General features: G+C 38.0%; 1 protein-coding gene across 2 annotated transcripts; it reads left to right on the top strand.

The window, feature by feature from the left end:
• Positions 1 to 20,189: 20,189 nt before the first annotated feature.
• LOC113736682 (inositol transporter 1) lies at positions 20,190 to 28,759 on the top strand. Of its 2 annotated transcripts, XM_027263751.2 has the most exons (7): positions 20,190 to 20,711; positions 22,607 to 22,677; positions 23,203 to 23,538; positions 25,882 to 25,989; positions 26,077 to 26,262; positions 27,687 to 27,705; positions 27,802 to 28,759. In XM_027263751.2, the coding sequence occupies exons 1-7, from the start codon at positions 20,573 to 20,575 to the stop codon at positions 28,335 to 28,337; spliced, it is 1,395 nt and encodes a 464-aa protein (XP_027119552.1). In that variant the 5' UTR covers positions 20,190 to 20,572; the 3' UTR covers positions 28,338 to 28,759. The 2 variants fall into 2 exon arrangements, with proteins under 2 accessions (XP_027119552.1, XP_027119551.1); XM_027263750.2 differs by having other exon boundaries at positions 27,687 to 28,759.
• Positions 28,760 to 72,089: the final 43,330 nt, after the last annotated feature.

Raw genomic sequence — 72,089 nt, 5'->3', positions numbered from 1 at the left:
ATAATTGCATGGTATTCTGGAATTACATTCAAAGAGCAATTAAGAAAAGATTGTTCAAGTTCACTGATGATCATGGTGGGTAGACAGAAGTAGAGACAAAGACTTTTCAATGTTTTGCCAATATCAATATAATCAATATCTGCAATATGACATGTTTTAGCAAGAATAACCAAGCGAACCACTAGCCCAATCCAGTGGATAGTTCTCAAGCCGTTACTAAATGTTCTGAGAATCGGCGGTGCAATTAGTGCCTTGACTAGTTGCAGCAAGTAGCACAGGTTGTTTCCCAAATCACACAATCCCAGAATGAGGTGGTGCATGAAGTTTGATACTGAACAAGTGATACTTATGGTGAACAATGAGCCCCAGATTTGGGTTCAAAGGAAATAGCCTGAAATGCAAATCTATCAACTTATCGACCAATTTGCCAATACAATGATCAGACACCCTACAAAGGATTTGAATAAAAAGTCGCACGTAATTTGAAGCACATCCCTTGAGCCGATTACCCAGCCAAGCGAAGTGTTAAAGATCAGCTAAAAGAATGAGGAGGATAGCAACTTATCAGTTGGTCAAGGAAAAAGCTTGGAGACAAGACTATGAAACAAAAAATTGACTTAAAAGGTGACCGATCAATGGCAAATGATCATGAAGAAATCGGCCAAAGCAAGAGATCAGTGGTGGGGCAAGATAAAAAGCAATGACAAGGTTTGTGAATTCTATAAATACAAGGGTTGGCCAATGGCAAAATCTTAAGACATCCAATATTCTTGCGAGAAATGAATCCTCGCTAGATGGCCAAAACTCAAAAAAGTCATTGGCACAGGTGGAAGCAACAAGAGCGGATGGAAAAAAAAAGACTAAACTACTCAATGATCCAAAAAAGAGTGCTAGGGTACTAATCACTCATCGATGGGTCAATTGGAAGAGGATAAGGCCAAAAGTGGTAATGGGTTAATGACAGTCAGATTCAGAACTCAATAACCAGTACATGTTAATATGGTGGTAGTATTGCCTATCGACTTCTTAGCCAAATATGGCCAGCTAGACATGATGAAGCATGATGCCAATGACAAATATGATAAACTGATGGTGATAGAGTTTTAAGATTGCACTGAACACAACGACAAGCAAGCATTGTCCAAGGGTTTGATGGAGATCTAGATAATAAAAAGTAGAGATAAACTTGGTAGGGTAATACTTACCCATCCAAATGATACTATTAGTAGGCATTTAATTCCCTTATTCAATGAGGTGCTAATAAACATGAAGTAATAATGAGGGAGCCAAATTGGGCTTTCATGTGGAGAAAGGAAAATTTTTTCGAATTCCAAAAAAGGATTCTTGGAAGAAGAAATAATTTATTAGGCATAGCCATGTGGAATGTTTATTTAATGCTAACAGTTGGAGCAGTTGAGCAAATAAGGACAAGATGGATTCATGAAAAAAGCCGATGTTGGATTGATAATCAAACTTTCATTGGTGGTTTGTAAGCTGATAAACTATTTGAGAAAGGCATTTGTTGGTGTGATATCTATCACTTATCGGTAGGTTGATAATTGGCTGTGTCACTATAAGCTTCTTAGTCATGACAATTGGAGGTCATATGGGACATGATTGCTAATTAATCTGTGTAGATCGACAATTAGAAATTGAGTGGTAGTGGTGATGGTTCAAGACTGAAAAGTGTGAGCAGTAAAGGTTCCATATGAGATTGGAAGCAATGATTGATATCTGCATACTCATCGTTACATACAAATACGAGTTGATACATTCTCCCTGATATGTATGAGTGCCGATGCAAAAGGGATTGACTAAATGCTGTCAAGATATGATCAACAAAGGTAATTAGTATGGAAGGAGGATTGGACCGGTTCATGACCCTACAAAATGGAGATGTGATGGTTACACTATCCCTAAAACCTAGGTAGTGGTGGTTGAAATAATGTGGCTAATGTGGCATGAGAAAAAGACCATTTCACTAGACATGAGAAAATAGGGCTCATTAACAATAGTAGAGGAAGCCATTGCTAATGTTGGGAGGAATACTCCAACTATAAATAAAAGAAAAAACATCAGATGAAGAGGACTTTCAACTTCACAAAAGACAAGTCTAATTTTTTTCTTTAAAATGCTCTCCTTTTATTAGCTTTCTTAGAATCCATATGACAGAGTTTAGGATTTCCAAAGCTTTCTTAGAATCCATTGGATTTCAAACTTTCATGCAACCATTTCTTTTCTGTTTTATGTTTCCAAGCAAACCAATGTTGGGTTCTATAAATTTCATTGGAGTTGATATGAATTCTAAATTTATTCCAAGCAATCTTTATGTTTAAATCGTTCTTTACATTCCAAGCAATATTCATAAATTCTTAGCACTCTTTACATTCCATGTTAAGTAATTCATTAATTTCTATTTACATAACAGTTTCTTCATCAACATCTTCTTAATCAGTTGTTATTGGAATGAAATTTAAGTCCTGCTCAAGGCAAGATGAACAACAATCATTTAGAAGTTCATATTCATCGACACATCTACAGTTTTGTCAATATTGGTCCATTCATATTGTTTTCCTGGTTTTCCTGACATAAACCAGATGGCACGCCTGCAACAACCATGATATCGGTAACAGGTCATAGGCTACCAAAAATTAGCGCAAACAGGTACTATAAACAATTATCAGTTCACAAATTTTGCACTTTTACCGGCAATGCACTCTATCGTAGATTCATGGTCATATACAGCAATCCCAAACTTTTATTAGAAGTGGTACCACTTCTAGGATTATATAGGTGAAAACACTTTCAAACATTATATAACTAAGTACTATAAAAGCATTTACACTTCATAAAATGTATAATTTCAACATACATTCAACCTTGTAATAACAACATGTATTATTGGAGTAAAATTGTGCACAAAAAGTACTAGAACCCATTATCACTTAAAAACTACTCACATGATGAGTGGTGATAAATTTTCTGACATTGTTGAATTTGACATTATATATAGTAATGAGGAATAAATATTGGTTTGATTTAACAATGATTCATAACAAACTCTCACTGCATCCAAGAGATTAAGGGTCCATTTGGTTCATGGGATGATACAAGATTGGATTAATTATCTTGTGTCATATCATATTTAATTGCATTTTATACATAGGATGATGCATCCCGACTAACTGAATTAATCCCTATTCATGGGATAAAATAATTCCATGGGGAAGGTGGTATTAGTCATCCGGGGAGGTGGTATTAGTCATCCCGAGATGACTAAGAGATGGGATGATAAAATTTTAGACTAATTTATTCTTACAAATAATACAAATTCATTCTCATAATTATATAACCCTAACATGAATTGACTAATTTGCCCATACTAATTAATTTTAAAGTTTGATAACTAATTTGTCCCTGCTATCAACATAACAATATTTGGACTAACTTGCCTTTACGAATGATAGAAATTCATATAATCATACTCTTACATAATAATATGATAATAAACGGACTAATTTTCCCCTACTAATTATATTAAAATTTTTTGACTAATTTGCTCCTATTCATTATTTTAAAATTTCGACTAATTTAGCCCTATTAATTAATTGAAATATTTTGACTAATTTGCCCTTACTATCATAATAAAAGGACTATATTGCCCTTAGACTAAATTATCCTTGGACTAAATTGCCCTTACCAAACTCATTTGCTCAACCAAATTCTTTATAGATACATAACTCTGTATCAATTGGGTTTTGGGTTTTGTGAATAAGGGTTTCAATAAGTTCAAGTTCGGACCAAAGAAAAATTTTCTACTTGGTCTGAACTCAGTTTGGACCAAAGCTTTTAAATGGGTTGGATTTTATTCGAGTTAACCTTAATTTGACCAAAACTTGGCCCATTATTAATTGGATTTCAAATTTAGGTTCAAAAATTCAGTCAAAACCTATGTTTAAGGGCTCGAGTGGGCGGAGTTTGAGTAAATGCAAATTTTAATATATCAAAACCCTTGATTTATTTTATCATTCTAAAGTTTCAAACTATTCTATTTTAATAAAAGTAATAAATTATTGAATTGTTTTATTAAAACAATGGTACAAATTAAAGGGTACTTTGGTCTTTAAAATAGTAATCCTATCTCATCCAATTTCCAACCAAATATATGATAGGATTATTTCTTAACACATTTTATTTAACTCAGAACCAACCAAACACTAGATAATGAGAGCTATTAATCCGATGATGACTCAACCGGAATTAATAATTTGAGAATGAGTTCTCCCATTTCATTTAGTCCGTGAACCAAATGTGCCCTAAGAGTTTGAGTCATCTCATATGGTTCATTCTGTGATAGCCCCACCTCCCCCTAAGGCGAACCAAAGAGGTTAGTGGACTGCCTGCCCAACTCTCGTCAGGACTAACGAGCAGTTAAACACGATCTATAACGTTCCGGAAAAATAAAAGCACGCTCAAACAAGCCAAAATCACAAAATAAAAAAATGAAAATCGGAGCCGACATGAACAATGCCGGACAAGTCAGAATCCGGCTGGATCTTGGCCGGATATGAGGCAGTAGCTAACTGCTCGAATTCATTTTTTCCCAGGGCAATCCGGCCAATTTCTGGCCGGATTCGACCCAGTCCTTCCCGCCAAAATTTTTTTCTTTTGCCGTTTGAAATCCGAATCTGTCCGAAATCCCTCCAAACATAAACAAACCATATAAATCAAGTAAACATGTAATTACAAGCCAAAATAACATACCAAGGATACCAAACACATTTACACATGTACGGTTTCAATTCTACAACCCAAAAGAGGGAACAGATCAAAATACATTTAGGGTTTCTTTCAATGCGGAGCTATACAAAAGAGTATTTAAAATAGCTCAATTCGGCATCCAACTATCATAGCTTTTCCAAAAGTGTTCAAACTCCTGTAAGGAAAACAAAAGGAATAGGGTGAGCTTACACCCAATGAGATACTATCACTCAAGCAACGAAGTTCATATAAGCATGAAGCCCTTCATTCCAATTCATTCAATAAGGAAGTAAGCTAAGATCACACATTAATAGAATTGGTAAAAGGATATGGACGGCTCTCAGGAGCCCCTTTCCTCGCTTGCATACTTGATCGTACCTCATTGACCCTCCGTCAATGTTTAAAGAGTAACCAGACGTAGAATCCACTTTACTTCCATTCCTTCCACCTAACACACCCCAACCGAGCCCGAACTCCAAACAGTATAAATTTGATAATACTCGAGTATACCGGAATCGAGAGTCTCATACTACAAGATTCCATATAACAGTTCCCATGGCTCGTCAATTTTCACGACCAAGCCCTCGCCGGCTCGATTCAATCGACTACCAATGGGGTTGAGTTCAGTAGTAACAGTAATGGCCGTTGGATACTCGTCCAAACGACACCAAATCCAGTATATTCATATACCATTCAAGTAACACCGTAAACAGTCATGTAGGACATAAAGAGTGAGAGTGATCAAGTACACCCTCGCTTTAATCCATTTCAATGGTGTAAATAAACATTCAAGGCATCCATTTCAAGTGTAACAAAGCCACATAGTAACAAGCAAGTGAGTAGTACACTCACCAAGCAAGCAAATGAAATTTCATACACTTCCGCCCAAAGAGCGTCTTGAACCACCGTCACGCTCTAAAACATTCAAATAAGCACAATGAGACTCGATCACGAGTCATACATCCAAGCTACACATTATCAATGTAAAAGCGTAAAAACTTGCAAGTAATGTAAAAACACTTAGTGCTAAAGGTTGAGACAACCCTAGGGTTACCATTTAACCTCCAAAGCACCTCAAGTCCATTAAACACAAGAACCCTCAATTTGGACAGCATTTCCCCTTAAAATTCCAAGTTTCCAACCTACAAATATTTCCCCATGCTTTCCAAACACAATCACCATTACCATTACAAGTCATAAACCCTTCAATACACCTTATTAGAGTCCCAAAGGTCTATAATCAAAGCCAATTCAATTGATATAAAGAAACCCTAGAAAAGCCCTAATTACAAACCCTAATTCCGAAATTTTCCTTTCAAAGCGGAAATTTTCTGCAAATAGCCACCATTTACGCACTATAGTTTCATTCTAAACCATTTCCATCCATCATCCATGGCCAACCAATATTAAACATATAAAAACAGAAAAATCATGAATAAATAGAAAATTCCACCAATCTCAACCAAAAGTCATGAAATATCACTTAAAACTAGCTCTTTAACTCACACAAGCTACCAATTGAACATCATTAAGATCAAAGGAAAGGTGTCTTGGTCACTTACCTTGCAAACTCAAGAAAGGAGACAACTTAGCACCTTGGTCTTCCAAACCACTTCACTAACAACCTCACAATCACTAGACTAAGGGTTTTTGTGGAGGAAATCCAAGTTTAATCGGTTGAACTAAGGGATTGAACAAGATTGGAGACAAGAAAATTGAGAGCTTTTCCTTTCTTTCCCTTGAAGATGGCCGGCCAAGAAGCTTGCAAATGAAGATGATTTTTGGGTCAATTTTGATTAATTGGTAAAGTGGTGAATAGTGGTCAAAATCAAGATCAACTCACAAGGTGACACTTGTCACTTTCATTAATGCAAAGCTATCCTTTTGTCTCTCCAACTCTCATCCATTGGGTAACCTCTAATTATCTCTTAACACCTGATCAAATAAACCCAGTATCCAAAACTTAACCTAACTGGCCGAATTTTACCGAATTTTTCGCACTAGCGGGTCCCACGTCCGGTATACGCTCTTAATTTCTCAAAAACTAACCGATACTAGAAAAATCATCTAAAAACTATATTTACTCATAAAAATTATCTAGAAAATTTTCCTAATAAAGAAAATGTAGAAAAGCATGCGATTAAATAGAATAAACCCTAGAAAATAAGAAAATTTACGGGATCTCACACCCTCTCCCTTAAAAGAATTTCGCTCTCGAAATTTCTCACCTTGACTCAAGAAAAGTTCAGGGTATTTCTTTTGCATTTCTTCTTCCACCTCCCAAGTAGCTTTCTCTACCCCATGGTTTCTCCACAATATCTTTACCAAAGCAATCTGCTTGTCTCTCAGTTTTTTAATTTTCCGGTCAAGCAATTGTACAGGTTTCTCCTCGTAAGTGAGCGATTCATCTATTTCGATTTCCTCTAGCTGTAAGATATGGGATGGGTCAGGATAGTATTTCTTAAGCATCGAGACGTGGAAGACGTCGTGAATTCGAGAGAGACTGGACGGTAGTTCCAGGCGATATGCTACCTTACCAACCCTTTGGAGAATCTTGAAAGGTCCAACGAACCGCGGTTGGAGCTTCTTTCCTCTACCCGCTGTGATGCTCCGTAACGGTGTGACCTTAAGAAACACATGGTCTCCCACTTCGAACTCCAAGTCTTTTCTTCAATTATCCGCATAGCTCTTTTGTCGGCTTTGAGCTGTTTGGAGTCGTTGTCGTATCAATTTGACCTTTTCTCGTGCCTCCACCATCCATGGAATAGTTGCTGGATCCAGTGCCTTCCTCTCGCCAACTTCGTCCCAGTAGATCGGTGACCGGAATTTTCGTCCATATAGTGCCTCGTATGGAGCCATTTGAATCGACGAATGGTAGCTGTTATTGTACGAAACTCTACTAAGGTCATGTGTTGACCCCAATTACCTCCAAAATCCAGAATGCAGGTCCTTAACATGTCCTTGAGAGTTTGGATTGTTCGCTCCGATTGTCCATCCGTCTGAGGGTGATAGGTAGTGCTTAAGTTGAGTTTAGTCCCTAGAGTCTTTTGGAATTTCTGTCAAAATCTGGATACGAAATGGGGATCTCTATCAGAGACGATGCTCACAGGAACGCCATGTAACCTTACGATCTCGTCCATGTACATCTGAGCCAACTTGTCCATGGAATACTTCATGTTTACCGGCAAGAAATGGGCCGACTTGGTTAATCGATCGACGATCACCCAAACGGCATCGTGTCCTCGTTGCATTCGCGGCAAACCTGAAACGAAATCCATTGTGACGTTTTCCCACTTCTATTCGGGTATCTCAAGAGGTTGTAGTAAGCCTGATGGTTTTTGATGCTCCGCCTTAATTTGTTGGCAAACGAGACATTTCTGCACGTACAGAGCGATTTCCTTCTTCATATTGTCCCACCATTAGGCTCCTTTTAGGTTTTGGTACATCTTGCTACTACCCGGATGGATCGCATACTTAGACCGATGAGTTTCTTCTAAGATCTCCATTTTTAACGCATCATCTTTAGGCACCACTACTCGGTTTCGGTATTTTAGAATACCCTCAGGACTAAAATTAAAGTCGGGCAATTCCCCTTTTTTCACTTTCTCTCCCCACTTTCGTACCATCAAATTCTCTTTTTTCGCTTCTTTAATGCGTTCCAGTAGGGTGGATGTCACCTTAATATTACCAAAAATCACCTTATGACTCCCAAGGCAGGGTTTCCACTCACAAACGGATTCCAACAAATCCCACTCTTTGATCATTAACCCTGCTATTTGAGCCTTGCGACTTAAGGTATCGGCTACCACGTTCGCCTTCCCCGAATGGTAGTTGATTGTGCAGTCGTAATCCTCCAAAAATTCCATCCACCGTCGCTGCCTCATGTTCCATTCCTTCTGCGAGAAGAGGTACCTAAGGCTCTTGTAATTGCAATTTCAGTTTCTTAAATTCAGCAGGGGCCATCCGATACGGGGTTTTTGAGATAGGCGAGGTTCCCGGTAACAGGTCAATCTTGAATTCTATCTCTCTCTCCGGAGGTAGGGCTACTAACTCATCAGGGAATATATCCAGAAATTTCCGTACTATGTGCACATCCTCTACCTTCAATTTATTCGTGGGGGTATTGATTAGAAAGGCTAAAAATCCTTGCGCCTCTCTACTTAGCAGTTTTCTAGCCCGAATACCCGAAATCAAAGCAGATGAGGCTAACCTACCCCTTATATCCAACCTTAGAGTCGCCTCTCCAGGAATGCGGAATTCCACCACCTTCTTTTTACAATCCAGTTGGGTATTATACTTGGCTAGCCAGTCCATACCCAAGATCACATCATACCCCTTAATGGACAGACTTATCAAATCCCCTAACAATCTCCTCTCTCCTACCCAAACTTCACAATCTTTATAAACCATACTAGTAACCAAACGCTAATCTCCCGTAGGTGTACTATCTTCTAGGTCGTAAGGTAAACTAGCAGGTTTTATATCAATGTCACACATAAAATTGGGGTTAACAAAGGAATGGGTGGCACCGGAATCTACTAAAACCTTTGCAAAGCGGTGGAATAAAGAGATCGTACCTTCTACGACCTCAGAGGAATCTGGGATTTGTTGGGGCTCTAACGAGTACACTCGAGCCGGCACCTTAAGTTTAGTCCATTCTCCCTTCGCTGGTCCAGAATTGGTCCTCGGCGGTTGTTGGCTCCCCCTTCCATCTTGTTTTAGGACCGGACAAGTGGCCAATTGGTGGTCTGCACTCCCGCAGCGTAAATATTTCCCTTCCTTCCTCCAGCAATTATCTTCCGTGTGGTTTGGCTTCCCACAATGCCCACAGGGACCGCAAGATACTGAAGCTGAGACCCCCTGGAAATTTCCTCTTTGACATCGCCCAGCTTGACCACCTCTAGACGGAGTCCCTCTACCTACTCCAGACTGCCGTCCACCTCCAGCTCCTCGTCTGTACTTGGGAGGAGCACTCTTCTCCCCCTGTCCTGAACTGCTCCCAGGAAAGCCTCGCTTCTTTGCCTGGAAGTTCCTTACTTGAACCCTAGCGCTTTCTACCCGTTGCGCCTTCTCGACGGCCTCGCTGAAAGTGTTAATCTGGGCCACCGCGAGGTCCTTCTGAATTTCTTCGTTCAGATCCTGGATAAAACACCTTATTCGTCGTTGCTCGGTCATGATTAGCTCAGGAGCAAATTTGGATAGACGGGTGAACTGACTCTCGTATTCCGCTACAGACTGGGCCCCTTGGCGAAATCGGATAAACTCATCTTCCTTCCGTTCCTGGACTAGAGGAGGGAAGAATTTAGCATTGAACTCACGCATGAAGTTCACCCAAGTCCGAGGCGTTTGCTCCCGTTCCCACTTTTGCCGTATGACGTTCCACCAGGAACGGGCCGCCCCTTCTAGCTGAAAGACGGCGAAGGTCACCTGCCTCTCTTCGGTGTAGTGCAAGGCAGCAAAAATATCCACCATTTTCTCTAACCACCTCTCAGCTATATCTGGATCGGGTCCCCCAATGAACTTCGGTGGGGCAAACTTCTGGAATCTCTCGAGAGCTCTGTCTTCGCTCTCCACGTGGTTGCCAGGGTTTCCAGGGTTAGGGTTAGGGTTTTGACCCTGTTGCTGCACCACTTGGGTCAATAAATTAGTCATTTGCTGCATGGTAGCAGCTATTTGAACGTTAGGGTCAACCCTAGGTTCAGGGTTGGGTCCAGACAAAGTTTCCCCAGCGCCCCTATCCGACGTGGGTTGCCTACTCCCGCGCCCACGTCCACATCCCCGACCACTACGGGTGCCTTCCATCGAATCTATTCAATCTAGGCAAATGTAACTAGAACAATAAAATAACAATACATGTACGTAAGAGACCAAAAACTTTTACAATAAAGCATAGACACATTCCAAAACAAAGTCACCAAAACAAAGTCATATAAGGCACATATTAACAGTCAGCCAAGTACAACAAAGACAATCCACAAGGGAACAGCATCATCAACAGGAGTATATACATCGCTAGTCCAAACGTACAAAAATGGCTAGCTAAGATTCTTTTCCAGGTCTACTATTCCCTATCCATCCTATACACAATAGTCAAAACCATCCAAAACCCTAAGAATAATGACTCAGTCCATCGTCGGGCTAGTGGACATACCCGACGGGGTGGATTCACCTCCAGTCTCGCCCCCTGCACACAAAGCTTCGTCACTCTCCTCCTCAAGCAAATCGTCGCAAAGGTTCAAGATAGACTCGGCTCGAACCCTAACTTTCCTAGCTCTCTTAGTCATACGCTCACGTGCCTCTCCGAGTTGGGCGCAAAGGTCGTCCACCCTATCTTGACCTTCGATCACGTCGTACTCTAGCTCCTTGATTCGCTCGGCTTGTTTCTCGTTAGCTGCCCTTAGTTGGTTCACTTCGGCCTCAAGCCTAGCGTTATCCTTCGCCAACTCCTTTCGTTCCTCTACTACGGCCAACACGACGGTATTGGGGTAGGCGTAAGTGTGACGGCACTCACAACGTCGGAAGCGGTTAGTCGGGCTCTAACGTACGACGGCCCCTCTTGGGCGAATCTGGTACTTAATCGTCGGGAGCACTCCCCGGGGTCACTCACCAGTAGGGCTACCACTAGGGCCACTATGTCCGTCCATCCTACACCAAAAGAGTAAATAATCATAAATAATCTAAAGGGACACAATCAAAGTAATCCTCAAGTCCAGTATTCCTAACATGCTCAGGCCAATTCAAACCTAGGCTCTGATACCACCTGTGACAGCCCCATCTTCCCCTAAGGTGAACCAAAGAGGTTAGCGGACTGCCTGCCCAACTCTCGCCAGGACTAACGAGCAGTTAAACACGATCTATAACGTTCCGAAAAAATAAAAGCGCGCTCAAACAAGCCAAAATCACAAAATAAAAAAAAATGAAAATCGGAGTCGACATGAACAGTGCCGGACACGTCAGAATCCGGCCGGAATCTGGCTGGATTACCGGCCGGATATGAGGCAGTAGCTAATTGCTCGGATTCATTTTTTCCCAGGGCAATCCGCCCAATTTCTGGCCAGATTCTTGGCCGGATTCGACCCTGTCCTTCCCGCCAAAATTTTTTTCTTTTGCCGTTTGAAATCTGAATCTGTCCGAAATCCCTCCAAACATAAACAAACCATATAAATCAAGTAAACATGTAATTACAAGCCAAAATAACATACCAAGGATACCAAACACATTTACACATGTACGGTTTCAATTCTACAACCCAAAAGAGGGAACGGATCAAAATACATTTAGGGTTTCTTTCAATGCGGAGCTATACAAAAGAGTGTTTAAAATAGCTCAATTCGGCATCCAACTATCATAGCTGTAGACACCAAATTTTGGTGTAATTTCATTTACTAATTATTTTTTAGTCTGTGCTCGTTTTTTTTTTCACTTTTTAGTTTTTAGTTTTTTAGTTTTTTGTGTTATTATTATTTTTAAGTTTTTAGCATAGAATTTCTTGAAAATGAAAAAAAAAAGGAAAAGAATGAAAATGGCAAAATAGGTGGAAGTGTGCATGTTGAACAAGTGTACAAAACAATCATGGGACAAGTGGTTAAGGAATTTGAGGGACAAGTGTCCCTTTTGTTTAATTGACAACACAACATTTAGGAGGACACTTGTTTAGCTTAGAAGGGAGGTTTGAGAATGGGAAGAAAAAAAAGAAAAGAGGCCACGGATGAGAGAAAAACAGAAAAAGGGTGGAGGGTTTCAACGAGAGCAAGAAAAATAGGAGAGAGGAACGGCTAGGGGTTGAGAGGGAAGGCTGCGGAGAGAAAAAGAAAAAAACAGGGGAAAACAAAAGAAAAAACAGAAAAGGGAAAAGGAGGGCTTTCGGTCAGAAAAAACAGAGAGGAGGTTTTCATCTGGGTTGGAAGAAAACAGAGGCGGACGGACAAGGAGAGCTTCGATTGGAGAAGGAAAAGGTGGACGGCTGATGAAAAGCAACGGGTAGCGGCTGAGAGACTGTGGGTTGAAGGAGCCAAAGAAAAGCTAGGAGGACAGTTTCGGCAGGCAGCAACAAAAAAGAAAAACTGGGGGGCTTCGTCAAAGAAGGAGCAAAATGAAAAACAGAGAGAACGGAAAACAAAGGCAAGAGGTCGGCTAAAAGATTCCAGAGGGGGGCGACGGACAAGCAAGAAGGAAGCCGTCGGGTTTGAAGCGGAGCAAGGTGGTGATGGCCACGCCAAGGCCATCGATGTCACTAGCCCAGATGGGGAACCTGCTCAGGGAGGAGGCCGCAGCGGCAGAGAAGGGCAGAGGAGCAAGGCTGCGAAAGTTTCAGCGCAAAGGAAAGGCCAAGCATCGTCTATTGGCAAGGAGTTGTTGGAACCACTGCCACCCGGAGCTGCCATCACTAGAATTTCCCACCACCACCTGAAAAATAACTTCGCGAAGCAGAAGCTGGTAAGCTGTTCTTTTCCTTTAAAAATTTTGGTTCCGTTCAAGCCTTCGAAGCATGCTGCCGTGACTATTTTTGCTGCGATTTGCCTGATTGTTGGTTCATGATTTTCGAATACGCATGCTGAATGTGTCAATTGGACTGTTTTCTAAGTTGATGGCAACTTTTGGGGCTGAGAATAATCTTAAATGAGCCAAGACTCGATGAAATTTTTAATGCCCATTTGTTATCCGACGAAATGCTCAATTGAAACTCGTAGTTTTATCCCTTTCTGGTGTATCCTGTTCATGTGATGCATATAATTGCTGGTATGCATGAGCAATTTGATTGGGTCTGCTGATACTTCTGGGGCGAATTGTAACTGTAATTCAGTGAAAAGTTTGGTAAAATTTTATTGCCAGTTGATGCTCGATGAAACGCTTAACCGAAAGTCTTGCTTGCAAAAATGATTTTGCTGTACTTTGTAGAACAGCCCAACTGCTTGGAGTTTCGTAGGATTCACTATCTGATGTTTGTATTTGAAAAACCTGATACGTGATGTTCGGTTTGAAATTGGCATAAGAATTTGCTACTTTGAGTTGCTGAAGCTCTGTGTTTGCTCAAAGTTAAGGTTCAGTTTATTGTTCAATGGGTGCATCAAGTTTTAACTTGCTGTTTGATGTTTAATCTTTTTCCCGTTTATGAAATCTTGTGAAAAATGGTTGCGAACCTACGGTAGAAAATTTTTGCAGAAAAGAGACACTAACGAAATGGCAGAAGGTTTCTTCGTAAGCTTTGCTTGGAAAAGTTTAAAAAAAAATAATTGCGTTCCAGCCCCCAAGTCTCTCCTTGTCCTACTATGGCCCAATCAAATAAATAATTTCATCAAATTGGTCCTTGATAATTTTAATTTGTGCAACTTCATTGCTTGTTTGCTTCAATTAACTACCATGCTTTGTTTCAATTGTATTTAATTCATAACTTTAGGGGCTTTATGACCAAGTGAGCTTGTGTTTGCCTATTTTCTTTAATTTTCCCAAATAAAGTGGTACCTTGACCGTTTTATTGTTTTGAAGCCATTTTTCTTTCATTTGGGACCCAATTGCAAGGGAGGTAACCTCATCCTTTATTTGCATTTCATTTGACCTTATGTGCTCCTATGTGTTATGTGGATATGCATGTCTACTTCGCTTTCCTTGCCTCGTCTAAATTTCTTTCAATTAGTTCATTTACTTTTCGCTTTTGTTTAAGTTATTCATTATGGGGTATGTGTACACCTCTTGGCTTGTAATAGATAGGGCTTGGCGAGCAATTTTATTTAAGTCTCATTATGGGGTATGTGTACACCTCTTGGCTTGTAATAGATAGGGCTTGGAGGAGCATTCGATGAAGACCTATCGAAGACGTGTGCCTAGCTAGCAAATGTAATAGTTAGGGCTTTAATTGCCTTATGTGTCTTGCCTGCTTAGTTGTTACATGTTAATTTGCTTTGTTAGGGCCTTGCATCTAGTCGAGCATGCTAAATGTTATGTGCTACGTGTTTACGAGTGTTTGGCATGTCTAATCGCTTTCCATAGCCATGAATGAATGTGATGGGTGAATGTACGTCACCACACTAGTCCAATACTAGTTGTGGCTCATTATTTCATTAGGAATTCATAGAAAGGGCTAGTCCAACGCTAGACCCAATAGGCCATCCCCTTTTGTTAGCACATCATTTGCTTGTTCACCACATATCACGCATTTTCCTTAGTTTTATCATTTGACATGATCCTCGAACCCCTTCTCCCCTCATTTTAGGTTTTGCATCCCATACTAGCTACAGGGTTCATTTTGCTTGAGTGTCCCCTTCCGATAAGGGAAACGAGCGAGTGTGGCTACTCGATAGCCTTAGCACGCTAGTTTTGCCTTCTAATCAAAGGGAAAATCAAAGTCGAAAAGTTAGGAGTCAACCCCCGTACCCGACTTGTTGCATTCCCTAGGATCATGCACTTTCAATCCATCCTATTATTTTATATCCTCATTACACTTTCATTTGCACACAAACACTTGGATTTTTCATACAATTTCACACATACGCCTCTTCATACACTTGCACACAAACACTTGGATTTTTCATACAATTTCACACGTGCACCTTTCTATACACTTGCACACTTGCACTTTAGCCATCATTTGCATTAATCGACCTCTATAAGGTTTTCCTTTATTGGCCGCCACAACTCATGTGGTTGGGACCAAAAACCTTACAAGAGACATTTTAGAATTTAGGTTTGCATTTTTTCTTTCTTTTTGCATTCACGTAGTCATATCCAACATGCGATACATACCTTGGGTAGAAAAATTAGGAAAAATTGGTATAAGTCACGCAACTAGCCTTGGCTAGGTCGAAGGGGTGCCTTGGATTTTTATCCTTGCCTTCCCCTTCGTCAAATGTGACCCCCGATCCCTCTTTTGGTTACGTAGACCCAAAAGTTCTCTAAAAGGGTTTATTTACTTTTTTCATTCAAAAACAAAAATCATTTTTGGGTGACTTGGTACACCCTAACTCTATACCAAGTGGCGACTCCATTTTTCAAAAAAACCCTTTTTGAACTTTATATGGCCAAACCGTCGCTTTATCAAGTCCCATGGCCTTTATTTTCATTTTGCACACATTCACACCACACACATCATTCACTCATTCAAAAAGTGGGGCGCGACAATAGCTTTTTCAAAAGTGTTCAAACTCCTGTAAGGAAAACAAAAGGAATAGGGTGAGCTTACGCCCAGTGAGATACTATCACTCAAGCAACGAAGTTCATATAAGCATGAAGCCCTTCATTCCAATTCATTCAATAAGGAAGTAAGCTAAGATCACACATTAATAGAATTGGTAAAAGGATACGGACGGCTCTCAGGAGCCCCTTTCCTCGCTTGCATACTTGATCGTACCTCATTAACCCTCCGTCAATGTTTAAAGAGTAACCAGACGTAGAATCTACTTTACTTCCATTCCTTCCACCTAACACACCCCAACCGGGCCCGAACTCCAAACAGTATAAATTTGGTAATACTCGAGTATACCGGAATCGAGAGTCTCATACTACAAGATTCCATATAACAGTTCCCATTGCTCGTCAATTTTCACGACCAAGCCCTCGCTGGCTCGATTCAATCGACTACCAATGGGGTTGAGCTCAGTAGTAACAGTAATGGCCGTTGGATACTCGTCCAAACGACACCAAATTCAGTATATTCATATACTATTCAAGTAACACAGTAAACAGTCATGTAGGACATAAAGGGTGAGAGTGATCAAGTACACCCTCGCTTTAATCCATTTCAATGGTGTAAATAAACATTCAAGGCATCAATTTCAAGTGTAACAAAGCCACATAGTAACAAGCAAGTGAGTAGTACACTCACCAAGCAAGCAAATGAAATTTCATACACTTCCGCCCAAAGAGCGTCTTGAACCACCGTCACGCCCTAAAACATTCAAATAAGCACAATGAGACTCGATCACGAGTCATACATCCAAGCTACACATTATCAATGTAAAAGCGTAAAAACTTGCAAGTAATGTAAAAACACTTAGTGCTAAAGGTTGAGACAACACTAGGGTTACCATTTAACTTCCAAAGCACCTCAAGTCCATTAAACACAAGAACCCTCAATTTGGACAGCATTTTCCCTTAAAATTCCAAGTTTCCAACCTACAAATATTTCCCCATGCTTTCCAAACACAATCACCATTACCATTACAAGTCATAAACCCTTCAATACACCTTATTAGAGTCCCAAAGGTCTATAATCAAAGCCAATTCAATTGATATAAAGAAACCCTAGAAAAGCCCTAATTACAAACCCTAATTCTGAAATTTTTCTTTCAAAGCGGAAATTTCCGCAAATAGCCACCATTTACGCACTATAGTTTCATTCTAAACCATTTCCATCCATCATCCATGGCCAACCAATATTAAACATATAAAAACAGAAAAATCATGAATAAATAGAAAAATCCACCAATCTCAACCAAAAGTCATGAAATATCACTTAAAACTAGCTATTTAACTCACACAAGCTACCAATTGAACATTATTAAAATCAAAGGAAAGGTGTCTTGGTCACTTACCTTGCAAACTCAAGAAAGGAGACAACTTAGCACCTTGGTCTTCCAAACCACTTCACTAACAACCTCACAATCACTAGACTAAGGGTTTTTGTGGAGGAAATCCAAGTTTAATCGGTTGAACTAAGGGATTGAACAAGATTGGAGACAAGAAAATTGAGAGCTTTTCCTTTCTTTTCCCTTGAAGATGGCCGGCCAAGAAGCTTGCAAATGAAGATGATTTTTGGGTCAATTTTGATTAATTGGTAAAGTGGTGAATAGTGGTCAAAATCAAGATCAACTCACAAGGTGACACTTGTCACTCTCATTAATGCAAAGCTATCCTTTTGTCTCTCCAACTCTCATCAATTGGGTAACCTCTAATTATCTCTTAACACCTGGTAAAATAAACCCAGTATCCAAAACTTAAACTAATTGGTCGAATTTTACCGAACTTTTCGCACTAGCGGGTCCCACATCCGGTATACGCTCTTAATTTCTCAAAAACTAACCGATGCTAGAAAAATCATCTAAAAACTATATTTACTCATAAAATTTATCTAGAAAAATTTCCTAATAAAGAAAATGCAGAAAAGCATGCGATTAAATAGAATAAACCCTAGAAAATAAGAAAATTTACGGGGTCTCACACTTTCTAGAATCCTCTTTACTAGAATTTGAGAAAGAGAATGCCAAGGTTAAAAAAAATTGTCAAACTAGGCTTTTTAAGTCCACACAAAGGATAAGAAATGAGACAAGGGGACACTGATTAAAGTCGAATGAAAGAGGGATGGGGAACAAGATAAGAAAATGTCGATTATCCCATTACATTCAGTAACATATATGACATTCTCGTAATTTACTAGAGTCCCTGTCTAGCGTTATCTAATGACCATAATCCTTCTCTGAAGATCTAACCTTGGTTTCGTTTGATAAAACTGAATCTGAATTCTGAAGTTTGAATTCTGAAACAATTAATTTGCTGAATTTTAAGTATTGAAAAGAAATATATGAATGTTTTAATTTTAATGCTAAACCTATTTATATTTTTTGATAAATATTTATAATTGAATGCATAAAAAGTTTAATTTAACAATTTTGCCCTTATATCTTTTCATTCAAAAAAGAAATAGAACCTATGATTTAATTAGTTTAAAATTGTTAGGTATGAAAGTAATAATATTTATTTTTAAAACAAATTAATATAAAAGATGAAATATATTATATGAGGAGTATGGAGAAAAAATGAAAATCATTAAAAAGGGAGAAAAGAGAAACAGAAAACCGTTAGATAGAAAATATTAGGTTGTTTAATTAGATAAGAATTTTGAATATAATTAACACACAAGGGTAGATTTGGTAGATAAGATAAGATAGTTGAAGTAATTCTATTGATTCTTATCAGAATTAAGCATTCAGTTAGGATTCTTGTGTTGAAAAAAAATGCACACAACTTCAGCACTGCTTAACAAGTTCAGCAGATAGATTTTTATTTATCAAACACTCAAAACATCTAAATGTCAGAAAAGATTCAGTTTCAGCACTTTTTTAGATTATCAAACAGATCCTAAGAGTTTGAGTCATCTCATATGGTTCTTTCTAGGATCCTCCTTACTAGAATTTGAGAAAGAGAATGCCAAGGTTAAAAAATTTTGTCAAACTAGGCTTTTTAAGTCCACACAAAGGATAAAAAATGAGACAAGGGAACACTGATTAAAGTCGAATGAAAGAGGGATGGGGAACAAGATAAGAAAATGTCGATTATCCCATTACATTCAGTAACATATCTGACATTCTTGTAATTTACTAGAGTTCCTGTCTAGCGTTATCTAATGACCATAATCCTTCTCGGAAGATCTAACCTTGTCTTGACTCCTTCAAACAAACCTTGTTTTGACTTTAGATTAGTACATGTGATCACTGACAGTAAACCTTATTGGGGGCCTCATATTTTGAGCTCGATTTGAGCTTGGCCAATTACCGTAATTCTTTTCAAGCCACCTTAAACTTTGATTCGACATTAATAAATTTAGGGCTGGCATGACCATTTTTCTTGTCCTAAAATCGGAACGAATCTTTGGACTTGATATGAGTGGTGGTGAATGACTAGAATTTTCTCTGGGACTTCTTATTTTGACTAAACAAGATGCGAAATCCTTCTAGAATGGACCATTATTTTAACCTTCACGTGATTGTAGGGAACCTTTTCAGGCTTGGGACATTATCACTTATGACTATGAGGCCGTCTTCTCATTTTCTTAGTGCCGTCTCATTTTGTGACTCGAAAAATAGAAACATAAATAATATTCTCTTTTTTATTTTGGATAGTTACTTATTAGTTACCACATGCAGTATATACCATCTATTTACTGGAACTTATATTTATTTTCTCTTCTTTTAGAATTTATTTTGCCTATTTTAGTTTTAGTTTTCTAAAAAATTAAATTCAAAAATCTAATCAGACGTGCCAACCCAGAACTTATTAGACACATTCTCCATATAACACCACTTTTTTATATTGGATTTGGCTAACAGGATTAGAATTGGATCCAGTTTTATTTTTTGTAAAATTGAAATGAATAAAAAAAAGTGTTTAAATCCAGAGATGTAATGAAAAAAATTATAAATGTATTCAATCACATAATAATTTAATTAATCAAAATAAATTTTTTTATATTTTATATTGAGTTAATTTTTACCCTTTTCCTAAACATTTTTTCCCCAAAAGCGAAAAAAAATTAGAAAAAGGTAATATTCCAAAAAAAAAAGCTAAATTTGCATATTATTGACCCCGCAGGCCGACTGTGACTCACCTCCGGGTAACATATCATTTCATTTCTCCGCCAGCTCAATTCTTTATTAATTTCTTTTTTATTCTCACGCATTTCACGCGTGTGGGCGTGTATATATACTTCGTCTGTTCTCCTTTTCCCTAATTCAATTCTTCCTCCATTTTTTACGGCAAAGAAGAAAAGGATACATTTCTTTAGAAAATTCAGCGAAGTTGCTTGCAAGAAAAAGTTCTTTCGAATTCTATCTCGGTTCCATATCAAAACCACCCCCCGCTCCCCCCCTTTTTCCCGGGCGGGGAAAAATAATTCTTATACCCCAAACCCAAGCTGATTTTTGCTAGTTTTTCGGTTTTAAATTGATAAAAAAGGAAAGAGTTGTTTAGTATTAAACTTAACTCAAAAACCCAGTTGAATTTTGTTAAGAAACTGGCAATTGTTTAAAGATAGATAGATTGATTGAAGGGTGAATAATTGGAACAAATTGTTTGTTTCATATTTTTCCGGTGAGATACTCCGATGACGATCGAATCGTTGCCCGGAAGTTCAGGGTACTTGGACGTTGGGAACCGGAAAGTGACGTATTTTAGCAATTCATATGTGGTGGGCTTGACCGTTATTGCTGGTATTGGTGGTCTCCTTTTCGGATACGACACAGGTTTAGGCCATTGCCGACTTTCTCTTTTTTCTGTTCTGTTTTTGATTTTTGTGCTTTTTGTGTTTTTAAGTAGACGTCATCATCCCCTTCCTTCGGCTCATCACCGGCGGTCTCTGTCTCTCTGTTTTTTTTAAAATTTTTTTTTTCTGCTTTTATAATTCTGTTGAAGGTTTGAATGGGGCCCTGAGACGGCCGTTTTACTTGGATATGGATTGATATTGATACAATTAACTATAATTCGTTAATTATATCTTGGATTTTCTTTTTTTCTTTTAAAATTTTTTAATTAAGAAAGTTTATTTTCATACTTCCTGTTTTTATGACGTCCAAGCAAGTTCTGGGGATACTTTGGCTTTATCCTTGTTGCTGTAAATGCTGTTTCAAAATTTTTTTTTTCCCAAAAAGGAGGAGAAAAAGGGAAAAAAGCCAAAAAAATAAGTGCTTTTTCTTGTTATTTTTTTCAAAGAAATTTTGGATCTTCAGATCTGGTAGAGTTTACTGATTCTTTGAGCCAGGTAAAGTTTTTAACTCATTTTGCCGTTCTTGCGGAAAGGCAAGGCTATTGGTGGGCTTGGTGAAGTGTCATACCCATGATATATACCTCCTCAAGCCAGTAGTACTAAGTTTTTCTTCTGTTTTTGAACTTCAACGCCATTTGTTTTTGTAATTAGGCGTCATCACCAGCTTATCACTATTTTCCGGCTTATCACCGGCAGCCCCTTTTTTCTTTTGTGTTTCTTTGACTTAGTAGTTACAGTTGTAAATAACTTTTTTTTTTTTTTTAACTCTTGAAGGTCTGAATGGCCTGTGAAAACGCCTTTTCTTACTTGCATATGGATTGATATACATAAATTTTAAATTAAATTGATGAATTATGTCTTTGATTATTTTTCTTTCAATTAAAGAAAGTTGGTTTTCAAATTTTATGGTTATTATGATATTCAAGCAAGTTCTTGGCATATTTTGGCTTCATCCTTTTGACTGTTCAACTAAAATTTTACATTTTTTTATTCCTTGGTTGAACTCTAATCATCTTGTTGGAGTAGGTTATTTTACTGTTTGATTTGATACTCAATTTGGTTGTAGGCACAATAAAATTTCCATACATGTAGATCGTGTGTGTAAGATCAATTAAAGTCCTTTTATAACATTTTTCTGAGAAAAGGGAGGCTTTTTTTAAATAATAATTCTGGACCTTTAAGTCAGGTGGACTTTGCTGATCCTCGAGTCAGGTAAAGTTTCTAACTCATTTTGCCGTTCTTGTGAAAGGGCAAAGCTGTTGGTTGGTTTGGTGAAATGTCAGTATCAATGATGAATACCTCCTCAACCAGTAGTATTACTTTTTCTTTCTTGATTTTTGCCTCTGAAAAATTATAGTTGTTAACAGTGATCATGGTCAAAATATTAATGGAAAACAGTTATCATGGTCTTACACGCGCGCCCACACACACACACATGTATGTATATATGTATAGATATATATACAGATGTATATGTATGTGTATATAGGTCTTTAACCGGGGATAGATATATATACAGATGTATATGTATGTGTATATGTATGTTGTATATGTATACATATGTGCAGATACATACAATACACATACATATGTATAGATATATGTACATGTATTTGTATATGTATACATATGCACACACACACACACACACACACACGTCTTTTTCCTGAAGTTCGTTACTAGGGTGCTTAACATCACTACTAGATTTATAGGTATTGGCTATGATTCTTATGTTTCCCTTCACACTAGCTGTTACAGCGTGTTTCATTCCTGACAGTTGCATTTTTGCATTATAGAAATCTACGTGGAACAATTGCAGTTATATTTTTATTTCCTATTTGATGCAAATTGAAACTAGTCTGAATTTGGTTGCAGGAGTAATATCAGGAGCGCTCTTGTATATTCGAGATGAATTTAAGCAAGTGGACCAAAGTAGTTTCCTACAGGTAAATAAAGGTTTAGTGTTTGATACGTGTGGATACAGTTTCTGCAGATTGAAAGTAAAACGGATTGCAGAGGCTTGTAACTTAGATGATACATCTTGATACCGAGTATATGATGATGTTATTTCATGGTCTATTTTGGATACACATGCACACACAGAGAAAGGGAGATATGTAGAGGTAACATCTGAAGTAAAACCTACCAATAATGTTATCCTGCAAGGTTGAAGAAAACATGTAACAACTATCAACGTTTCCGTGGCTTGGTCTGTTAGTATGGTTGGTTTCCTTAAATTATGTTGAAAGGGCATCAACTTTTGTTAACAACCTGCCATCCAGATAGGTCGACTTTTGAACTAATTTTTCAATACCTGGAAAATTTATTTTGCCGAAGAGTAATGCAAATTTGAATGCTTAAAAATTAGGCCTGATATTGCTGCTGAAGTTATCTTTTCGATTTTCTCTCCTAACATAGAGAAACTGGCAGATTTTCAATTGCACGTTTGTTCTCTTTTCTGTATTTGGCAGGAAACAATTGTTAGCATGGCTTTGTGTGGTGCAATGATAGGAGCTGCTACTGGGGGATGGATAAATGATGCTTATGGCCGCAAGAAAGCTACTCTTTCTGCCGATGTTGTATTTGTACTTGGGTCTATTGTTATGGCTGTAGCTCCAGATCCCTATGTCCTAATATTGGGTAGATTTTTAGTGGGTTTGGGTGTGGGTGTGGCATCTGTTACTGCTCCTGTGTACATTGCTGAAGCATCCCCATCTGAGATAAGAGGTGGCCTTGTGAGTACAAATGTGCTTATGATTACCGGTGGATCATTTCTTTCCTACCTAGTGAATCTTGCTTTCACTGAGGTCAGTTATCTTGGCTTGGTTTTTTCCAAATTATTGTTCTGATTTCTTCTTTTTCTACTAAGGCTCGCAATATCTATTTACCAAGATGGTAATAGGTATTATTGCGTTTTGCCAGACTAATGCGCTGCGTTTCTAATTTGTCATGCATGTTGTTAAGCCTGAAAGAGGTAATTTTGCCAAGCAATGAACTTTGTATCAAAAGATTTTTAGAAAACAGAACGAGTTCTAAAGAGATTCTGCAGTTTGTTAAATTGGCAGTTTTCTGCCCCATTTTGAGTACTACATGTTTAAGGTATAAGTGTTTTGTGCTCCTTTTAAATTGGTTTCATCTTGTTTAAAACAGAAGTTTTTTTGGTTTCAAATATGAAATTATTGTAGTTCGTTAAGTGGGTCGACTCCTTTATTAAGTGGCAGAGGATTCTGAAAGTGTTTGGTTTTACTTTTCAGTTAAACATCTTGGTTTGGGAGGGAGTTATGTGATTATTAATGCTTTAGGTCTGAAGTTCATCAAAAGCTTGTATCATTCATCAACTTTGATGCAGCAAATGCCTGGTGGAATCTTCTTTTTAAACTGAACTAATCAAATAGTGAATGCAAAAACATCTCTTTTTTCCTGTTCTGTTCTTTTGCTCACATTGAGGTGGTCTACAACCTATTACAAGGTATCAGATTGTTTGCTTTACCAGGATATGCATTATATTTGTGCTTATTACAATGATTTCTTGGCATGAAAGGTTTTCCATTGTGCAGTTTGAGGAGGCAGGATCGGGATACAATATGAGCCTTGCCTTATAAGTCTCACAATGTGTATCCATGGAAGGAATCTTTTCTTTTCTTCTCGTCTATCTTGCGTTTGGTTAATTTAATGCTGTGATCTTGCAGTTGATTGATTTAATGTATTTATGATTTTGGAAAGTACCTTACACAATATGTCTAGCATATGCAATGCAGCACTTGGAATTGCTTGCGTCAAAGTCCAGCAGTTGCATCTGCTTGCATCAGATGAACCATTGATACTTCTGTTTGCGTATGGTATAAAGAATGATGATTTGAATACAGATTTTGGGGTTTTATTGACTGAGTTCTATTTGATTGATATAAATGATTCTGCATGACTCCTTAAACCATCCCTGAACATATAGAGTTTTTATCACTGTTCCTGTTATCAGTCTGTAAACATGTATTTTATGCGATCTCTAAATGGTTATAGAAACCATATGTACTTGGAAACATGACCAGTTTCTGCTCTTAGTTATATGATACCAGTGTGTTTGTTGGATAATAGCCGCACCATATGATGTTACCTAGTAAAATGAAGTGTAGATACTGGCAGCTGGGCAGCTGGACAACGACCATTGTAGACTGAAACAACTTTATTTCTCTTTATGTTGTCTCATCTCATTTGTAGCTAGAAAGGTTAAAACCGAAGCTAAGTAATTGTCCTTTGATTTGGGCATTTTATGTGGTTGAATAGGCTGTGGTTTGAAATTTTCCATTATTACACATTAATTTTCTGAGAGTCAGATAGTAGCATTCTGTGTGACCTCATGTTTTGTAGTTAAATTATTGTTTTTATTTATTTAAGTTGGCATTCTCCAACTTATGTAGTTGTATGTAAAGCTAGTTTCCGTGCACTGAAACTGTCAACTCGCCCTTTCTTTCTTTCTTTTTGTTAGGTCTTCTTCAATGTATTCTTTAGGTTTCTCAATCGTATTAATGGGCCTTTTTTGATGCCAAAATTGGACACCTGTCCTAGTCTTTAACTTTCACATTTTCTTGGACAAATTTTGCTATAAAATTTGGCAGATCAGTTGAATGCATCTGTGGCATTGTGGCAAGATTTGCTTCTTTTAGGCAAGTGTTTGCAAGACTAATTCTGGACCAATCTTTATCTTGCCTCTGTAATCTGATAGACTTCAAGTGGCTCACCATGGATTTTGACGTTAACTTCATATGATGGACATGGTATTATTGGGACATCTTAGCTTTATTCTCTAAATGAAACTTGTTATTCTGGTGGTATGATATTCTGAGGATGTTTGTGGTGATGTCCACGTTCAAATAGTAGTTGAGGACTAGAATAATATACTGCCTTAACTTTCTGGTGTTTTGGGGTCACCAGTCCTCTGGAAGAATTTTAAGAAAAGGGGATCACATGAAAGGAAGTTCAATGATATGGTCTTCCAGAAAATTGATCGGTCTGCTTGGTTTTAGTCAGTTGTTGGTTCATAACTACTCCTAGTTTGTGGGCTTGCAGTAATATTTGACATTGGTTCTACATTCATGTATGTCAGTAGTTCTTGATACGTTTTGTGTGATCTTCTGATTTTAAAAATTGGGCAGGTCCGAGGAACATGGCGATGGATGCTTGGAGTATCTGGAGTTCCTGCTGTTATACAGTTTTTTCTCATGCTATTTTTGCCTGAATCTCCTCGCTGGCTTTACCTCAAGGTGCGCTGTATTAACATAGTATTTCCTGTGAGGATGTATTCTACTGATGCTTTACATCCTAATTAAGGACTCATTTATAATCTGCAGAAGGATAAATCTAAAGCCATTGCTGTGCTTTCAAAAATTTATGATCCTGACCGGTTGGAGGAGGAAATTGATCAGCTTGCAGCTGCTTTTGACGAAGAAACCAATAGAAGAAACACTGTCGGATATTGGGATGTTTTCAAATCAAAAGAAATGAGGCTTGCTTTTCTTGCTGGAGCTGGACTTCAGGTAAATATCAACACTTCACTAGAACACAACTCTGTGCTGGGCTTTTTTTTTTCTTTCTTTCTGGGGCCTTTCGTTAATGTTCTGTTCTTGTTTTACTGCTGTAAATCCTAAGGAAAAGGGGTGGAAAAATCCACCCCCAGGGGGGGAGGGATGTAGGGGTTGTTTGTTGAAATGTCACTTTTTCAAACTTACAAGTCTTGTGTTCTACTTTCAAGGATAAAAAGGAAATTCAGCAATTGAATATGTATTTTAAGTCAATAAAATACCCAAGCTCTCAGCTTTGACCTGTCTTCTCCCCATTTCTTTTGTTTTCCTTCCTTTTCTTCAATATCTTCTTCTTGTGGATAGGAAATCGGTTTCTTGGTGGCTTTCATTCAACTGGTATACTTTACCACTTCTCCTCCTAATAAGATGTTGATTTCCTTTGTTTATGTTCTACCTCTCAGTACATGAAGTCTCAACCTTGTAAGAAGAGTCCAACTTGTCCAACTGTTTTCTTCTTCCTTTATCTCTGCCTTATTTGAGAAAGCTTAGAGATCACAGAAAGAATGCCTTTGGTTTAACATTGTGTTGTGAGCAAGTTTTAAGAGAAAAGAACATTCGACTTTCCACAGGTTGAAGTTGTAAAGGATAATCATGTCTGAGTTAATTCTGGCTAGTACCTTTTTCCTCAGGTTAAGGCACTTTGTTACTTCTAGTCTTATTCTTCTAATTTATGATGGAAGAAAATCGTGATTTTCTTGTATGACCAAAAAAAGGTCAGTTGCTATAATAGAGATACTCCCACACATTTTAAAGACCCAAAAGAGGGAAAAAGAAAGAATTGGGGGTATAAAAGGAAATTCATGGTTCATATTGCAAGAATCCAGAATTCTGGAGCTCTAGATTGAGACTCTGATTGGTCCTTTTCTGAGGTTGAAAATTGTAACGTCCTTGTATTGGAATTTCTGTTCTCTTAATGGCTTCTGGTATTACAAGAATAAACTAATTGCAAGAGCTTAGTATGTTTTATCATCTATTTCTGGTTATGCAACCAGTGAACTCATAATTAATGCTGAGATTAATTGAAGTATTTGATTCTATGCAGATTATTTTCCCTTGCTTGCCTAGAGCTTTGACTATTTTTTTCAAATTTTGTAAGAGCAATATAAATTTTCAGATTAAATATATAGCTTGATGAATGGTCTAGTCTCTTTCCTTTCGATAGTTTTTTGTGCTATTAATTTATCATCAGAGAACGTATTAAGAGTATTTTGACTAATAATTAGATGCCATGTTATGTTGTTTGATGACTCTGTTTGATAAAACACAGTGCTTGATAAGTTTGGGCATTTAAAATTGTCATTTAGGTTGTGGCTAGCTAATTTTTGCTTACAAGCAGACTGCTGCAATTGACTGACCGTTGATGTAATTTCATTTTGCAGGCATTTCAGCAGTTTACAGGTATTAACACGGTCATGTATTACAGCCCTACAATCATGCAGATGGCTGGTTTCCATTCGAATCAATTAGCACTTCTCCTCTCCCTCTTTGCGGCAGCAATGAATGCTATTGGTACAATCGTGGGAATTTACCTCATTGATCATGTTGGCCGCCGGAAGTTGGCTCTTAGTAGCTTAGCAGGAGTGTTTCTGTCCCTTGTTCTTCTTGCTGGTGCTTTTCTCTTACAAACATCTTCACATGCGACTGGGCTCTATGGGTGGCTTGCTGTTATTGGCGTGGTGCTCTACATTGCCTTTTTCGCTCCTGGCATGGGCCCTGTGCCATGGACTGTAAATTCAGAGATATATCCAGAATCCTACCGAGGAATTTGTGGTGGCATGTCTGCCACTGTGAACTGGATTTCGAATCTGATAGTAGCACAAAGTTTTCTATCCATAACTGGAGCTTTAGGTACTGGTCCAACTTTCTTGATCTTAGCTGGTATCACAGTGCTTGCTTTTGCTTTTGTGATTGTTTTCGTGCCAGAGACCAAGGGTTTGACATTTGAAGAAGTGGAAAGAATCTGGAAGGAAAGGGCTTGGGGAAGTAGTAATAGCAGAGAACCACTTCTTGCACCTGGAGACCAAGCCTGAAGTACGCTGTTATTTACTTTTCCCTTGTGACCTGCTGTATATAGGGTTATCACGGTGGTTTTATATCTAAGCACGTACTGTGATTTTTAGCTGGAAATTCTTTCAGAACTTGAGCATTTGAAAAGGAAGTTCCTTGTCCAGGGGGGAAGTCCTCCGGTTGGGCTGTGGTCTGAACTTGCCAGGCTTAAGACTTCCCCAGAGATGTTTAGAGCTGGAGAGAGATGAATATAATACTTCTTATGGTGTGTTATTATTATTATTTTTTTTAAATTTGCAGTCATTCTTGAGTAGTTCATATTAGTATGTTTAGTTGAATTATAAAAATTAGTGTTCAAAGACATGTATCAATGTGTGTGCAACAAATAGAAAAAATATTTGTAAAATTTTTTTGAGTATGTATGTTGAAATTATTTTGTGGAGAATTGGTTTTTATATTTGACAATAAAAATGTAGAAAAAATCACGAGCTCTAGGGAAGGTGGTTAAATTCCTTCCTCGCTGACTGGTCAGGGATTCGATTCCATATGGTCGTTCAGTTGGAGTTGCAGGGAATTGGGGAGGGGCGGGAGGAGACAAAGTTATATATATATATATATAAATATATATATATATATGTGTCTATATTGGCCTTTCACTGCTTTGATTCAGGCTTTGTTCTAACCAGCTGTGTCTTGTCAAATATTTGTTATAGGATAAATTGCATCTTTACACCATATGTGTTTTTGACCAAAATAATGAATAAATTTTAAAAAATAAATTGAATTTCTTGATTATTGGTGTTTTCTATTATGTGCCCTTAGGGCGTGAGATAAACAGACAAAATACAAGGGGTAGATACACTTCAAATTTTAAACATTAAACGTTATCATCTATATCAAATTTAGAAAATTTTAATGAAAAAATTTTAAACTTTTTTCGAATAATTAGCACCTTGATCCATCTCTTGTCAATTGCCCTAAAGATATGGAATAGAATAACCCTTGATTATGATGCCATTATCTACATGAAAATGAATACTACATTCCATATATATTGAAGCAAAAAGATAGAGATGGCAATTTGTTCCAAGTTCCAATAGGCTATTCATGCTCAAGGGACTTTGGGTTGGATGAATATTTTAATTTTGAGATTGAGTTTGAAATAGGACTAATCTCATTTATGCATGTCAATGGATCTAATCTTATTCAGATCTAACTCAGATCTAATGTACTTAGATAGAGTTTGAATTTAATTTCTCAAATCCAAATTTCACCCAGACCAAGACCCTGTAAAAGAATTATGGGTATGGATATGGTCTAATTTTCTATGATTCATATTCAAATTCAAACCTATATCAGACTCTACTCAGATCCATGTATGTATAATTAATTTAATATATATATATTTGTAAGTAAATTTATAAAATATTCTAATATCTATGGTCACTGGATCGAATATAGTTAGACTTCATGATTGTTTTCTTTTTCAAGCTAATCCTAGTTGTCGTTGTAATTAGTATAAGCTTTTTCAGAAAAAGGACATAAAGTAAAGGCAAATAAATGAAAGATTGGATGTAGATATAGTTAAAGTTTTAAAAATAAAGTGAAATAGTCGATAATAGTTATTTTTTGAGTTCATAATATTGCATTCAATTTCTTGAATATTAATTTTATTCTTTGAAAATAAAAATTAGATGGTGTTTATATTTTTTGAAATCTATATATTTTTAACATATATTTTACTTTAGTGTATTTAGAAAAAGGGAGAATGAGACCAATTGTCCCTCACATATCGCTGATGTGAAAATTTAGTCCCTTAAAACGAAAATGATTAGTTTTAGTCCTTAACAAACAAAAAATGATCACATTTAGTCCATTCTTACATTTCCCAGCAGATTTTGATCAGAACTTACTGGGCCCCCATGATGTGCCCAATTTTTAAAGGGTAGGAATGACAAACCACCTTGACTAGAAATGTGAGGGGACTAATAGTGCAAAGCCATATTTAAACATTCATCAAAAAATACATAACTAACCCACCATTACTAACAATTCATCTCAGGGAAAAATGCACTTTTCATCCTCAAAGTTTACGGGGTTGACCAATTTCATCCTCAATGTTTAACCCCAAACAAATTTCATCCTCAAAGTTCCGTAATTTTGACCAATTAAGGACAATTGACGGGAATTGGAGGACAAATCAAATATTGGGACGGAACTTTGCACGTGAGAAGCACAATTCGTCAGATCCAACTTTATACCCAACATAACCGGGTCAAACCGAATGGATCCACTTTTTCTAACGGACAAAAAACACAAAATAGCACAAGGAAAAAAGCTCCTGTCTTCTCCTTCTTTCTTCTCCGTTCTCAGCCCTAAAAATTTTTTTTGCCAATCGTTTCATCCATTTTTCGAGCATCTGCTGGCAAGAAGGAAGGCATAGACGGCATCCGTGGAACATTTTAGGTGAAGAAAAAAATGGCATTGCGGAAGAAAGAGCTCCACATTTGTCCACCTCCAAATTACGGTATTTATACCCAAAATCAACAACTACATTGCATAAAGATATCTGTTTTTTTGGAGAAGGAAACCTGATATGTGGTCCCTTGTGTTTGTACTTTTTCCCCACTACAATTTACGGCTATTTTTTTTTCAGATCTGGCCATTTGCATGAGGTATAAATAAATCCAAAAATTTGTCTTGGTTTGATTATTATAGTGTGAATGTGGTCCCTTATGTCTGATGATAGTTGCCGCTTGACTATAAATTTGTGATGAGAGTGATTAATAAACAATAACACTTGGTATATTTTGCCGGCCATGTGTATCTGACCATGTGTATGGAAAAAGTGCAAGTGGTCCTTGTTTGGTAGTTTTTGTGTGGGTCAACAGTTTGTTGTGCTGAAATGATGAAGCTTTTTTTTTTTCCTAAAGAGTCTGATCTATATTATTTTCTTTAACCAGAAACGGGCAGCACATTTATTACATTAAGATGTCACCATGGAGGCCTCATTTCATATACTCCTGATCCCCATTACGAAGGTGGAGATTTGTGTGTTTTTGACTATGTTGAGAGTATAGGTCTAAGTGTTTTCGAAGTGGATAGATTAACTGAGAGTGCTGGTTTATATGGTCATAAGGTGTACTATGGTTGGGAAAATAACACCTTTAGGAGGATAGAAAGCAGTAGGGAGTTGAATGGTTATGTTAAGGGGGAGGTTGGGCCAACTAAGGAAGTTAACTTATATCTTGAAGTATCTTTTCATGAAATTCTAGTGCAACAACTTGGTTATGATCCGTATGAGGTAGATGAGACAGAAAATGAACTCCAAAATGGTGATGGTAACAATAATATTAGGGATGAAGGGCAAGGAAGGTGTGCTGCTAATAATTGTGATAATGATTCCAACGCAAGTGATGAGACTTTTTTTTCAGCTATTGATTCAGATTATGAAATAGGCGATGATGCTGATGATGGTATATTTCATGATAATGTTGACAAAAATGCTGAATGGTTGGGAGTAGACAATCACAGGAAAGAAAATGTGGTTCCTGATCCTTTGAATGAAACAGAGAAGGTTCCTGATTCTGATGAAACAGAACAGGTTCCTGATTCTGAATCTGATTTTGAAAGCATTCATGAGTCTGATGATGAAGAGTCTAAATTGAGGTCTCGTACTTTTGATCCTAAGCATATTGACAATCCAAAATTAGAGCTGTACATGTCCTTTACAAGTCTGAAACTTTTCAAGACTGCTGTACATAATTATAGTGTGAAACAAGGCAGGCCTTGTAAGTTTGTGAAACAAGATAGAGTGAGGGTGAGGGCTAGATGCAGAAATAGTGAATGTAATTGGGTTATATATGCTAGAAAATTAAGTGGGGATGGAACTATTCAAATAAGAACATTTGAAGATAATCACACATGTGGTTTTACATATGATAACCCTCTTGTGCATTCTGGATGGGTAGCTAAGAAGTACTGTGAAGAGTTTAGGTGTAATCCTAAATTAGATTTGGAGCATTTTAGGAAGACAGTAATGAAAGAAAATAGGTGCTCCTTCACAAAAAATCAAACATATAGGACAAGGAGAAAAGCAATGAAAATTGTTCAGGGCAGTGAAAAAGACCAGTACAGCAAATTAGGAGTTTATATGCATGAAATTCTAAGATCCAACCCTGGTAGCACTGTTATAATGAAAACTGTTGATGGTTTTAGAGACTCAAAAACAGGGAAAGGCAGATTTGAGAGGCTGTACATCTGTTTTGCTGGAGTGAAGCATGGTTTCCTAACTGGATGTAGGCAGTTTATTGGAGTAGATGGTACTTTTTTGAAAGGATCAATAGGAGGAGTTTTGCTAGCAATTGTTGGAGCTGATGCCAATAATGGCATTTTTCCAATAGCATATGCTGCAGCAGAGGGTGAAAGTAAGGACTCATGGTGCTGGTTCTTCAAACTATTGAAAGAAGATTTGAAGATTGAAAAGGATTATGAGTGGACAATAATGAGTGACAAACAAAAAGGTCTAATTGAAGCACGTGATATGATTTTTCCAAATGCAGCCCACAGATTTTGTGTGAAACACTTGCACAATAACTTTTCATCTGCTGGGTTCAAAGGAGAAGGTTTGAGGAGAGCGTTATGGACTGTTGCCAAAGCAACAACACCAGCCCAATTCAATAGCAGAATGGAAGCAATGGCTGAAATTGATATAGAGGCAGCCAAGTGGTTTGATGACAAACCACCAAGTCAATGGAGCAGAGCTTATTTTAGCACTCATCCTAAATGTGCTATATTATTGAATAACATCTGTGAGTGCTTCAACAGTAAAATTCTTGATGCTAGGGAGAAGCCAATAATTGAGATGTTTGAAGCAATACGGTTGTACATGATGCAGAGAATGCAAAAAAATAGGGATCTGGCCAAAGAGAAGTGGCAGAGAGCAACCAAGGAATCTTCTTCCCGGATTCTCGCCGCGCCAACAGGTGTTCATTTTTGTTCTTAACCCACAGTTGCAGAATGGAGTCGATGAACCACTGGAGACTTCAGAACTTCTGCTCCTCATTTAGGCAAAAATGAGAGCACAGGGAACTCCACTGCCAGATGCTCTGAGGATGAAATGTTTAAAGCTGCAAAGATTGGCAAAAAAATTTTGGAGTTCAAAGGCAGAGGGAAAAAGGACAACAATGGAGCTTTTCATCCGTCCGTTGCATTTGTTCCTTTAAAGTTAGCTCCATTCGGTTTTACCCATTTTTTGTTGGGTAAAACCGTTGGTTGTAACGGTCAATTGGATATTTCCCGTCAATTGTCCTTAATTGGTCAAAATTACGGAACTTTGAGGATGAAATGTGTTTGGAGTTAAACATTGAGGATGAAATTGGTCAACCCCGCAAACTTTGAGGATGAAAAGTGCATTTTTCCCATTCATCTCAACCTAAAACAACCCTAATTGCAAACTCGCAGCAGATGATTGAAATTCATGTGAAGGAAATTGCTAATTGAAATGCCAAATATGTTGGGTTCAGAGACAATGATGCAACAAGCGCCGACAGACTCGACGACCTTGGCTTGATTGACGGATGCAACTTCCACAATTTCTCCACCTTCCAGCATTTGGGCCATCCTGACTTTGATGGAGAATGGGTTCTTCTTGGCTTCAGTAATTGCACTACTGCTGTAGACTGTGATAGTACCATCGTCGGCCATCGTTGCAAGTGTTCGTAAAATGCCTAAATGAAATGTTCGACTGGCTAGAAATTGTATGTGATTAGTGTTAGGATGCGAAATATGAAAAAAAAAGAAAGGACAACATGAGCAGAGAGCTTAAGAAGAAGATTAGGGGAAATTAGAAATGGGGTGGTAAAGTATGGTTCAAGAAGCTTCTGGTAGGTTACTGTGTTAGGCTCGTAGGAAGAAAATTAGACAATTAGAAACTTCGGATGCCTCTAGACTCCGGGAAATATGCTTTACTGTGCTTGCCTGCTTCATGTACCATCTATGGACTACCTTTTTTTTTTCTTCGTTTATAGTACATTTGCTTGTCTTCAATCACGAATTTCCTTCGAAAGAATTTTTTCCATCTTGATTTTGACCAGGAACTCCGGACAGACTTGATAAAAGAGCCTGTTGTGTTCTACAACTCGAAGAGGCATCCATACTGTGTAAGCTATGTGAATGGTCTACCAATAACCCTTAGTCGTGGAGCACTGGGAATGCTCTGCATTTGCCTCTTAAGAGCTGAAGTCGCCAAAGTCTTGCTGCAAAAGGAGGTGGCGAAGATGGGTTACTAATGGTTTCTGAGAAGGTAGGTCTGTTTCTTGAAGAGATCATTTGGGGTTGGCTGGTTTTGCAGGATGATGGCTCTAAGGTGATAGAGGAAGTTTTAAAGTTTACGAGGTGTGTCAGAGAGAGGAGGCCTGAGGAGGTCGACTGGGCTGGCTTGATTTGGTTTATGGTGGAAAGAGAGTTGTCAAAAGGGCAGGATTTGGTTAATTGTTATTATGGTTCTCATATGCAAATTTTGTTGAAGATGTTGAGAACTTTATTGGCGAGGAAGCACATTTGCTAGATGTGCTTGTTGACAATGTTTTGGGCGAGGAATCAAATTTGCTAGAATGTTTCGGGCGAGAAACCACATTTTAATTTTTTTTTTTGCATTTATATTTTATAGTACATTTGCTTGTTATTTTCTTGTCTTCAATCACGAATTTCCTTCGAAAGAATCTCAATCAACTAAGAGGAGTGATGTGGCCATCCATGTGAACACCAAGGATGTGGTGATACCTACCGGACCAATCACTAGAACTCGTGCCAAGCGAATGAAGGGGCAATTAAATATCTTGGTACGCGTGGTACGAGAAGCTAAGGAAGGAAGTTCGGTCTTTGAAGATGGTTCGGGGTACGTGACTCTACTTCAACTAGAGGACCAAGTCCCTTGACACAAGGCATTTCGAGTCACAAGATGCACCAAACTTCGCAAGTTTCAAGTTAATCAGTTTTTCGTTTTCAATTAGTAGAATAAAGCAAGTGACTTAAGTGTTGTGGTCCTTGCCATTTTTAGTCATTATTTACCTTATTTTAGTTATTATTTTTTGGCCACATTTAGTTAGTAGATTCGGCCATGATGGGCCATAGTTGGGCCGATTTCTAGTTTCCAAGCTTCACTAGGATTTGAGTTGTAAGAAGCTATAAATAAGCTTCAAACCTACCAAGCGGATTTTGATTCATTAATAAAACTAAGAGAATTTTCTTGGCTTCTTGCAAGCACCCCTTGAACATCTTAGATAGTTTTCTAGGAAGTCCAACTTGGCTTATCAAACAAGAAACACACTTGTTTGTGCCGCCATCCTATCAAAATTCCTTGGTTCGCTAATTCGTTAAGTCGCGGGTTAAGATCGTATCAAGAGTGTTCGTAACTTAGAGGATTAGATTGGGTCGAAAGGGATTCCGCCAACCAAACCTGGAAAATTCTCCATCAAGATCGTGGGTTTCGTGAGGATGAATTTCACCGTCATGGAGGAATTTGCATCAAGGAGTCTGCAATTATGATTCATTTTGGGTTGAGATGAATTGGAGATTTTCAGGTAATGGTGGAATAGTTTTTGTGTATTTTGATGAATATTTAACTAAAGATATGCACTATTAGTCTCTCAAATTTCTGATCAAGTTGATTTTTCATTTTTACCCTTTAAAAATTGGACATGTCATGTGAGCCCAGTAAGTTCTGGCTAAAATCTGCTCGAAAAAGTGAAAAGGGATCAAAGGTAATCACTTTTTGTTTGTTAGGGACTAAAACTGAGCATTTTGATTCTGAGAGACTAAATTTTCATATTAATAATATGTGAGGGACGATTGGTGCAATTCTCTCTTAGAAAAATACAGCGGAAGGTCTATGTTTGGACTTACTTTTTCAGACCCATAAAAATCTGGGTCTGGGTTTAGGTCCAACTAAATTTAATGGGTCTGGATTTGGATCAAAAGGATCCAACTCAAACCCTACCCATTGACATGCCTAATCCCATTTATACCTATTAATTGATGAAAGCTTTTGGAAAATGCTTGGGTACTTATTGGAACCCAAAGATCTCACCAAAAATTTATCCTATCAATTGTTGTATATTTTTTAATGATTCAAGTGAATCATTTTTATTCTTCTAGCTAAATCCTTCAGTTTTTCCTTGTAATTATGCTTAAAACCCCTCTCTAGTTTCCTGAACTCTTTTTCCCCTTAGAAATTAGTTTTTTAATTTTCCTTTTTTTCCTAAAAATTCTGTCGCCAAGAAAAATGTCGAAAGAAACTTTTTGGTTAGAAATGGAAACTCAATGATTGCACAGTTAGGCCGAAGAAGGCCTAAAAGGGGTTGGTGAGGGCTCTTTTAGGCCTGTAAATATTGTTTGCAATGCTATTTTTAAGAGTTTTTATAAAAAAATATATACTATAACGATTCGATGTATATAAGATAAAAAAGTAATTGAAAAATGTGTTCATGGAAAACGTAATTTTTTTTTTGTGAAAAATCGCAATCCAAACAAGGTTTATGATGGCTCATAATCTGCGGTCTTATTAAAGATACTTTGTCCAATTTTGGTAGTTTTATGATGGCTCATAGTTTCAAACGCCATTTCCTTATACTCATAAATACAAGTCCTTTTAAGTTTTTATAAGACTTATTTTTTCCTCAACTAAAATTTAGCAACATTGGAATTCAAAAATTTTAAAAATATATACATAGAAAATAAATAAAAGAAAATTTAAGGGAAAAAAGAATTCTGGAAAATATAAATTCACAATAAGACTAAAAGAAATTTAATAAATAAAAAATATTAAAATCATATAAACTAAAAAAAGAATTAAAGGAAAAAAAATACAGGAAATTGACTTGGGTATTGGGCGGGATCAATCTAAACCCATCTCAAAGTGATCCTACCCAACTTAGTTCCAAAATACATATGGGTAAGATTGGGTCTAAACCCATATTACTCGATTCCATTTCAAATCTAAACAAATCTTGCCCATATTGCCACCTCTACAAAAGAACAAAAAAAAGCAAAAAAACCAACAGCCTACCAATGACCCTATTTACCCCTCTCCTGCTCACCAACCAACTAGAAACAACCAAGTTCACAGGTATGGGTCTTCCATGTCTCCGCCTATATTGTCTGACTTTCTGTATTTCAAAATTTGTTTTAATAGAAAAAATCTAAAAATCCATTGCCATATTCAAAAGTAATCTGCTCCTTTTTTTTCTATTTTTTTTTTGGGTGTCAAAATACAATCTCCTCTACTTGAGGCAGCAATTTCAAGAATTGCATTTGTTGACTAAGGCTATTAACCCCTAATTTATTCCATTGCATTTATGGTTTCTTTTTTTGCTTCTTTCAGTCAAACCAAGATCCCAACATGAAAAGTGGAAAGAATTTATAAACAAGTAAAGGAAATATATAGGCAAAAATGGAGATATGGGAATTGTGAGAACCCGAAAATTATTTTAAATTTTCTCTTATTTTTGGAAAATTAATTTCCTTTTAATTTTACTTTACTTGCTTATTTGCTTGCCTTAATTTTCTAGATATTTTTATAAGTGAGTCAAGTTTTTAAACCATTTTTCTTGTATAAGTTATTGCATGATAAGTTCGTAGTGCATTATGGAAGTAGGACTCACTAGTAAGGTGTGTGCGATAAATTTTTAAAGATTAAGAGGAGTTTTGTGCAAAGGAATATTATTTCATAAGGTGTTAAGGGATAATTAGAGGTTGACTAGATATTTTAGCATTAGGAAGACAAAGAGATGAGGATTAACCTTGGAAGAACATTTGTCCCCAAAGCCTTGGAGCTTTGACTTTGACTACAACCATTCTTAGCCTTTAATAAAACAAAATTTGACCCAAAAATCCTTCATTTTTCTCTTCCTTTGGCCGGCCACTTTGATAGAGAAAGAGAGGAAAAACTTCAACTTCCAACTTCCAATCTTGCTTGAATCCTTGAGTTTTCACCTTAATCTTGCAAACTACTACATAAAAGGTGACCTTTAGGAAGGATTACGGACTTTGGTGGAGAGATTTGGGAGAAAGAAGCTCTTGGTTTCCATTTCTTCATACAGTTTCAAGGTAACTACATCAAGAAACCATCTTTTCTTTTATGACTTGCATATGAGTAGATTTAAGGCTTGATTTTGGTAGTTTTCATGGAAAATTTCATGGTTTGTGTGGTGGTTGGAAAATTTCAGCTTTGAGTGAGAAATTTCAGCTTTGATATGATGATTTGAGCTTGGCTATGATCTAGTAGCTTTGCCATGTGAATTTTCTAACTTTTATATGTTATTTTGGCTTGATTATAGAAAATTTCAGCTAGTAGTTGTAAATTTCAGCTTAGGGTTACAAATTTCCAGCTTTATTGTGGTTGATTTTGAGCTAGATAATTGGCTAATTTGGATGGTTTTGTGGCCTTAAACAAGTGTACTTTATAGCCTATAACTTGTGGTTGTGATTGAGGCTGGATTGCTATGTATATACGTGTTGAGTTTGGAAGGAAAAGTTAAGGAAAATAAGGGGAGGTGCTGCCGAAATTTTTGTTACTTTCTTTCTTGTGTTGTGAGTGATGTTAGAAGGGTGATTTTGGGTTGGTGTGGACTTAGGTTACTTACGTTTGCTTGATTCCACCTTGGTAGTGACATATGAGCTAAAATTTTAGCAAAAATCATGTGTAAAGCAAGGAGAAAAGTAATGGTTTCTTCTATCATGCTCTCTAGTTTCGTTTGCCCAACTTTAGACTCGATGATGCGAATGGGAGTGCAGCTCAAACTATGCAAGTAGAACAAGTGAAGGTTCCCCTAGGTCCCGTCACACGAGCACGTGCCAAACGCATGAAGGATGCACTACACCTTCTCATTAAGACTGTCCAAGAGCAAGTTGGGAGACCTAAAGCTATAGAAGGCCTTACGCATGAGTTTGGAGGGCAAGTCATCTTGTTAGAGGCCTTGTTCGATGAAGGAAGCAATACTTGAAGGCCATGGCCCTCATTGGAGTGGTGTGGTTAATCGACTAGTTATTTGGAGTTTAAGTATTTAATTAGTGGTTGTTGGACTAGATCAATAAGCTCATGTTGAGCATAGGACCGAATAAAGAGCTCGTTGTGAGCTTGAGGATGTCCGAGTAGTCTTGCTAGTTTTTGGCCGAGGATTAGCTAGGGTGTTGGGCCGCACTTGAAGCCTAATCTCTCTTGGTTTTCTCGCCTAGTTATTAGTATAAATAGGACTATTATTTGTGTTATTAATCAGATTTCGTTTAATACAAAATTGAGAGTTCTCTCATTGGCTTCTTGTGAGCTTCACTTGAATTTCTTAGATTAATTCCCTAGGATCTTCAAGTTCGACTTATCAATCTAGAATCGCACTAGATTGTGGCGTCATCTAAACTATACCAAGGTTTGTTAGCTACGTGATTAACGGGTCAAGGTTCCACCATTGTCCAAACGTGTTCCGTCCCTCTAGATCCTGTGCGCTTGTCTCTTGCGGGTTTCGTCACAAGTTGACGACGTTTGTATCAGTTGGTAATCAGAACTAGTTAGAGGTATCACGTTATACCCTTTGTTTTTATTGTTTTGAGTCAGTTTTTATCCATCAATTTCGTTGCTAGGTCATTAGGGTTTTGTGTCTAATCGTGGGAAGGGTTTCTTGTGAAGTCCAAATTTTATTTTGCGTCTTGTTGGTGTGCTGTCCACAATTTTCCAGATTTGTTTCAGTATTTTCGTGTGTTGTTTTTGCCCAAGTTTCATCCGTGAGTCCGTTGGTTTTGTGTTTGAATCATTAGAGTAAAAAAAAAAGAAGAAGTCAGGTACCTTATATTGTTCTAGTGTCAAAGTTGCTGGAATTTTCGTTTGAGTATTGCTTGTGACGCCCCCACTTCTCCCTAGGGCGAACCTAAGGGTATCCACGGAACGCCTGCCTAACTCATGCCAGGACTCGATACAAGTCAAATTTAAACTTAATGATATACCACCAATCATAAAAGCTAAAATGAAGAAAAGTCGCTTCCTTAATTAACCATTCAAGTTTTACATCACGAGTTCCCAAAAGTACATCAACTTTTCCCCAAAATACAACCACCATAGGTCGACTAATCGATTATATCCAAAAATCAAAATAAAAGGTAATCAAGTTGGCTTCTCCAAAATCTTTCTATTCCGAGCTCCTGTTAAGGAAAACAAACTAATGGGGTGAGCTAATGCTTAGTGAGACCAAGAAAAAAAATCATGCAAACACATAGTTCAGGTAACAATAACACTTATACAGGAAATAAAGCTAGAAAGTTCAGGTAATTCATCAATAACAATAAAACACACTCAATAAGGATACGGGAGTTTTCAGGAGCTGATTTTCACTTGCTTTGCCAAGGCTTGATCCAATACCTCCACGTGATGACACTCCGTCAACCGGGTAGGTATTAAGTGTGAGGACCCGAAAAATTTTCTTATTTTATCTTATTTTACTGCCTTATTTAATTATTTATTCACCCGTTTACCCCAAATAATTTATTTCATCCGTTTCAAGCCTATTTGTATGCAAAAATGTCCCTTTTATAATTTTAAAACGTTCCGTTAGCAAAATTAATTTTTCTACTGCTCGTTTAGCGAAAAATAACGAGTACACATTTTTCGAGGCTATATTCGATTCGAGAGTGCAATAATCATGGAGAATTAAGAATGATCAGTCGTAGACTAAGAAAAGTTAATTGAGGGATTAGATGTGAGTTAGTTAAAATTAAGCTTTTACCGTGCGCGCGTCAATAGTTTCCCGAAAGTCGCGCCGGTATGACTAATTGGAAATTTGAGGAATTAATACTAGATTACTAAGGGTAAATAATTACCATATTAAAGGAGGTACCTTGGAAGATTAGTGCATAAGTGTACCAAACGAGAAAGAAAGTGGTAGTACGAAACCCTATCGAGTTACTATTAAGGGTTGACTTTGTGCATCAACTTTAAGTTAGTTTCTCCAACACAATTCTTCATTCTTGCTCTCCAAGAATTGGACCACCAAACCCTTCTCTCTCTCATTCCATTCGGCCAGCCCTCAAGACAAGAAAGGGAAGAAGAGAACTCCTCACTTCTAGCTTCCATTTTGCTTGCAAAACATCATCCAACCATCAAACTCCTTAGGTTCTTGCTCTAGCTTGAAGGGAAGAGAGGAGCGGCTGGTTAGGGGCTATTTTAAGGAGTTCTCACACCAAAAACAGTGTTTCTTCATGGGTTTTGAAGGTATAAACATCTCTCACCAAAACTCTTGCTTTCTTGTTTCATTTCTTGATTTTCAAGCTTGTAGCTTCCTTATTGTTGTTGTTGCTTGAATTTGGTTGGTTGAAGTGAGCGCTATGAACTCCCACCTTGGCTAAATGAGAGCTTCCATGATGTTTATATGTGTGTTAGTGTGTTTGTGATGAGTTTTAATGGAAGAAACTAGAAGAGGAAAAGAAAGAGAGAAAATCGTGAGGGGCAAGATGGCCGAAATTCTGTTCATTGTTGCTCTGTTTTCATTTCTAATTTTTGGTACTTATTTTGCTGTGAAATTGATGGTTATATGTGGTATATTGTGTGTACAAAGTGTTGTCCAAAAATCATTTGATTTGGTTGAGCAAAACTTGAATTTTCGAAATTGAAAGAAACCTGGAAATGGTAATCTAGGCTGCCAAACAGTGCTTCTTTGATTGAACATATCTCTTTGTACAAAAGTCAAAATCGAATGCCATTTGTGGCATTTGAAACTAAACATCTGTAGCTTTCTAACGGTATAAAAATCACTTGCTCGTTCGATCTGAGTGAACTGTAGTGAATTGGTAAAGTCGGCTGTTCTGTTCTGTTCTGTCTGCCTGTTCCATTCAAATGGACATGAGAGACTGCAACTTGTGGCTTGAATTCGAACTACTTGTGAACTGATTTTAGAAATGTTTTCTTCTGATAAAATGAATTATTTTGAACTTAGTTTCCAATGCCACCAACAATTCATAATTTGAACTTGTATTGAGTGAGTTATGGCCTGATTTTGAAAGTACGATAAAGCTGGAAAACTGGAAAGCTTTTCCTTCTTGCTGGCCGACTGGTCTAGTTTGTTGTGGGATGTTTTATTTCAAAAATTTTGATGTCAATCAACCATCAATTACTTTTTGAATGTTTAAAGGACCTTGGTTCCAAAAATGAATCGAATTGGAACTGATTTCATTGTGCAAAATGTTTGGAAAGAAAGAAAAGGGTGAGATGGCAGATTTGCTTTGGAAATTTTACGAAATTTAGTTGTTTTGTTAACTGCCTTTCCACTTGAGTTTTTGCGTGACATTTGATACAGGGGTAGTCTACATATAGAGGTTTAAGTGTACCAAATTTGGCGTTATTTTGATAACCTTTTGACATCCAAATGATGCTACAAAGATGGCTTTTAAAATCTGGAAATTCACTGTTTTAATAGTGAAAATTTACCGACTTTGAACTGCTATATCTTGATACTCAAAACTCCGAATTTAGTTCTGTTTATCGTGTTGGAAACCTTGTTTGAATCTCTTATTGTGCTATGAATTTCAGAGCATGATTCCCTTTCTGTAAATTATGCCGAGTTTCTAAATATTGCCGAAAACCAAGACTGATCCTGTCTTACTTGTTTAAATCAGCAACTTTGAGCTGAAAAGTGGATGCTTTCCGTTTAGAATCTTGGAAAAATATTTTCTAGGAACTTTTAGTACTTTGGATCTAGTTTCCAACGGTACAAATTTTTCCATTTTTGGACTTACGGAACTCGAGATACGATTTTTCAAAATAGCGTCACTCTAAACTGGAAAATTTTTTGTTTTCAACCAAATTACTCCTTTAAGAACTTTCCACCTTCCTTTGTGATTGTTGGACTGTTTTAAGTTTGTTTTCATGGTTTAATACAAGGTCTCTTTGGAACTTTGAACTGTTATTTCCAATCTTAGTTTTCGAAGGTTAAACCTCTCTTGATGCATTTACTTGGTCATATAATTCCCTTGGTTAATGGTACTTCTCTTCGTACTCAAATTAGGGACTTTAACCCCTATTCTTATGGCCTTGATAATTGTACTAGAGTTGGCAATCATACGAGTATTTTAAAAGAATGATTTGAAAGGTTTCTTGTGAACGTAATTAGTAATATTCGGAATGTTTTAGTCGAGCTTCCAAGTAAAAATGTGTTTATCTTCCTTATTTGAAAACCAAAGCTTCTATCGCCATAGTCTCTTGAGTATACGCCCTCGATTTAATCGTTGAAAATGGACGTTGAGTGAGGCTTTTATTAAAAGAGAACTTGAGAATTTTACTCGATTTACGGGTACAACTTGAATTGGTGGCTAAAGAAGTTAGTGAGCCGTTGGTGGCGGTTTTACTAGACTTTAACTAAATGAGTTTGAAAAATGAGAAAGCTCACTTATACTTGAAACTTGGGCATTCAACTAGGGAATTTTGACAAGAAACTAATCCTCCATCTTTCTTGGTTTTCGTGCCAAAATTTAGAGATCTGTTAAATTTTCAACTTGGAGAATCTTGGACATGACTTGACTCGGATTAACTTAGATATTTTCTTAGATATTCTTAGATATTTTCTTAGATATTCTTAGATATTTTCAAATGCTACCCTCATGGATTAACTTATTAAGCGATATTTGTATTCGATTTGAACGCGTTATCTCTTAAATGAGAGTAGCGGGAATACTACTAGACCTTGGTTGATTGCCTAGGTGATTTGTAATTGTACATGTCTCAGGTGATCAAGAGGATCCCGAGGAACCCGTTTGATCTTGCCTCGCTCTTGTTTTACACTTTTGATTTGGTGAGTGTTCCTTGTTGGTGTTTGTGACTTGAATTGTTTTGCTACATGTTTACCGAATATTTTTTGTGTGTTTAAGTGTTAAGTGTTACCTATAATTGCTCCTATGAAAATTTTCAATGTTTTAAGGCGAGTGTGTATTTTATCTCACTCGACCTACTAAAATAACAAATTTCAACCGTTTAACCATGAATTTCTACCGTTTATTGGTATATTTGATTACTTGCGCATGTTGTAAGCTCTTAGTTGAACTGGGCCTTGCCCTTGGTAACTAACCTGCTTGAGCCAGGACTGGGTTAGGTCGGGTAGGCTGGAACCCTGGGCCATCGTATCGGTATACTCGCTACCACTGGAGAGATAAGGCGATGGCTAGACAAACCGGGGAAATTATTGGAGTTATAAGGTGCAGTTGACCGAAACAGTTTCACGTGAACACCGTATCCTTTTAATGTGTGTTTATTTCTGTAAAATGATAAATGTCTCATTTGAATGTGCTAATGTGACACCTTGAACCGTATGTGTGTATGCTTAATTTACTTGATTTATTAGAACTGTTTAGGTGTTTTGGAACCTCACTGGGCTGTTTAGCTCATTCCACGCTTTTGTTTTCCTTAACAGGGTTCAGGACCGAGAGTGCTCGCGAATAATACTAAGTCATTTTCTTTTGGAGACTTGAAGTTGTATTATAGCAGATGACTGTAGTACATATTTTTTTGGGTTGTATTTAAGCTTGAGGGTTAACTAATTGTGCTCTGGAGTACTTTAAATGTATATTGAAATTATTCGAAATATTTCTAGTTTTGAATTATGTATCGTAGTGAGCCCCGACAAGGGTTGGGCAGGCGTTCCACAGATACTCTTGGGTTCGCCCTTGGGATAAGTGGGGGCGTCAAAGGTGGTATCAGAGCCACTTCGCGTGGTCTCTGCGCGGGGTGAGCTTTGGCCAAGTGGTGTTATGGTCCTTATTATGTGAATGAGTAAAGACTTAAGTACTCTTCTAGAGCGTAAGCTGTGAATCATGAATGTGATAGGTATAAACCCTTTATCTTGATACTTGGGAAAAATTAGATATGTATATTGGGTAGGAATCTCAAATGTGGTGATTTACTCCTGGGACCGGCCGGCTCGAATTGTGAATTACCTTATTTAGGATTCTTGTACCCAAGTACTTAAGAGTTGAGGGCAATGCTAAGGACTTGAGATCTCCATTTGCGGGGAATAAGAACGAATCGATATTTCACGTGAATAGTTACAGGAAACCAATAATCGTTTGGTTAGGATGACACAATAATTAAGAAAGAGAGGTGGAGAAGATCGTGACCCAGAGGATCCTAGTGTTGGGGAACGAGAATCATCTAGTTCCAATTAATCTAGTGAAGCATTACTTTTGATCTTTTGTAATGGGACGATAGGAGTAGAACTTAGGAGTTTGTACCTTGGAGATGCATGTACTTTTGTTAATCACCTGTTTACTTTTGTTTACTGACCTTGACTTGGTATGTACTTTACTTGACTGTAACTTGTGTTATGATTTGATGAACTCTAGTTTGTGTTTGACTTGTACGGTGATAATGTTATTTGTGCAAGTGATTTTATTTTCTTTAGAGTTGTTACTGGTATATGTGTTTTAGTGTGTGTTTTAATATCCACATGTTGAGTCGCATGGTTAATCTTCTTAAATGTATTTTAGGAATTTGATATATGTATTGATAATTGTGGCAAAAACATTATTTGAAGTTTCTTACTAAGAAAATTTAGTTCCGGACCATGAAGAAAAGTTTGTATCTTTAACTCTAATTTTGAGATTTTGAATCGTATTCTGCCACATACATATCCAAAATACATTAAAGCCCTCGATTATATCTCGCATGTTATGATTGACTTGATTTGGACAAAAATTTGATTGGTCGTCTGGGAGAAAAGAAACCCGGTCATTACTAAAATTGTTGATTTTGAAAATCGAATGCGAGTAAATGGTTTTGGACAAATTGAGTCGAAAAAATTTGGTAAGGCTAGTCTTCTATTGAAAATATATCTTTCTTTTCAAGTTTTGAACTACAAGATTGAATCATTTAACTAGAGTTTTATTTGACCTTGGAGCCAACTATTCTAGTGTAAACCCTAGTTTCATGAATGGTATAGATAAAGTGTGATCGTTTGCCCTATGACTTGGAAGTTAGAATGCCCTGGAGATCAAAGTTCAAATGAAAATTATGAGATATGGGTTAAAGAGTGTAAGTTGTTGATCGATTTGATAAGCCTAACTATTAAGAGGTACGATGTTATCCTAGGTGTGAATTTCGAGGACGAAATTCCTTTTTTAAGGAGGGAAGGATGTGAGGACCTGAAAAATTTTCTTATTTTATTTTATTTTATTGTCTTATTCAATTATTTATTCACCCGTTTATCCCAAATAATTTGTTTCATCCGTTTTAAATCTATTTGTGTGCAAAAATGTCCCTTTTATAATTTTACCGTTAGCAAAATTAATTTTTCTACTGCTCGTTTAGCGAGAAATAACGAGTACACATTTTTGAGGCTATATTCAATTTGAGAGTGCAATAATCTTAGGGAATTAAGAATGATCAGTCATAGACTAAGAAAAGTTAATTGAGGGATTTGATGTGAGTTAGTTAAAATTAAGCTTTTACCGCGCGCGCGTCAATAGTTTCCCGAAAGTCGCGCCGGTACGACTAATTGGAGATTTGAGGATTTAACACTAGACTACTAAGGGTGAATAATTACCATATTAAAGGAGGTACCTTGGAAGATTAGTGTATAAGTGTACCAAACGAGAGAGAAAGTGGTAGTACGAAACCCTATCGAGTTACTATTAAGGGTTGATTTTGTGCACCAACTTTAAGTTAGCTTCTCCAACACAATTCTTCATTCTTGCTCTCCAAGAATTGGACCACCAAACCCTTTTCTTTGTCATTCCATTCGGCCAGCCCCCAAGACAAGAAAGGGAAGAAGAGAACTCCTCACTTCTAGCTTCCATTTTGCTTGCAAAACATCATCCAACCATCAAACTCCTTAGGTTCTTGCTCTAGCTTGAAGGGAAGAGAGAGGCGGCTGGTTAGGGGCTATTTTAAGGAGTTCTCACACAAAAAATATAGGGTTTCTTTATGGGTTTTGAAGGTATAAACATCTCTCACCAAAACGCCTGCTTTCTTGTTTCATTTCTTGGTTTTGAAGCTTGTAGCTTCCTTATTGTTGTTGTTGCTTGAATTTGGTTGGTTGAAATGGGCTCTATGAACTCCCACCTTGGTTATATGAGGGCTGCAATGATGTTTATGTGTGTGTTAGTGTGTTTGTGATGAGTTTTAATGGAAGAAACTAGAAGAGGAAAAGAAAGAGAGAAAACCGTGAGAGACAAGATGGCCGAAATTCTGTCCATTGTTGCTCTGTTTTCATTTAGAATTTTTGGTACTTATTTTGCTGTGAAATTGATGGTTATATGTGATATATTGTGTGTACAAAGTGTTGTCCAAAAATCATTTGATTTGGTTGGGCAAAACTTGAATTTTCGAAATTGAAAGAAACCTGGAAATAGTAATCTGGGCTGCCAAACAGTGCTTCTTTGATTGAACATATCTCTTTGTACAAAAGTAAAAATCGAATGCCATTTGCGGCATTTGAAACTAGACATACGTAGCTTTCTAACGGTATAAAAATCACTTGCTAGTTCGATCTGAGTGAACTGCAGTGAATTGGTAAAGTCGGCTGTTCTGTTCTGTTCTGTCTGCCTGTTCCATTCGAATGGACATAAGAGGCTGCAACTTGTGGCTTGAATTTGAACTACTTGTGAACTGATTTTGGAAATGTTTTCTTCTGATGAAATGAAGTATTTTGAACCTAGTTTCCAACACCACCAACCATTTGTAATTTGAACTTGTATTGAGTGAGATATGGCCTGATTTTGAAAGTGCGATAAAACTGGAAAACTGGAAAGCTTTTCCTTCTTGCTGGCCGACTGGTCTAGTTTGTTGTGGGGTGTTTTATTTCGAAAATTTTGATTTCAATCAACCATCAATTACTTTTTGAATGTTTAAAGGATCTTGTTTCCAAAAACGAATCGAATTGGAACTGATTTCATTGTGCAAAATGTTTGGAAAGAAAGAAAAGGGTGAGATGGCAGATTTGCTTTGGGAATTTTACGAACTTTAGTCGCTTTGTTAACTGCCTTTCCACTTGAGTTTTTGAGTGAAATTTGATACAGGGGTATTCTACCTATAGTGGTTTAAGTGTACCAAATTTGGTGTTATTTTGATAACGTTTCGATATCCAAATGATGCTACCAAGATGGCTTTTAAAATCTGGAAATTCACTGTTTTAGTAGTGAAAATTTACCGACTTTGAACTGCTATATCTTGATACTCAAAACTCTGAATTTGGTTCCGCTTATCGTGTTGGAAACCTTGTTTGACTCTCTTATTGTGCTATGAATTTCAGAGCATGATTCACTTTCTGTAAATTTTGCCGAGTTTCTAAATATTGCCGAAAACCAAGATTGATCCTGTCTTACTTGTTTAAATCAGCAATTTTGAGCTGAAAAGTGGATGCTTTTCGTTTAGAATCTTGGAATAATATCTCCTAGGAACTTTTAGTACTTTGGATCTAGTTTCCAACAGTACAAAGTTTTTCATTTTTGGACTTACGGAACTCGAGATACGATTTTTCAAAATAGTGTCACTCTAAACTTGAAACATTTTTGTTTTCAACAAAATTACTCCTTTAAGAACTTTCCACCTTCCTTTGTGATTGTTGGACTGTTTTAAGTTTGTTTTCATGGTTTAATACAAGGTCTCTTTGGAACTTTGAACTTTCATTTCCAATCTTGGTTTCCGAAGGTTAAACCTCTCTTGATGCATTTACTTGGTCATATAACTCCCTTGGTTAATGGTACTTCTCTTCGTACTCAAATTAGGGACTTCAACCCCTATTCTTATGGCCTTGATAATTGTACTAGAGTTGGCAATCATACAAGTATTTTAAAAGAATGATTTGAAAGGTTTCTTGTGAACGTAATTAGTAATTGATACGAATGGCACCAACCTTGTGATGCAACCCGTACAGAAAGGCTAAGATCTAGAAGGCGATACTCACGTTGATGACACGACGAACGCAGCGGAATCAATAAACCTGTTGATCACGTGGTATTGGTAGAAAACGCCACAATCTAGCGTGGTCCTAGATTGATAAGTCGAATTTAATACCTAAGAAATGATTCTAAGATATTCAAGGATGCTTCAATGAAGCTTTTGAGAGAACTCTCAAAGCAATTTTATTAATCATCAAAAAACTGATCATTACAGCCGAATTCCTTACTTAAATACTAACTAGTAATAAGGACTAATGGGCCAAGCTACTTCTAATGTGGCCCACATTGTGACAGCCACACCTCTCCCTAGGGCGAACCCTAGGGTATTAGCGGGCTGTCTGCCCAACTCTCGCCAGGACTCAGTCGTTCAAAAAACTAATATCATCAATGAAACGGAGGAAACATCTTTCGATACAGGGAATTGAAACCCTAATTAACATATAATCACCAATCCAACGATCCAATCTAGTACATATATCATCACATGTCAACTTACCACTCCACACTCAAAATTACATAGCATAAGTCAAACTTAAGAATTTAAGCTTACAAGTCTGCTTAAACAAGGTTACAACCTCAAAACGCAAGTACGATCAAAATAAAGCAAAGAAAGCTCTTGATCAAATTCCTTCCTGATCTGTTAAGGAAAACAAAGGGAGTGGGGTGAGCTAACGCCCAGTGAGGTTCCAAATAAGACAAGTAAACACATAGCCATGTAAGATCATAAAATAGCCAAATAAACACCGTATAGTAAAATAACAGTTAAATCACAGTTCAATTCAAGGATACGGGTGGCTTCTAAAAGCCAAATCCACTTGAGCTTGATCATTACCGGTTCCATTGACACTCCATCAACGTTTGCATTTACAGGATATAAAGTCCGTAGAACACCGCTTTCACCAGTCTCCGTCCACCAATCAACCCCCCACCGGGCCCGCTCTCCATAAACAGTAGTTTGGTAATACTCGAATATACCAGGAATCTGAGTTTCCAATACTCAAGGATTCCAAAGAAACAGGATCAAATCGAGGATTTTACCACTGGTGGTGTTAGACAACACAACAAGCAAGCACAATGGCTATGCTTTACCAGGGACCTCCAAGCAACATTTGATTTCCAGTGTACAGTAAACAGTCCTCAAGGTTTATCGGTCTTCTCGACCAAGCCCTTGCTGGCTCGATACAACCAACTCACCTATGAGGTTGGGTACCCAAACAGTAGCAGTAGTTGATGGATATCACCCAAACAACTCAATCACAGGCATTCATAGAGATATCACATCTTATAATAACAGTATATAGAGTTTCAGTGAAAAACAAGGGAGGTCGGGTGCGATAAAGTACACACTCGCCTCCATTTTATCAAAATCGTATTTGGCTCCAACAGTTAACAATCAAGTATTTCAGATATTTCACATAACAGGTAGCAAGTAGTGGAATACTCACCTGTCCAGCAAAGTAGTAATCAACGTTAAACATCTCAGTTACGATCACCTTCATTCCCCAAACCTAGGGCAATGAGTGAAATCGTTAACAATTAGATTCGTTCCTCACTAAATTATAGGTTCATTAAGAAACCAATTAAGTAGTCTAAGCTACTTAATCCGGCATGCAAATGAGGTCTATACCATGGTAAAAGTTCATGAGAAAACAAGTTTAGTGTGTACATGAAAGCTTAGCAAAAGAAAAGTTTCATTTAGGCTTAAGGTTTCCTTTTTCGGGTTGAACAGTCTTGCCTGACAGTCTCGGGAAAATGGTTATAATTCACTGTAGGAAAGTCGTAATTAGATTCCGTTGGTGGTGTTGGAAACTAGGTTCATACGGCTATATTTTTGTAGAAGAAATCATTTCCAAAATCCCAACGTAAGTGGTTCAAAATTATGAAACCAAATAAATTTTCTGGACAGTCTCGGATGAACAGTACCGCACGGACAGCCAACTTTCAAGTCTCGCCACGAATCGCTCGGGTCAAACCAGAAAATGATCTTGGTACCATTTTAAACCTCTAAGAGTCTACTTTCAAATGCCACAAAAATCACTCAATTCCGATCATCGAGTAAATCGTTATGACCTTCACAAGATTGCTGGTCAGAAAATTTCTGGACCTAGTCCAGTTTTGCCTCTTTGTTTATAACTCAAAATTTATCCAACCAAAATGGCTAATTTTTTTGTAGATAACCTCCACACACATAACCCAACATATATCCCTCACATTTTTAGCCAAATTAAACACAAAAATACCAAAACAAAACAGGGCAGCAAGCCCTTAAAATTATGGACAGCACTTTCACCAAAATCTTCTAACTTTCACCCCTTTTATGATTTTCACTCCCTTCACATAACAAGTATTAGATCTAACTCAAAAGAGGTTTAAAACATGTTAATACCTCACACACACACATGAACAAGGTGCAAACATTTCATCAAACACATGGTAGGCATACTTACTAACTCACTTACTACTTTTTTAGTTCAAGAGTTTTAACCACAATTTCTAGTTTAGGGCAACTTCTAGTTTGCCCTCAAGGCATTAAGTACTTCATATAACACAATAAAACCAAAGATTAAGGATCACACACCTCATAAATAACCATGACCAAAGTGCAAACATTTCATCAAACACTTGGTAGGCATGCCACCTAACTCAACTACTCTTTGGTTTATTCCAAGAGATTACTCCAAATCTCAATCAAACAACTTGTAGTTTGCCATTAACACTTTGATGCACATGATATATTACCATAAAACTACCATTTAAAGTGTACTTACCTTTCTTGTAAGATGCTTGAGCCACCAAATCAATCCACCAAAAGTGAGAACTTCAAGCTTGAATCAAGCACTAGATTGGAGGAAAATTTCTCACTAACTCAGACTCTTTCTCTTTTGGTTTTTGCTCAAGTTTAAGCTAGGGTTAGAAAGCAAGATGTTGGAGCTCTCTCTCTTCCTTGCTAAGCCCTAAGAAATTCGGCCATAAGGAGTAGAAAATGGCCAAGTCCAACTTAAATTTGTCTCTTAACCCTTAGTCAACAAAATGCTTGGCTAGGATTTTGCCACACGGTCACTTCTTGTCCACAACTTCTATTAATCCTTTGACTAATTATGTTTCAACCCTTTCAAAAGTACCAATACCTATTTAACACCACTAATATCTCACATAAAGTCCCAACCATAAATAAAAGCCACTTGGTACAATGTAAGTGGTGGAAAATAAAACTAACTAAAAAAATTGTTTTAGTTGAAGTGAAAGGATATGAAATGTAATGCATGGAAATTGTTTTAATACATGTAGAATGCTATGCAAGGGTATATTATAAGTGGTGATATAGTTAAAACTAACTCAAGAAAAACATTTTAATTTCTTAGAGTATACGATAACACATAGGGGATACAATGTTAGGGCTCATAATCCATGGTTTCATTCTTAGAGTAAGGCATGTAGTTTAGAAAAATTGTATTTTAAAGTGAGGGTTCTCACACACATGGTCTAGCCAATTGACCCAATAACTAAATGGTGTGACCAAGGTCCGAACCACACGCTAGTTGGATCTCTTTATTACACACTACTAATACTAATAATGGACATGGATCCCTTAGCTGAAACATGGTCGGCTACTCTTCACACAGAGCCGAGATTAGGACAATAAGTCTTGCTTCGTGGAGGCCCTCGATGGCCTTTGGCTCTCCACTAGACTCTCGGGCTGCACGAATCAATGTTTGTAATGTCTCATTCAATCTCTTCGCGCGAGCTCGTATCATAGGCCCCAATGGTACCTTCACTTGCTTCACTTGGATAGCTCTCTTGACCTACTCATCATTCCCCTCCTCTTGCGAAAGATTTGTTCTCAAATCGACCTCATCATCTGCAAGAAAGGGACTCAGATCAGCAACATTAAAGGTAGCCGAGACATTATACTCACCCAAAAGATCGAGCTTGTAGGCGTTGTCATTGATGCGCGCCACAACTTGGAATGGTCCATCTCCACGGGGTAGCAACTTGTTGTGATGCTGGATAGGAAAACCTTCCTTGCGCAAGTGTAACCAAACCCAATCACCTGGTTCAAACACCACGCGATGCCGACCCTTGTTGGCATGCTTGAGGTACTGCTAGGTGCGAGCTTCAATGTTGGCCCTCACCTGCTGGTGTAAAACCTGGACAAACTCGGCCTTTTTCTTGCCATCAAGGTTAGCACGCTTAGACAAAGGTAAAGGCATCAAATCCAAGAGAGTCAGGGGGTTGAAACCCTAAACAATTTCAAAAGGAGAAAACTGTGTAGCACTATGAACTGTACGGTTATAAGCAAACTCGACATGTGGTAAGCACTCCTTCCCAAGATTTGAGGTTTTTTTTAATGATGACCCTGAGTAATGTAGATAATGTGCGGTTAATGACCTCAGTTTGACCGTCGGTCTGGGGGTGACTGGATGTAGAAAATAGCAACTTAGTGCCCAACTTCCCCCACAAGGTTTTCCAGAAGTAAGAGAGAAACTTGACATCTCTATCAGACACAATAGTCTTAGGCACACCATGCAAACGGACGACTTCCTTAAAGAAGAGATCAGCTATGTGAATAGCATCTCCGTCTTATGACATGGAATGAAATGAGTCATTTTAGAGAATCTATCAACAATGACAAAAATGCTATCATGACCCTCTTTACTCCTAGGCAGACCAAGCACAAAATCCATTGAAATGTCAACCCATGATTCCGAAGAAATAGGTAGAGGTGTATACAAACCGAAAGGGTGGAGCTTGGACTCGGCACGGTGACAGGTAATGCAGCGTGACACCACTCGCTCCACGTCCCGCCTCATGCGTGGCCAATAGAAATGCTCCTGTAAAGCACTCAATATCTTGGTGACACCAAAGTGTCCCATCAACCCACCTCCGTGAGCTTCACGAGTTAGTAACTCACAAATAGAACATGACGGAATGCATAATTTGTGATTACAGTATAGAAATTCATCATGTATGAAGAACTTACCCTGACCCGACTTAGCACAAGACTTGTAGATATCAGAAAAATCAGAATCGGTGTCATAGAGTTCTTTGATAAGATCAAAGCCAAGAAGTTTAGCATCAAGTAGAGCAATCAAGGCATACCTTCTGGATAGTACATCGGCAACGACATTGGTCTTGCCAGCTTTGTACTTGATCACATAGGGAAATGACTCCACAAAGTTGACCCACCGTACGTGTCTCTTACTCAACTTGTGTTGAGACTTGAGATGCTTTAAAGCCTCGTGGTCAGTATGGATGACGAACTCCTTTGGCCGCAGGTAATGTTGCCATTTCTCCAGTGCACGAATCAATGCATAGAGCTCCTTATCGTAGGTGGAGTAGTTCAAGGCAGCACCATTCAACTTCTCGTTAAAGTACGTGATCGGCCTCCCCTCTTGGATCAACACGGCCCCAATTCCTACACCAGAAGCGTCACATTCAACTTCAAAAGTTTTATCAAAACTAGGTAATGACAATAAAGGTGCATGTGTAAGTTTGTGCTTAAGGAGTTGGAACGCCTTCACCTGAGTTTCCCCCCACTCGAACTTCACATCCTTCTTGATAATGGCAGTTAGAGGGGCAGCAATAGTGCTGAAATTCTTCACGAACCGGTGATAGAAACTCACAAGGCCGTGGAAACTCCGAACTTCACTCATGGTCTTGGGCACGGGCCACTCATTGATGGCTTGGACTTTGCTCTCGTCCACTCTAATGCCCCGTGCACTAACCTTATAACCAAGGAAAACAAGTTCATTAGTGCAGAAAGTACATTTGCTAAGGTTAGCGAATAACCTCTCCCTGCGCAATACATCAAGAACAGCTCGTACATGTGCTACATGTTCCTCAGGACTCTTGCTGTATATCAGAATGTCGTCAAAATAAACAACAACAAATTTACCTAAGAATGGGCAAAACACATGATTCATAAGGCGCATAAATGTACTAGGAGCATTGGTCAAACCAAAAGGCATAACTAACCACTCATACAGACCATACTTAGTCTTGAATGCTGTCTTCCACTCGTCCCTCTCCCTCATTCGGATTTGATGGTAGCCACTCTTAAGATCAATCTTGGTGAAAATGACTGTACCATACAATTCGTCAATCATATCATCTAAGCGAGGTATAGGGTGACGATACTTAACTGTGATGGCGTTGACAGCGCGACAGTCTACACATATCCTCTAAGTGCCTTCTTTCTTAGGAACGAGGATAGCTGAAACTGCACATGGGCTCATGCTCTCTCGAGCCCAACCCTTCTCTAAGAGTTCATCTACTTGCCATTGGATCTCCTTAGTCTCCTCAGGACCTATCTTGTAGGCCGGTCTGTTAGGCAAGGATGCTCCAGGAATGAAATCGATCTGGTGCTCGATCCCTCTGAGTGGTGGAAGTCCACTCGGGATCTCGTTTGGGAAAACGTCTTCAAATTCCTGCAACAAAGAAAAGATTTCAGGAGGTAAGTCATTGAGTGCCTCATGAGAAAGTAAAATCACCTCTTTGCAATATAAAACATAGACAACTTGCTTGGACAAAAGTAATTTGCGAACTTTCCTGTTCTTGGCAAGCAAGCTAGGCGGTTTCTCCACTCGACCAGATGTTCCAGGGATAGATGTCCTCTCGACCGGTGCCTTAATGATTGCCTTGGAGTCGGTTGACTTCTTAGCCAGCTCTAGTTCATGCTCCTGTTGCAATCGCAGTTGGTCTTCATGCACCTGCTGAGGTGTGAGAGGAACAAGTGTCATCTTCTTGTTGTGGTGCAAGAAGGAATACTTGTTGGTAAAGCCATCATGAGTAGTCTTCTTGTCATACTGCCATGGCCGTCCAAACAATATGTGCGAAGCTTGCATGGGAACGACGTTGCAAAGGATCTCGTCCTCATATTTTTCGATCCGGAAAGACACCACCACTTGCTTGGTGACTTTGATATCGCCACTCTCATTGAGCCATTGCAAGCGGTATGGACTGGGATGTCTTAACGTTGGCAATGAGAGATGGTCAACCATGAGAGTGCTCGCCACGTTGGTACAACTACCCGCGTCAATGATGAGGCTACACACTCTTCCCTTGACGTGACATCGCATGTAGAAAATGTTGTCACGTTGAGCCTCATCCACTTTCTTGACTTGAATCGTGAGAGCTTGACGGGCTACTAGAGTAACGCCTACTTGCTCACTAGTGGCCTTAATTTCGACTTCTGAATCTTCACCGTCATCAATCAATGGAGGCATCTCGGCGAACTCGTCCTCGTCGTCAGATACGACATCGCCGCTCAGTAGGACAATCATGGTACGCCTATTAGGACACTGAGAAGCAATGTACCCAAATCCTTGGCATTTGAAGCACTTGTCACAACCTCGTGGCTTGGAGGAGTGGAATGGAGGCTTGGTAGTTGCCTTTGGTGCCTGCTTGGGTGGCTCGGATTTAGGAGTAAACTTAGACACCCTTGCATTGGGTCGTTCCCACTCAAATGTCAGATTGCCCCTCCAAAGAGGCGTGGCCGAAAAGCTAGGGTTGCGAGGGTTACCCCCCTCTTAAGCCTCCGCTCAATCTTGGATGCCTTATCAATCAACTCAGACATATCCACGTAGTTTTACAGTTCCACCAACTCGGCGATCTCAGGTCTCAAACCGTTAAGAAATCTCGCCATGGTAGCCTCTCTATCCTCCACTATGTCTGCCCGGGGCATGATGATCTCCATCTCCTTGTAGTAGTCCTCCACACTGCGGTTTCCTTGAACTAACATCTGGAGCCTCTGGTATAGATCACGATAGTAATGGTTGGGTACGAACCATTTTCTCATGGTGGTTCGTAGATCCTCTCATGTACTAATTGGTCGTTCTCTATTGCGGCATCTGCTAGTGTGCTCCTGCTCCCACCAGACTATAGCGTAGTCGGTGAATTCGAGGGTTGCCAGTTTGACTTTTTGTTCATTGGTGTAGTCTTGGCGCTTGAATACCATCTCAATATGCTGTTCCCATTCGAGGTAAGCCTCTGGACTAGACTTGCCCTGGAATAATTGAATCTTGATATTTACCCCCTTTAATCCGTCGTCTATCCTCCGGTAGTCCTGCTTTGGCCGATAGATAAAGTCATCTTCCCCACTATTAGAAGCCAACTCCTCGCGAGGTGGAGCATCTCGAGGGGTAGTGTTGGACCGAGCTTGAGAAAGCTCCAATTGGTCCATTCGTTGGTGTAGGGACTCCATAGATTCCCTAAGCATGCATTTAAACTTCGCCATCAATGCTAGGTTGTTCAATTTGGGGTCAAACTTGGATGTGTCGCTCTCGTCCGACATGATGTAGGTAACCTGCAAAAGTTAGGAGAAAAACAAGTATATATATATGTGCCTCACTCACTCCCTCGTGTGTTTACACTCAGCTCTCGTGTATGTCACTCAAGGGCACTCTAATAATCTCACCAATGCTCTCAAACTGTAAGGCCCAAAGACAACCTAAGAGGGGGGTTGAATTAGGTTGATTAAAAATACTTTATTGAGTTTATGCACTTTTTCTTTAATAAAAATTTACCTTCTTTTCTAGTAGTGATCAGCCAAGTAAATTTAAAAGAAGAGAGCAATGTTGATCAGAAATAAGAGTGTATATAAGCAATGAGAATTTTATTAAACAAAAGTAATAAGATAGAGTATCAAACCGATTGTCTACCAAGCTTTCCTCAAACTTGAAGACCAATCACAAAGATGAGCACCTTCTCTTTGATGAAAAATAATCAACTCAATGTACAATGGAGGGATCACTTCCTCCTTGCCCCAAGCCTCACTTAGTCAAATTAGGAAGTTTTACTATCACTCAGATAACCCTCAACAAAGTTACACTATTGAAAAAATCAAACACAAGAGAAGTGCTTACAAGAACTTAACACTACTTGGAGAACAAATCTTGCTTGGGAGACTATTTTCTAGGAAAAATATCTCTTGAGATCTTGTAACCAAAGTGTGCAAAAGTCCCTGTCTGATTCAGAATCGTTTGTATTTAAAGGGAACAAAAAATGGGCTTCATTAATGCTTCCAACGGATAGAAGGCAGATGAAGAGTCAGCTAGCCGTTGGGACTGTCGGATGTCCGACAGCTTAGTCATCGTCCGATCCCATCGTCCGAAAATCAGTTAAGTTGTTGTTCGGACGTCCGATGGAATTTTATCGTCCGACAGCTTCTGCGTCCGAACGTCGTCAGAGAGTTATCAAAGCTCTGCGAAATTTTTAGGATGTCCGACACGATCGATGTGCGTCCGAGGAGTGCATCCGATCCTTCCGGACGTCCGATGCTTCCTCACGAGCGTCCGACAGAGTTTCCTTCTTGATGTTCTTCATCCTTTCGGACGTCCTACAGCTTCCTTTCGGACGTCCGACATGAGTGCCCTATTTTTGCTTCTTCTTTTGATTGATTTTCTTTCCTTGACACCTTTGTACCTGATTCTCTAAAAAGCAAAACACTTATATTTGAAGAGAATTAGATAAACATTTCAAAGTGCTTTGTGATAATCAAAATCAAGAATAACATTCTCCCCCTTTTTGATGATGACAAAACAATGATTTGAAATGAAATTTGATGATTACAAATAGGCTCCCCCTTTCTCAGTCAATCGAAGAACAAAAATTGAAAAACTCCCCCTCACTTAGTTAAGCAATTTATTCACTGATTTATCCAAAAACAATTAAGCAATTGAGAAACTCCCCCTCACTTGGCTACTTCATAGATTTATCCACATATCCAGTCAATTCAACGCATCGCATATATCCATATTCATATCTTTTCTTCCCCTTTTTGTCATCACAAAAGTCAAAAAAGTAAAGAGACATGTCAAGAATCAGTAACATAAAAAAGAACTAAACATTCTTAACAAAATAGCTTACGAGTATCACAAAACATTACAAGCACCATTACATCCACATATCCAGTTTTGAACATTACAAGCACCAGAATCAAAGAAAACAGAAAAAATCCAAGACAACCATCTAACACCTAGCAAATAGAAAACAGTCAAACAGAATGCAAATGATCCTAATATGGCTAATGATCCTAAATGGTAAACTAAGTGGACCCAGGCGTCCTTCGAGTAAGCAGATACTGAGAGAGATCCTCCTCCTCAGTGTCTTCATCATCTTCAGTATGTTCACCAACTGGTTTCTTGCCTTTATCAGATGTGGAAGGATCATGAGGTGCCACCGGAGTAGAGGTGAGATCGATGGGAGCAGGACTCATGGAGCGAATAGGAGCTGATGAACTTGGATCATTAGAGCATGGCTCTTTGCCATGAGGAACTTCCTCAACCACAGGTGGGGGAAAGAGAAGACTCTTTTTATCCAGAAAGTCTGCTTGTTGCTCAGATGACATGGTGAGCATGAGACTATGTTCAAGAAGTAGAACATGTTGTTTACGATCACGAAGGAGCTCAACCACTTCAGAATTTGAAGAAGAAGATGCTTTAGTGGCTGTCTTTCTAGGATGAATAGAAGTCAGTGCAACAGAGGATAAAGTGTGAAGGGGATCATGTGCAGCCTTAGATCTAGGTTCATTAGACATAACCCCCTTTATAAGCCCACAAATTATCTCTAAAGACAAGATTCTTGCGCTCAAAATAAGCCTTAGTAAAGGCAGAAGAAAACGTTTCTTTGGGACAAACACCAAGGATGGGTACTTTGTAAAATTCAAAAATCTTCTGAAGAAATTTTTCATAAGACAGTTTTCTACGAGAATCAGTGGTGAAGCGAAGTAAAAACTTGCACATGACAAAGCCAAAGTCAATGCGAATTTTTTCTCGAAAACAATAAAAAAGGTACAGCTCCATTTTATTGGCATCTGTCCTATGACCATCAGTAGGTACAACCAAATTTGAAATGATTGAGAAAACAATTAGATTCACAGGAGTAAGGTCATTCAGTTTTGCATCAGCAGGGGCAGAAAACTTGTTTTGAAAATAAGACATCATCTTAGCACTATCAAAGTGATTATCAGCAGTGGGATGCTCTTCATAAGAAAAGAAATTGGCAATTTTACTTTTGCATCCTGGTTCAATAACAGTATTTAAAACAGCATTCACAATCTCAGAATCAAACACTAAATCTACCCCATTTACCCTGGACATAATTTCAGTGTGATCAGTGCCTTTCCTAAGATTGGCAAAGAATTAATATAGCATTTCAGGGTAATAAACGTTAGGCATGGAAATGATATGTGACCATTTCTGAAATTCAAAGAGACGCAAAATGGACTCTAAACCTATTTTGCGAAACTCAGAGGGATTTATGGTACGTTGAGGAATGAAACCTTTTTGGGATATCCAGGAGTGTTTTTCTTTGGCAGCATCATCAAAGAATGGGGAGACAGTGGTTGATTTGGAGGGCGGTTGAGAAGAAGTTTCCTTGTCCGGATTTTGGCTTAGCGGAAGGCTGTGAAATTTGAGCCTTTACTGCCCCCTTTTTGACATGTTTGGATGATCTTTTGGCCCTAGAAGAATCAGCATCTTCATCCCTGAGTATGTGTTTGCATTCGGCAGTCACCTTTCCTCCTCTTAGTTTCACCATTGTGTGAAATGCGTGAGATGTATGATGCTAATGATGCACACAGTAGTATGGGAATGAATCACACAAGAATTTTGGGATAAACGAGCCTTGAAGATGATTGAACAGAATGGCTAGGAGAAAATAGGGTTTTGAGGGAAATTTGGGAACTGTCGAAATGTGATGAGATTTGGTGAAAGGATTAGGAAAATAAACTCGCAATGATCCGGAAAGGTTTTTGGTTGAGTCAATTTTGAAATAAGTGCTTCAGAATAGTAGGAATTGAGAGTGAAAGGGAAGACAGTTTTCGTCATAGTGAGAAGAGAAGAAGAAGAGTCTGAAGCAAATGAGGAGGGAAGTTACTTTAAAAAGTGTACCGTTGCACTGTCGGACGGCCGAACGAAGTCTTGCGTCCGACAGTTTCGTCCGAACAGGTGCTTTCTGGGAAAACAACTGAAGAACATTATCGGACGTCTGTTCATCTTCTATCGGACGTCCGAAATCTTTGAAAAAATTAAGATGATTTTTCGATTATCCCTAATTTTGATCTTAGATGAATGAATTGATCCAATGGTAAAGCTTTTGTAAAAATATCAGCAATTTGATCTTTGGCAAAATATCAGCAAAATATCTATATGTTTTGTCCTAGAATGCTGAATTGGATTTTTGGTCAAATTGATAGCATTAGTATTATCACAGAATATAGGCATGCAGTCATATAACAATCCAAAATCATTCAAGGTATACTTCATCCATAAAAGTTGAGCACAACATGCACTAGCGGCAATATATTCCGCTTTAGTTGTAGACAAAGAGATTGCATTTTGTTTTTTGCTAAACCAAGAAACTAAGCAATTACCAAGAAAGTGACAAGTTCCACTAGTACTTTTTCTGTCCACACGACAACCACCAAAATCCGCATTCGAATATCCATATAGAGCAAATTCACAAGATCTAGCATACCAAAGACCATAGTCTAATGTACCTTTCAAATACCTAAAAATCCTTTTAACGGCGTTCAAATGTGATTCTTTTGGACAAGATTGAAATCTAGCACACAAGCAAACAGCAAACATAATATCGGGTCTACTTGCGGTTAAATAGAGCAGACTTCCAATCATACCTCTATAGTGCTTTTCATCCACATGTTTACCTTCTTCATCTTTGTCAAGTTTTGTAGAAGTGCACATTGGAGTTCCAACTTGCTTCGAGTCCTCCATGTCAAATCTTTTCAGCAATTCCTTGGTGTATTTTGCTTGATTTATAAAAATTCCCTCTAGTGCTTGATGTATTTGAAGTCCAAGGAAGAAATTTAATTCTCCCATCATACTCATTTCAAATTCACTTTGCATAATGGTGGAAAAATCCTTGCATAGATACTCATTAGTAGCACCAAAAATAATATCATCTACATATATTTGCACAATAAGAAGATCATTTAACACTTGCTTAGTAAAAAGTGTGGTGTCCACAATACCTCTTTTGAAACCATTTTCAATCAAGAAACCACACAATCTTTCATATCAAGCTCTTAGAGCTTGTTTTAGTCCATATAATGCTTTTGAGAGTTTAAACACATGACTTGGAAATTTTATATTTTCAAAATCGGGGGGTTGATCCACATATACTTCTTGATCAATAAAACCATTTAAGAAGGCACTTTTAACATCCATTTGAAACAATTTGAAACCTTTGAAGCAAGCAAAAGTAAGAAGCATTCTAATTGATTCTAATCTAGCTACGGGAGCAAATGTTTCATCAAAATCAATTCCCTCTTCTTGTGCATATCCTTTAACAACTAATCTAGCTTTATTTCTTACAACTACACCTTTATCATCCAACTTATTTCTAAATATCCACTTCGTGCCAATGATAGGTTGATTTTGAGGTCTATCAACAAGTGTCCAAACCTTATTTCTCTCAAATTGATTAAGTTCCTCTTGCATTGCCAAAATCCAGTTTTCATCCTTTAAGGTATCATTGATATTTTTAGGTTCAAAAAGAGAGACTAAAGTAAAATTGTCTATCAATATCTTAGATGAGGAACGAGTCTTTACCTTCTCGGATGGATCACCAATTATAAACTCTCTTGGATGATTTTGGCTAAATTTCCAAGCTTTGGGAAGGTCTTTGAATGAATCATTATCCTTGTCTTCATCTTCCTTTTCTTGATCTTCATGAGTTTCATCCTTCATTTCCTTTGCTTCCGGTTTAGAGGTTCCTTCATCTCCAATTGTTAGCTTTTTCATTCCTTCACGAACACCTATATCATCATCCTCACTCGAACTTTTGGAATTATCATCATTAGTTTCATCAAATGTTATGTGTATAGTTTCTTCTATCACAAGAGTTCTTCTATTAAAGATTCTGTGACGCCCCCACTTCTCCCAAGGGCGAACCCAAGGGTATCCGCGGAACGCCTGCCTAACTCTCGCCAGGACTCGAGACAAATCAAATCAAACTTAACAATAAATAACAATTTATACCAGTCTAATAAGGAAAAATCGCTTCCATAATCGAATATCCAAGTCTTGTACCACGTGTTCAAAATATATCCGTTATCCAATTCTTACGTCAGGATCCAAAAGATACATCAATTCCCAAATATATACAATAGCCAAAATGTCTAGTCAATTACAATTGAAACCCTAATACAAAAGTACATCCAAAGGGTTCCAACGAGTTTCACTCCATCCATTCCTGTTAAGGAAAACAAATCTACGGGGTGAGCGAAACGCTCGTGAGGCCAAGAAAACACACATGCAAGCACGTTGTCCAAATAACAATCCCAATATTCAAGTAATTTACAATTCGAGCGAGAAAAAAAATAAACAGAAACAATTCAAGGATATAGGAGCTCTCAGGAGCTATTTTCCTCTTGCTTCGCCACGGCTCGATCCGATACCCCCTCGTGATGACACTCCGTTATCCGGGTGGGTATTTTTTTCCGTAGAAACTTCACTTATTACTTCCTCCGACCAACATTCCACCCTCTCGGATCCGAAACCAAACACGCACGAAAAAGGCGATACTCGTCGAGTATGCCACACGAGATCTCAAGAGATCAAGTTTTGATTTTTGAACACGCACGGAAAGGGCGATACTCCACGAGTATGCCGAACAAGATCTCAAAAGATCAAGTTGTGTTTTGTTACTCTCTTGGTTTATCAAACTTCTCGACCAAGCCCATGCCGGCTCGAGTTGCAAGATTGGTTAAGAGAATTGGGCGTCCCCATAAGTCGAGGAGGTTCACTCCACCCGACAACATGACACGCACGACATACACGACATGCATGGCAACACGACACGTACACGAAAACGGGTATATTTTAGTCGACGAGATTCACTCAATCGACTTTGAAACCAAGTTAATACAAGTAAAGTTCAAGTAAAGGAGAGCGAGTGCGATAAAGTACACACTCGTCTCATCAAGTGATATTCACGTATATAAGCAGGTAAATCAAGTAAACACGATAAGTCATGCACTTGACACTCACCAATTCAAAAGTAATTGAGCGAGAAAATCTTTAGTTGTCCCCTCCGGGATTCTTTTCAAGACTCGCTTGAGCACCTGAAGCAATTAACAAGTATTTTTCACTCACAATCACGTATTAATCAAGAAAGGAGTTACGCTCATTTGGACTAGTCAATACCTCAAACCAAGAACCTTAGCCACTCAAAATAAAGGTTCAAAAGTGAGGTTTTATTAACACAAGAAAAACTGATTTCCTTCATGAAATCAAGTTTAAAGCGATCAATTATCATCAAGAAGGAGTAACAAGTTTTCAAATTTTCATTTTCTAAGAAATCAGCAAATTTCAGCTTTGCGCGTCAAATTTAGAAAAATCAGATCTTGCACTCAGTAGGTCCAAAATTATAAAACTTGGTACCGTTGGAAACCTCTTAGAAAGTACTAAAAGTTCTTAGAAGAAAATTTTCCATGAATCTATGTGGAAGGTATTCAAAAATGGGCATGAAGTTGCTGTTCCAGAACATTCAGAATTAAGCCGGGGTTGGTTTTTCGCTAAATTTGGAAATTCGGAAAAATTCACTCGTTGCAAACTAGCCCTTGAAATTTATAAATCAATTAGAGGTGTAAGTAAGTTTTAGGGCAGAACAAACGGATTGAAAATTGGAGTTTCGAGCACCGAGATACGGTAGCTCAAAGTTAGGAAAATTCAAGTCTGGTGAACAATTTCAAGATTTGAGTTTTCAAAATTGGAACCTTAGCTAAGAGTCAAAACGATCTTGGATTGGTATAAAATTTTGCAATATGTTACTCCTATATGAAAGGCATCTCTCTATCAAATTTAAGGGAAAAATACCTTCGGAAAGATAGTTAATTAATCATCCAATGTTCAGGAAAATTTCTAAAGCAACCTGTCTTTTGACTTCATTTCCCAATTTCAAATCGTTTAACCAAGAAAGCTATCCAACCATGGTTCATTGGGGAAATAAAGGTCTAAGATACATCCATGGTACCTTTGGTAATGGTTTAGCAGCAAAATTTCAATTAATAAGATCACTCCCAAGTTTTGTCCAAAATCAGTCCAAATATTACGTTTTTCCCAAAACAGGGCAGTCCACTTGTTTTAGTCACAACTCAACCAATTTAACTCAGAATGAGGCATGGTTTATGGCGTTAGAAAATAAATTCATAGGACTAAAAGTTTACAGAAGAAGACGTTCTGAAATTTGGCAAGCAACCAGCTCAAAATTGAGCCTCAAGTTACTGCTTCTACAAACCATTCCAGCAAATCCGAGAGACAGGACAGCTACCTTAAAACATTTGGTTCGGCTCACTCACAAAGAATCAGAACGTGAATTTTATCTCAAATTAAAGCCAGGAATGTTTAGTTTCAAACGCCACCGACGACACTTGATTTCGACACCCGAGGACAGAGTTATGGTCAAAATGCTGCCGCTGGACAGGGTTACCCGAAAATAACTTTCCAGCTTGCCTAGTCCACGAATAAATTCATTTGCCCATCCAAACGTTAATGTTTTCCAACGAAAATTTCTACACATATAATATAACATATAAAAATCAGGTTCATGCCAATAAATCACCAAAAATTGGCCTTATCATGGCCGAACAAAACAGGGGCAGATTCAGCAATTTCTGGTCATGACCTCTACTTTGAGTCTCCAACATTAATACTCCATAAATCCATCATTATAACCATTAAACTACCATTAAACCCAACATTGATCCTCTAATCAGCAACAACAACTCAAGTGTGGGAATACAAAGAGCCCATTATCACATTTTACAACCATATCAAGCCACCCATCCACATGCAATAGCTTAAAGATGCATTTCCACAATTATAATCCTAGTTTAAGGTGTAGGATGAAGTTATACCTCCTTAGTGCCTTAACCCAGAAATTTTCGGCCCTCAAGAGCTCCAAGAAACCATGAAAATGCAGCCCTTTTTGTTAGCTAAATCCAACCTCCAAGTAGTATGCTAGATGATCTTCAAGTTTGGTGAAGATTGGTTGAGGTTTTGGGTTGATTTGATGAAGGAATTTGTGAAGCAAGAGAGTGAGTGAGAGGGGGGTGTTGGCCGGCTGCTAGGTGAGAGAAGATGGAGTGAAGTTTGATCAAAATAAGCTTCCAAGAGAAGATTAAATGGGTGGTGCACAATCACTCCAAAGTCAACTCTTATTAGGGTGCGTTTGGCGCGATTAGGGCTCGATTTTCTCGCGCGTTTGGTTCACTAGTGCACTGAACCTCCAATACATTTATATTCGTGTGAGTATTATTCACTCTTAATTGTCCTGAAATAAGGGTGTAAAGTCCCTCAAATAAAGCCGCGCGTGTGAAAACGCGTACCGTCAATTTTAACGCTATAACGCGAAACTTCCAATAAATTCTTATAACGATTGCACTACTAACTATCACTTGAGTATTACTCATAAGATTACCTATTTTAGGACCATAGTACAAGTCTCCAATATTCCAAGCTTATTGTGCTACTACGCGGATAAAATCTCCAAGTACTATTCACTATTTTTACTAAACGTACTCCAGGAAATTAATTTTTAGAACGAATCACTTTAAAAATATAACGAAGTTATATTACCATGTATTTAAGTCTAATAAGACTAGAAAATATTCCTTGGGATAAAAATCCAATTAAATAATTTATTAAGCCATGAATTAGGCATAAAATAATAGTTTTTACGAGTCCTCACAGATTCTATATCCTCTTTTATTCTCACAGTACCCCAAAAATATTCCTTCATCAGATTTTTTGTCAAACTTACCAAGATGTTCCTTTAAATTCAAAATAAAACATTTACAACCAAAAACTTTGAAATATCCAACCGTAGGTTTCTTATCAAAAATCAGTTCATAAGATGTTTTATTCAAAATAGGTCTCAAGAGGATTCTATTCATCACATAACATGCGGTGTTTACCGCTTCAACCCAAAGATATTTTGGCAAATTACATTCACTCAACATAGTTCTATCAGCCTCTTGGAGTGTCCTATTTTTCCTTTCTACAACACCATTTTGCTGTGGAGTCCTTGCAATAGAAAACTCATGTGTTATGCCATTATGATCACAAAATTCTGGAAAACCACAAAACTTGAATTCCGTCCCATTATTACTTCTAATCCTAACGATTTTTAAATCAAGCAGATTTTGCACTTTAGCAAACAATGAAGTAAAATTCTTGAAAGCATCATCTTTATGAGCAAGGAATATCACCCAAGTATATCTAGAATAATCATCAACAATCACAAAACAATATCTCTTACCTCCCAAGCTAGTAATTTGAGTAGGACCAAATAAATCAAGATGCAAGAGTTCCAAAGGTTTAGAAGTAGATACACACCTCTTTGGTTTAAAGGAAATCTTTGTTTGCTTCCCAAATTGACATGCATCACAAATTTTGTCCTTTTCAAAACTGATTTTTGGCAAGCCCCTAACCAGCTCCTTTTTCGAGATTTCCTTTAGTAATTCCATGTTAAAATGACAAAGTCTCCTATGCCACAACCAAGGATCTTCATTTGAGACTTTAAGACATTGGAAGTTAGATGAATCAAGTTTATCAAGAACAACAATATAAATGTCGTTAAACCTCTTACCTTTGAACACAACATTATATTTAGAGTCAAGAACAATGCATTCATAGTTTTTGAACAACACATTCAAGTCTTTATCACATAATTGACTAACACTAAGCAAGTTATAACCTAAGTTATCAACTAAGAGCACATTATGAACAAAAGTTTCACCATCCTTACCAACATCTCCTATTCCAATTGTCTTAACTTTCACGTCATCACAAAATGTCACCTTTCCACTTGATTTTGATTTTAGCTTTATGAACAAAGAAGGATCACCGGTCATATGCCTTGAACAGCCACTGTCAATGAACCATTTGGACTTGTTTGAGCCTTTTCCCTGAAAAGAGAGAGTGTTCGGTACCCTTTAACTTTTGGGTCCACAATAGTTAGAATCGTGTCTAACTAACCACACGCATCTCATTCATTTGTTCAGATTTCTTTTCACATAACAATCTCCTTTCAAATGCCCTCTTTGACAACAAAAACTACACATAATGGAAGAGTCTTTAACATGTAATGATTTGATAAATCTCACTCCACTCCTTCTATATGTTGTGAAACCATGTGCATTTTTGTTGAGTGCTAATGTTCTTTCATGAGCTGCAAGAAAGGTGGTTGACACGTTCTTTTTGAGATAATCTTGTTTTCTAGCTTTTAAAGTCTCATCCAAATTGTCCATCCTTTTATTCAAATTACCATGTCTTTTCTTTAGCATTTCACAAACACTTGTCTTTCTATCAAGTTCATTTTGAACATCAAATCCGGCTCTTACAAGGCACTCATTGTCAGCCTTTAGTTGTTTATTTTGTTGAAGAAGACTTGCATTATTTTGAATGAGAAAGACAATTTTCTGTTTTAGCTGCTTGTTTTTATCATAAGATTCCTTCAAGGCATTATGCAATTTTTTAACAAAGAATTCAAGATCATCATCATCATCTTCATCATCACTATCAGATTGAGAGTGTATGGAAGTTACCTCATTATCTCCAATAGCCATGAAAGCCATTTGAGCTGATTTTTCTTCTTCTTCAACTTCGCCTTCGGAGTTACATTCATTTCATGTAATTTGGAAGTTGTTGAACCTTGGCTTTCGATCAGCTTTTCCATCTTTCTTTTTCTTCAGGGAGCATTCGTTTGCATAGTATCCAGGCTATCCACATTCGTAGCATTTGTCCAATTATTTCTTGTTGAATTCTTGTTTTCCTTTGTTCCTTACGTTTGAGGATTGATTTTGGAATTGATTGCTAGGTCCTCCCCTTCTAAACTTTCTTTTATTCAAGATTCTCTTGAAACTTTTTGTGATGAGTGCAAGATCGTTGTCATCACCATCCGAGTCTTCATCAGCCAACAGAGCTGGATCATCTTCACCTTGAGCTGCCTTTAGAGCTATGTTTCTCTTTGCTCTCGCGTCCTCTTCCTCCTGCACTTTAGTTTTCAACTTCAACTCATATGAGGTTAGTGAGTTAATGAGAGATTCAATAGGCACAGAATTCAAATCCTTAGCCTCTTCTATTGCAGTCACTTTACTTTCCCATTCTTTGCCCAACGTATTGAGAATTTTCCTGTTTTTCTCTCCCAAGGTGTACTCTTTGCCCAACACCTCGAGATCTTTGATCAAGTCATTGAACCTGCAATACATTTTGTCAATATCCTTAAGGGGTTCTATTTTAAATGATTCATACTTTGTGACCAAGATAGATTTTTTCTGTTCTCTCACGTTGTCACTACCCTCATGAATTTCTCTTAGCTTATTCCACATTTCTTTGGCAGATTTACATCATTCTACTCTAATTGATTCATTTGAGCCTAAGGCACTATAAAGAACATTCATGGCTTTGGCATTCAATGTGAGATTGGTTCTATCTTGAGCATTCAACTCAGCTCTTGTTTTTGACCGAAACAAACCTGTATCTGCATCAAGAACGTTAGCATCATACGGTCCTTCATTCACAATAAACCATAGCTCAATATCAATGGATTGCAAAAAGATAATAATTCTTTCTTTCCAACTAACATAATTGGAACCAATAAACATGGGAGGACAAGTGACAGATTGCCCCTCAACAAACATGGCATGATTGGTTGTCATCTTTACTCCAAGCCGCTTGAGCTTAATCTCTAGGAGACCAAACTCTGATACCAATTGTAAGGCCCAAAGACAACCTAAGAGGGGGGGTGAATTAGGTTGATTACAAATACTTTATTGAGTTTATGCACTTTTTCTTTAATAAAAAATTTACCTTCTTTTCTAGTAGTGATCAGCCAAGTAAATTTAAAAGAAGAGAGCAATGTTGATCAGAAATAAGAGTGTATATAAGCAATGAGAATTTTATTAAACAAAAGTAATAAGATAGAGTATCAAACCGATTGTCTACCAACCTTTCCTCAAACTTGAAGACCAATCACAAAGATGAGCACCTTCTCTTTGATGAAAAATAATCAACTCAATGTACAATAGAGGGATCACTTCCTCCTTGCCCTAAGCCTCACTTAGTCAAGTTAGGAAGTTTTACTATCACTCAGATAACCCTCAACAAAGCTACACTATTGAAAAAATCAAACACAAGAGAAGTGCTTACAAGAACTTAACACTACTTGGAGAACAAATCTTGCTTGGGAGACTATTTTCTAGGAAAAATATCTCTTGAGATCTTGTAACCAAAGTGTGCAAAAGTCCTTGTCTGATTCAGAATCGTTTGTATTTAAAGGGAACCAAAAATGGGCTTCATTAATGCTTCCAACGGATAGAAGGCAGATGAAGAGTCAGCTAGCCGTTGGGGCTGTCGGACGTCCGACATCTTAGTCATCGTCCGATCCCATCGTCCGAAAATCAGTTAAGTTGTTGTTCGGACGTCCGATGGTATTTTATCGTCCGACAGCTTCTGCGTCCGAACGTCGTCAGAGAGTTATCAAAGCTCTGCGAAATTTTTAGGACGTCCGACACGATCGATGTGCGTCCGAGGAGTGCGTCCGATCCTTCCGGACGTCCGATGCTTCCTCACGAGCGTCCGACAGAGTTTCCTTCTTGATGTTCTTCATCCTTTCGGACGTCCTACAGCTTCCTTTCGGACGTCCGACATGAGTGCCCTGTTTTTGCTTCTTCTTTTGGTTGATTTTCTTTCCTTGACACCTTTGTACCTGATTCTCTAAAAAGTAAAACACTTATATTTGAAGAGAATTAGATAAACATTTCAAAGTGCTTTGTGATCATCAAAATCAAGAATAACACAAACCCTCTTGATAGCATACCTTGTAGAAATTAGAACTCCTTCAAGTAAACAATCAACTCACCAATTTTGGGTCACGAGACTGTGGCAATCCTCAATGGACTGGAGAGTGCACAATGGATGGAACTAATAGGGATTGACCCGAGGGACACAATGAAAGGGAAAGGGTCAAACGAAAGGACAAAGGACTAAGACACGGAAAAGACATGACCAAAAGACAAAAATAATCCTTTTTTTTTAGACGCAAGCTGCCCTTTGCTTGTTAGTAGGTCCGAATGGTCTCCAAAGGCAGAAATGAGTGGCGGAAACTTCCTAAAATGTAGGAAGAGGTGGCCGAAAAGAAAAAGGAAAGGGATGGCTAAGGCAACTCCTAAAAGGTAGGAAAAGGTAATGGTTAAAATGTAGGAAGAAAATCCCTAGAAAGTAGGGAAAGGTGTGGCCGAATGGAAGGAAAGATGGATAGCTAAAGAAACCCTAAAATTTAGGGAAAGTGGCGGCTAGAAAATAGGCTAAGAAGTAGGAGTGTCTTTGATTGGAGATCACTCAAGGTGTGGTAACCAACGAGATTAGGAAACCAATTGCAATTAGGAAACCCACTCGTAAAGTGATAGCTACTCACGGTTTTGGGAACCGACCTTCAAAGTAGCACTTCCAATCAAGTTTCGGCCTTCAACAAGGAATTGGAAACTGACACAAATTAGGGAAGTGAATCAAAGTCACGGCTGACCCTAGGCTATTAAAACACAATTCGCATGACACTTAACCGCAAGACAACAATTAAGCTCGAAAATTCTGATCACCACAATTTGGCACTTTTCGATTTTGCTCAAGACAAGAACAATGAGTTATGGACAATCAAGATGGTGCAACTAACCCCTCTCAGGCTCCCCCCCAATGGGTTACCCAAGATATCCCAAAGAAAGACACAAAGACTCCAAGAAAACCCTTCACCACAGTTCGGGAGTACAAGAAATTTTTCACTACACGAATGAAATAACTTCCCAAGACTCAAAAGGTTCAAGAATTTCA

This window comes from Coffea arabica, chromosome 3e (assembly GCF_036785885.1).
Source record: "Coffea arabica cultivar ET-39 chromosome 3e, Coffea Arabica ET-39 HiFi, whole genome shotgun sequence".
Classification (NCBI taxonomy): domain Eukaryota; kingdom Viridiplantae; phylum Streptophyta; class Magnoliopsida; order Gentianales; family Rubiaceae; genus Coffea; species Coffea arabica.
The sequence above is the reverse complement of the archived record's forward strand: the minus strand, read 5'-3'. Positions and strand labels throughout refer to the sequence as shown.

Excerpts from the sequence above, each read along its gene's own strand:
- LOC113736682 (XM_027263750.2), top strand. The coding sequence starts at position 20,573 with ATGACGATCGAATCGTTGCCCGGAAGTTCAGGGTACTTGGACGTTGGG. Across the intron at positions 20,712-22,606 it reads CCTTTTCGGATACGACACAG|GAGTAATATCAGGAGCGCTC; the intron begins GTTTAGGCCATT and ends ATTTGGTTGCAG. Across the intron at positions 22,678-23,202 it reads ACCAAAGTAGTTTCCTACAG|GAAACAATTGTTAGCATGGC; the intron begins GTAAATAAAGGT and ends TGTATTTGGCAG.